The following is a 71749-nucleotide window of genomic DNA, read 5'->3' as shown; positions in this document are numbered from 1 at the left end:
ACACAAAGATTGGGGAAGGGTAAATAACGAAGAGAACAAGTCACTGATACAGAGCAATCTGGACTACTTGGTGAGCTGTTTGTAATCAAACAATATGCATTTCAATACAGTGAAATGTAAGGTCATACATCTAGAAACAGGGAATGTAAGTCATTCTTACGGAATGGGGGACTCTATCCTGGGACACAGGAAAAAGTTGTGGAGATTGTGATGAATAATCAGCTGAACATGAGCTCCCAGGGCAACATGGCTAAAAGGGCTAATCCTTGGACGCACAAACAGGAATGTCAAGTAGGAGTCATGAGGGTATATTACCTCTGCATTTGGCACTGGTGCGACCACTGTTGGATGCTGCGTCCAGTTCTTGTGGCCACAGTTCAAGAAGGATGTTGAAAAACTGGAGAAGGTTCAGAGAAGAGCCACAAGAATGACTAAAGGATTGGAAAACATGTCTGATAGTGAGAGAATCATGGAGCTCAATTATTTAGCTTAACAAAGAGAAGGTTAAGGGGTGATTTGATCACAGTCTACAAGTACCTATTGGGGAACAGAAATTTGATAATAAAAGGCTCTTCAATCTAGCAGACAAAGATAAACAAAGATCCAATGGCTGGAAGTTGAAGCTATTCAGACTAGAAAAAACAGATTAGACAAATTCAGACTAGAAATAAAGCACTTTTTTTTTTAAACAGTGAGGATAATTAACCATTGGAACAATTTACCAAGGGTTGGGCTCGATTCTACCTTGCTGGAATTTTTAAAATCAAGATTGGATTTTTTTAAAAAATATATGCTCTTGTTCAAACACAACTATTATGCTGGAGTCAGGAATTAATTCAGGGAAGTTCTATCGCCTGTGTTATGCAGAAGGTCTGACTAGATGACCACAACTGTATCATCTGGCCTTAAGATCTATGAATCTATGAATATGGGCCTTGATCCTCAGCTGTGTTGCATATATGTTGAGGGTGGGGGAGTCAAAGGAGAAGGCCCAAAGAAGCCATTTGCAGCTTCTAGACCCAGGGCTGTTTCTATGCCAGTTCAGTCCCTGACCTAACTTGAAATAGCCTCAGGGCTGATCTAAACTATGCCAAGTGGCTGTGGACCCAAGGGGCTGGTATGCCAGGTGGAGGGGATCACCAAAGCACAGTGGCATTTCAGCCATGCCCCTTTCTAATAGGCTATATCAGCTCCACTTTTAGGATTCCCACACTAAGGGAATTCCCAGCTGGTTGGATTAGCTGACTTTGAGGCCAGAACATGGGAGAAAAAAATATAAAGAGAGCACTGTACAGTTTGTATTCTGTGTTGTAAATCAATATATTTGAAAATGTAGAAAACATCCAAAAATATTTAAATAAATGGTATTCTATTATTGTTTAACAGTGCAATTAAATGCACGATTAATCGCGATTAATTTTTTTAATCACTTGACAGCCCTACTTATTTGGTTTAAATACTGTGGTTTTTTAGCTTACAAGTGTATGTTCAAACAATACTCAAACAAATGTGTATTCAGAGATATAAAAATCATCCAAAGCACAGGACTTGGTGGTGATGGGGGTCTTCAGTTACTCAGGACATCTGTTGGGAAAATATCACAGCAAGGCACAGATTATGCAACAAGTTCTTGGAATGTATTGGAGATAATTTTTTATTTCAGAAGGTGGAGAAAACTACTAGGGGAGAGGCTGTTCTAGATTTGATTTTCACAAATAGGGAGGAACTGGTTGAGAATTTGAAAGTGGAAGGCAGCTTGGGTGAAAGTGATCATGAAATTATAGAGTTCATGTTTCTAAGGAATGGTAGGAGGGAGAACAGCAAAATAAAGACAATGGATTTCCAGAAGGCAGACTTTAGCAAACTCAGGGAATTGATAGGTAAGATTCCATGAGAAGCAAGTCTAAGGGGAAAAACAATTGAAGACAATTGGCAGTTTTTCAAAGAGAAATTATGAAGGGCACAAGAGCAAACTATCCCACTGCTTGGAAAGATAGGAAGTATAGCAAGAGACCACCCTGGCTTAACCAGGAGATCTTCAATGATCTAAAAATTAAAAAAAAGTCCTACAAAAAGTGGAAACTAGGTCAAATTACAAAGGATGAATATAAACAAATAACAGGTATGTAGGGACAAAATTAGAAAGGCCAAGGCACAAAATGAGATCAAACTAACTAGAGACATAAAGGATAACAAGAAAACATTCTACAAATGTACTAGAAGCAAGAGGAAGACCAAGGACAAGGTAGGCCTGTTACTCAATGAGGGGGGAAAGAACAAGTTAAAAATTACTTAGACAAGTTAGATGTCTTCAAGTCACCGGGGCCTGATGAAATATATCCTAGAATATTCAAGGAGCTGACTGAGGAGATATCTGAGCCATTAGCGATTATCTTTGAAAAGTCATGGAGTAGGGCAAATATAGTGCCCGTCTATAAAATGGGAAATAAGGACAACGAGAGGAATTACAGATCAGTCAGCTTAACTTCTGTAACCGGAAAGATAATGGAGCAAATAATTAAGCAATCATTTGCAAACATCTAAAACATCATAAAATGATAATTACAGTCAGCATGGATTTGTCAAGAACAAATTGTGTCAAACCAACCTGATAGCTTTCTTTGATAGGATAACAAACCTTGTGGAGGAAGCAGTAGATGTGGTATATCTTGACTTTAGTATGGCTTTTGATACTGTCTTGCATGACCTCATAAACAAACTAGGGAAATACAACCTAGATGGAGCTACTATAAGGTGGGTGCACAACTGGTTGGAAAATTGTTCCCAGAGTGTAATTATCAGTGGTTCACAGTCATGCTGGAAGGGCATAATGAGTGGGGTACTGCAGGGATCAGTTCTGTTCAATATCTTCATCAATGATTTAGATGATGGCATAGAGAGTACACTTATAATGTTTGTGGACGATACCAAGCTGGGAGGGGTTGCAAGTGCTTTGGAGGATAAGGATTATAATTCAAAACGATCTGGACAAACTGGAGAAATGGACTGAAGTAAATAGGATGAAATTCAATAAGGACCAATGCAAAGTACTCCACTTACGAAGGAACAATCAGTTGCACACATACAAAATGGGAAATGACTGCCTAGGAAGGAGTACTGTGGAAAGGGATCTGGGGATCATAGTGGACCACAAGCTAAATATGAGTCAACAGTGTAATACTGTTGCAAAAAAAGTGAACATCCTTTTGGGATGTATTAGCAGGAGTGTTGTAAGCAAGACATGAGAAGTAATTCTTCAGCTCTACTCCTGGCTGGTTAGGCCTCAACTGGAGTATTGTGTCCACATTTCAGGAAAGATGTGGCAAATTGGAAAAAGTCCAGAGAAAGAGCAACAAAAATTATTAAAGGTCTAGAAAACATAATCCAAGAGGGAAGATTGAAAACATTGGATTTGTTTAGTCTGGAAAAGAGAAGACTGAGAGGGGACATGATAACAGTTTTCAAGTACATAAAAAGATTGTTACAAAGAGGAGGGAGAAAAGTTGTTCTTCTTAACCTCTGAGGATAGGCTAAGAAGCAATGCACTTAAATTTCAGCAAAGGAGGTTTAGGTTGGACATTAGGAAAAAATTCCTAACTGTCAGGGTGGTTAACCACTGGAATAAATTGCCTAGGGAGGTTGTGGAATCTCCATCATTGGAGATTTTTAAGAGCAGGTTAGACAAACACCTGTCAGGGATGGTCTAGATAATACTTAGCCCTGGCATAAGTGCAGGGCACTAGATGACCTCTCAAGGTCCCTTCCAGTCCTGTGATTCTATGATACCTCAGCATGTTCAGTGTTGGATGTACTTCTGTAAGGAATACTTCTGCTGGACTCTCTTGACCCAACTTATTTATATAAATAATATGTTTCATATTTAAAGTGCCAGTGTCATGACAAAAAGTTAGAAATGGGCCCAACTCTAACTTCAGATCTGAACCTATATTCAGACTTCATGGGCTAGATTTTCTCCAGTGCCAGATGCGCTAAAGATTCATATATCCCTTCATGCTTCAACCACCATTCCAGAGGACGTGTCCATGCTGATGATGGGTTCTGCTTGATAAGGATCCAAAGCAGATTATTTTCATCATCTGAGTCAGATGCCACCAGCAGATGGTTGATTTTCTTTTTTGGTGGTTCGGGTTCTGTAGTTTCCGCATCAGAGTGTTGCTCTTTTAAGACTTCTTAAAGCATGCTCTACACCTTGTCCCTCTCAGATTTTGGAAGGCACTTTAAATTCTTGGGTCAAGTGCTGTAGCTATTTTTATAAATTTCACATTAGTAACTTCTTTGTGTTTTGTCAAATCTGCAGTGAAAATGTTCTTAAACGAGCAACATGTGCTGGGTCATCATCTGAGATTGCTATAACATGAAATATTTGGCAGAATGCGGGTAAAACAGAGCAGGAGACATACAATTCTCCCCCAAGGAGTTCAGTCACAAATTTAATTAACACATTTTTTTTTAATGAGCATCATCAGCATGGAAGCATGTCCTCTGGAATGATGGCCAAAGCATGAAGGGGAATACACATCTTTAGCATATCTGGCACGTAAATACCTTGCAATGCCGGCTACAAAAGTTCTTCAAAAGTACGCCTGTTCTCACTTTCAGGTGACATTTTAAATAAGAAGTGGGCAGCATTATCTTCCATAAATGTAAACAAATTTGTTTGTCTTAGTGATTGGCTGAACAAGAAGTAGGACTCAGTGGGCTTGTAGACTCTGTAGACTTTACATTGTTTTGTTTTTGAGTGCAGTTATGTAACAAAAATATTAACATTTGTAAGTTGCACTTTCATGATAAAGAGAATACACTACAGTACTTGTATGAGGTGAATTGAAAAATACTATTTCTTTTATCATTTTTACAGTGCAAATATTTGTAATAAAAATAATATAAAGTGAGCACTGTGCACTTTGTGTTCTATGTTTTAATTGAAATCAATATATTTGAAAATGTAGAAAAACTTCCAAAAAAATTTAGTAAATTTTACTTGGTATTCTATTGTTTAACAGTGTGATTAAAGCTGGGATTAATCGCGATTAATTTATTTTAGTTAGTTGCATGAGTTAACTGTGATTAATCGACAGCCCTACAAATAAGCAAACTGAAAAATATGCTTTGTTCAAGGAAATATTCAATAATTCATCAAAAAGTTCCCAATACAATTATCTGTAACCCTTTTTCATAGCATATCACTGTTCCATTTTCTGTTTACAAACATTTTCATTCAAAATAATTAGGGTTACCATTCTTCGGGATTCTGCCGGACATGTCTGGCTTTTTTGAGTTAAAAATAGCATCCGGAGGGAATTTGTAAATGTCCGGATTTCCCCCCCATGCAGAGCACGCGCACTGACAGGGCAGCCGGCCGGATCGTGCCACTCACACGGGGCTTTGGCAGCCAGAGCCCCTCCTCTGCTTCCCCCTCCTCTCCCCTGCAACTTGAGATCACTCCCCTCCTCTCTTTCCCTCCCTCCCCCTCCCTGCATTTGCAGATCGCCGGCCGGCCATTCGCATCAGGCCTCCGGCAGTCTGGAGCTCCTCCCCCTGCTCCTGCTCCCCCTCCCCTGCTGCCCAGCGCGCCACTCCACAGCACTCTGTTCTGAGCAGCACAGTAAGGGGGCCAGGGGGTCGGAGAAGGGGCAGGGAGGTTCTGGAGGGGGCAGTCAAGAGACAGGGAGCAGAGGGGTTTAGATGGGTCAAGAGTTCTGGGGCGGGCGCTGTCAGGGGGTGGGGAGTGGTTGGATGGGGCGTGGGAGTCCCTGGTGTCTGTCTGGGGGTGGGGGTGTGGATAAGGGTTGGGGCAGTCAGGGGACAGGTAGGGGATAGGGTCCTAGGGGGCCAGTTAGGATGGGGGGAAGGTCTCAGGAGGGGACAGTCAGGGGACAAGGAGTGGGGGGAGAGGGTTGAGGGTTCTGAGGGGAGCAGGGAGTGGAAGGGGCAGGGGCAGGGCTAGGGCAGGATGGGGGCGGGGCTCCTCCCGTCCTCTCTTTTTGATTGTTGAAATATGGTAACCCTAAAATAATGTCTGCTGTGCTGGAATCTTCATATGGTTACAGCTTCTGCATAAGTAATGTGGCATGTACTGCCTTGTGAATATACTGCACAATAGGGTAAAGTGTAACAATGTTTACAGAAGTTTACAAGTTTCAACAATTGGGAAGATATAGTAAATGCAAGGAAATGAAACTGTTGCCTAAAGCAGTTCCTCATTCCTCTGTAACATAGGAAGGAAGGATTCTCCTGCTCAGCTTTCTTTGTAAATCTTATTTTGGTCCATGCTCACTTTCCTAACTATCCTAAACTTGGTAATACATACAAACAACCTTTGATCTTACAGCACCTGCTAATGAAACTGAGTTACAAAGAAGGGTTTGAGAATATTTACTCATACATCCTGACATCCTGCAAATGTCAAACAGAAAAATCAAAACACTTCTTTACTAAATTGGGTTTATTTTCTCACTTGCCTTTATAACAAAGGCTTCTCTCACCAACCTTCTCCAAATAGTGAGGCAGTATCTGAAATTAACAGATCAACCACAAGAGGCTTCTCTCACTTCTGAAGGGCTACACTTTTATTGTTTGAAAAAGAGCTTTCTGTAGATGCAAGCTTGCCTCTCTGCTATGCAAAGGAGGCATTCTGAAAACCCATATGAAGTCAATAAATATAACAGAATGTTTTTTGGACAGGACAACCTCTGAGCCTCCATAGTTGTTTGCAAAAGGGGAGTCAATGGGTGTTTAAAACAAACAAACAAACAAACAAAAAAGAATGGGACAATGACATTTCTTAGAAAGAAAAAGGATCCTTTGACATATAATTTCTTTGTTCTTTATTGATCAACTCTTGACATGAGTTCAGAGCTAGGACACAAATCATGCAATACCTGCATTTAAATGCAGATAAGAGACTTGAGTGGACTTTGTTCACTTGAATGGACCTGCAATAAGACACAAAAGCTCCTTCCATGCTGTGGAGCAGTGTTTGAAAAATGTGTTATAAAACAATTCAAACTGGGGGTTGAACGTTGTACGGATGAGACCATAACATGTGGGAAAAAATTAACAGAATGTGATCCTAGGCATTTTCTGAGAACTGTGATTTAGAACTTCTTTAAGAAATCATCTCAAAATTGCAACATACTGAAAAGCAGGAAAAATTATCACTTTTGGACTCAGAAAACTACAGTGTTACTGTTCATATGACATCATATAATCTCCAGTGTAACATACCCAGACTGTACTCCATTCATGAGACAGGGAAAGAAAGAAAGAAAGTACAATTAAATATGAACAGAAACAAACCTGATTTATTTTCTGTGTCATCAAATTCTACACTTGTGGAGTGTCCATTGTTGAGGATGACTTTAGCAGAAGTTGGATCATAGTTAGGGTTAATAGGAGGTAGAGCGGGGTCATATTTGGTTTCTTCAGTTTGGATGTCAATGGGGGACTGACGGTCTCCATTAGCAACAGGGAAAACCTCTTTCCAGCGAGCAGGCCCTAAAATTCATTAGAAGAAAGTGAGGAAGAAGGGGAGAGAAGGTGTTTTAAATTAATTAATTAATTATACTGTGTTTGCTATTTTCATAGAAAAAAGGAATTGACAAATGAGAAAATCAATCACAAGAACTCACCTGGATTATCTTAATTAATTGTATCTATTTATTTTAAATTAAAAACAGAAAGATTCACCAAAGAATGGAATTCAATATATCATACAGCTGTCTCTGCTGGGTCATCAGACAGCTCTTTGGTCTCATCACAGATCCTTCTCCAGTCTAATTGATCAAACACAAATTAGAACATTAGTTTGGCACTTTTTGCCTCTTCCCAGGTATTTCTAGCCAATCGGAATGCAGCAGGCACCCGTACATTCAGTAAGCTCAGAGATACTTAACTCTTCATCTGAGCAACACCAATATCTAACAAGTTTTCCTTCCAGTCCAGTGTCTTGCCTCCGGCGTACTGTGAGCTTCAACTGAATTTTCAGGCCACCAAAGACCTTGCTTTAATCCAACACAGTGTCTCATCTAGACCTCAGTACATTTTCTTTCCCCAAGGCCCCCTCTTCATTGTATCCCTGGAGGCAGAAGCTCTGACAGTGTGGCCCCAATGGATCTACACTGTCATAAAACAGGGGGATGCCAAGAGAGGCAGAGGGCTTCTGCACAGAATTTTCATGTGGGGATTGTGACATTGCACTCCATATAATTTTATAAAAAATATGCTACAGCTGTGCATATCTCTCTATCAGTATTATAGAGGGCGGACCATTTATGAGTTTACACTGTATAAGCTTTATACAGAGTAAAACAGGTTTGGATCCCATTGGGAGCTGGGTGTCTGGGTGCTAGAGACAGGAGCACTTCTTAAGCCGTTTTCAGTTAAGTCTGCAGCTTTGGGGGCGTGGTTCAGACCCTGGGTCTGTGTTGCAACAGAGTAGCATGTCTGGCTCAACAAGACAGGGTTCTGGGGTCCCCAGCTGGCAGGGGAAATGGGCTCAGAGGTAGTCTCAGCATATCAGGTGGCAGTCCCAAGGGGGTCTCTGTGACCCAACCTGTCACAGGGATGCTGGGGTTTGTGCATAGACAAGTTAAGTACTTCCATTCTGATCCTGCAGGACACTTCTCCAGCATTTGTTATCACTGATCAAATTCTCCTGTCCCACTAGCCACAGAGGTGGATGGAGTTTCCTTGAAATGGCTCAACTCATACTTCTGTGTTCAGGGGCATTCTGGACAACTGTATCTCCATCTTTAGAGCCCACACAAGTGGAGTTCCATAAGGATCAGTCCTTTCCCCCTTCTCGCCCCGGCCTCCATTTTATTCAGGAAGGAGCCAATGGATGAGATGGTGAGGCCAAATACGTTGAGGTGTCAACAGTATACAGATGACACCTCACTCTATATCTCCTTTATGACAAATGTAAACAGCACCATCTCTCAGCATGCTCAGTGTTTAGCCAAAATCCGCATATGGAAGGAGTGTAAATGGCTAAAAATGAATCTAGCAAGACTAAGAGGATGCTACTAAGAGGAGGAAATAATTTTGAGGAATTTGTTTCCTCTATAAACTCCTCCTTCTCCCATTATTAAGGGCATCTGCTTTCAAAATTGTTAAGTCTGTCTGTGCTTGGGGTCCTTTAGGTCTCCTCAGTGCTACCATAAACCCAAACAGAGATTGAGGGGGGGCGGGGGGTTGGGGGGAACCCACACAAACAAAGAATAAGGACCAGAAGTTTATATCCCATCCTGTCACTCTCAGAATTAGGGCACAATAATCCAGTCATTTATAACCTTTTGATTATTACAAATTTGTTATACATAGGCTTAACAGAATTTGATGTTATATAATTTTGATGGATACTATCAATGTTTATTTTTAAGCTTTTTCCATTTTTATTTATTTAAATTTTCACAGTTGCATAAAACTGTGGGGTGAGGAAGGGGTTAACATCACATGTAAAAATATACAAAGTAAACATCCTTAAATCAAATAAATTCTCAATCAGCATTTTTCTTACTGTGCCTATCTGTAAATTTCAATTATTATGGATACAAATATTTTTTTCATCAGTTTGTGTGTGTGACATTTACTAACATTCAGTGATAAAAATATAATTCTTCCCAAACTAATTACATTCAGGAATAAAGCCACACATACTGAACAAGTTCCACCTGGTATAAAATACAGCAGCCCGTCTATTTAATAACACAGGTTACGATACACTCTCTGCACTGGTTGCCTATTGAATACAGAGTCCAGTATGAGATCTCTGTCCCAGTAATTAACGTTCTCTTCAAGACTGGCCCTAACTACTAAAAACACCCTCCTTCCTTCAGTCATCAAGACCTGCCATGGCAGCAACATTCCATTAAGACAACAAAATGGTTTATTAGTAGGGGCAGATTCATGCGTGCAGGAGACAGTATGTTCCCAGGAGCTGGGTCTGGACCACGGAGTTCATTCCTGTGTATAATAAAACTAACCATGATTCTCACATATTCATAACTAAATGTCAAGCTCATCATTCTGAATTGTCTTTCCTTTAGTAACATCTTCATGCATCCCAATAAAAAACAAACAAAACTATTTCTCTTACAGACTAGAAACAAATGCTGCTTTGAATGATTCTTCTAGCTCTTGTTGATCTGGTGGACTCAGATATGGGCATTTGACTTTTGATGTATTTAAACAAGTTCTACTGATTTGTCTCAATAACCTTGGCTATCTGGTCTACATATTCCCTGGCTTTCCATATGTATAATAATAATAACAACAATAATTTGTGCTTTCTTTGTAAGACTGAATGAATTTCCATTTTATTTTGTTCATAAAAGGTTAGAAAATAATGACAGGCAAAATAAAGAATTTTGGTATAAATCTGTGATAATCAGGAAACAATAGTACAAGAGATATACCGAACTGAGTGTAGGATTATCACTTTTAAGGAGACACAAAAGAGATATTCTTGATATTGAGCAAAATTTATTGGTGAGGAGTTAGCTATGTAGGGCCAGCTTCTGATATTTGTTTTTTTGAGTAGCCCCATTAGTACTTAGTATGAGTCAGAGTATCAGAATCTGGCTATATAGATTTCAGGGTATAAATTAAAAGCAGGAACAATATTAGAAGCAATGGTAAATCAGATGCTGAGTAGTTGTCTCACTGTGCAAATAGATTTCAATGGGATTACTCAAGGAGTAAGGAAGTATGAGAACCTAGCCCATGGTAACTTGTGTTGGCACCACTATTATCCTCTGATAAAAGTGCAATTGACTTGTCTCCTCAGTATTAGAAATGTACCAGTATCACAATGTTAGCCCACTATTACACTGCTAAATTCATTCTAGGGATGCTATTAAATACTCTTGAAACGTCAGCTTCATTCACACCAGGCTTGCTTGTCTCCATCATTCAAACTAGCTGTGCCCTTTCCTCATCCATTTTGGCTCCATCTTCCCCTAGCACATTCAGTGCTTTACAACTAATGGCCTAAATCTGAGAGGTGTTGCGTACCTTTCACATTCATTGATTTCAAATGGAGTGCTTGGTACTCAGTACCTCATAGGCCCTAAAATAGCATCAATGTGTCATGTCAGGGCAAGTCTACACTGGCAGAGCTAAAGCAGCACTTTAACATGCCTTGTGTGGTCGCGGCACAGAGCTCTCCCAGCGCTCTAAAAAACCCACCTCAATGAGGGACGTAGCTCCGAGCGCTGGGGCACTGTTTACACTGGCGCTTTACAGTGCTGCTTTACACCCGCGCTTAGGGGGGGTGTTTTTTCACATTCCTGAGCAAGAAAGTTGCAGTGCTGTTAATTGCCAAGGTAGACAAGCCCTCAGTGTGTCCAAAAAAGCTTACTTGAGTTATAGGAAAGCAGTTTTAGAAAGCACTTTCTCCTCTAATCACTTCCATAAAGAAAGTACAGCTCTCCTAAACAACATAGGGAAAATGCACAGAATAGGTCTCAGAGAAGAGCAATAATTTACATGTCAGATAAAAGGCTGACTGCACACAGCATAGAGGTAGAGACTTTCGGTCTGGGATTTGTCCGAGGGTAATTTTTAGTTACTAAGATGGAATCTCAAAATCTATTAACTAAATAGCAGAATTTACAATACACATCTTACTAGCTTGAAATGGCAGATCAAGAAGTCATCATAGCTTTTTACTTCAAACGCAACTATTTTAAAGTCATAAGTTGACAGCCAAAAAACCTAATGTTACCAATCTAATGTTAACAATTTATTTAACCACTAAATAGTTTGTAATCGAATGCCTAAAACACAACAAAACCAGATTAATAATTTATTTTGAAATTATTACTGACAACTACTTCATCCTTAAGTGGGAGAGAATTTTCTTGTGAATTATTGTAACAAAGACAATTTTATCTTCTCTGGACTTGTGACAGATAAAGTAGGTGTAGGGAGGTCATATTACCTCTGTATTTGGCACTTTGCAAGCACTACTGGAAAACTGTGTCCAGTTCTGGTGTCCACAATTCAAGAACGATGTTGATAAATTAGAGAGGGTTCAGAGAAGAGCCATGAAAATGTTTGAGAGATTGGAAAACTATGTCCTGTAGTGACAGGAGCGCAATCTATTTAGCTTAACAAAGAAAGGTTAAGGGGTGACTAGTTCACAATCTGTAGGTACATTATGGGGAACAGAAATTTGATAATTGGCTCTTTAATCTAGCAGACAAATATAAAACAAAATCCAATGGCTGAAAGTTGAAGCTAGACACAGATTGGAAATAAGGCATACATTTTTGGAACAACTCACCAAAGATTGTGTTGGACTCTCCATCACTGGCAATCAAGATTGGATGCTTTTCTAAAAGATAGGCTGTAGTTCAAAAAGGAATTATTTCAGGTAAATCCTATGGCCTGGACTTTGCAGGAGGCCCGAATAGATGTCACAGTGGTCCCTTTTGGCTTTAGAATATATGAAAAGGCCTGATTCTGCAAGTCTGGTTGGAAACTGTTTTGGTACATAAAATACATGGACCAGTACAAGGCATTAGCTAGCTGTGCACCCAAAAGTTTACTTTGGTTTAAAAAAGAAATTGCAGAAATATGTAACAGAGATGTGCATCTGCTTTTCTACTTTTCATAAGTCAAGAGGGTCAGATTCACTTGTTTGCATCACTCTAGTGACACAAAGCAACCATAAACTTTGGCTTTTCAGTGAATCTGGCCAGAAGGTCAAAATGTTTTAGTCTTTAACTTTTCTTATTTATACATTATGGCCAAATTCAGTGCTGACCTACATTCTGTGAAACCCTATTTAAAATCAATGGGATTTAATGGATTGTTAATCACTGCAGAATTTGATCTGTGACCTATATGCCTCCATTGTGCCAGGAAGATGTTGTTTGCTTCCCCCATTCTAATGTTGAATGCACTTCCTTAAAGGAAAGTTGATACACACTTTCACAATATGCCCACATGACTTGCCTAAGAAACTCAAAGTAATCTGTAATGGATATACTAATTTATTTCCTTACATTTCTGGATATACTAAGAGAACTTTGCTCCAAAACCTGTTCTTTGGACTCATGCCTTTTCTTTCTGGTGACGGTCGTCAGGAAAATACTGTATCCTTTGTTAGTGGAAATCGTCTATACTTAAGGAACGGCCAAATGTTGAGTGCTCTAAAGGAAAAATGTGTAGCAGTGGCTCAAGAAACTATCACTTGACACTGACAGTCTGGCCAGATATTGCACAGTATCTAATTTTCCATTTTTGGTTAAGTTTATGGATAAGGTTGTAATGAGGAGGACTCAGATCTTCTTGACTCTTGTCAATCTGACTTCAGACCTTGTTACTGTAATGGGACTGCACTACTAGCATTGGTCACTGATCTCTTACCAATGTAAAAAAATATGAGGTGATATCCTGTCTCTATTGAAGTAAGTGTCAAACTCCCATTGACTTCACTGGGGCCAGGAATTCATCGCAGGTGTCCATGATGATGTTAATGGATCTATCAGATACCTTCAAAACCATGCAGATCTGAGTGCAAGTAGATGGGTCTGCCTTGCAGTTATTTCATTCTCTTCTGAGGCTTGGTCTTGGTCTACACAAGGAACTTATGTTGGTATAACTATGTCGCTCAGGGGTGTGGAAAATCTGCACCCCAAGTGACATAGTTATACCAACCTAATCCCCAGTGTAGACAGTGCTATGTCAACGGATGGGCTTCTCCCATTGACATAGCTACTGCCTCTCGAGGAAGTGGATTAACTACAGCAATGAGAGACGCTCTCACGTTGGCGTAGCTAGCATCTTCTCTAAGTGCTACAGCAGTGCAGCTGCACCGGTGCAGCGCTGTAAGTGTAGATAAGCCCTGCCAAAGAGATCCCAGAAAGTATTTTGTTAAGAATCCCAGGGACTGTTAAATGATTATATAGCAACAGTGACCAGGATGTTTTTCCCTCCATCTGAAGATTGCATTCCTTTATCGTGCTTGCAAAGCTCACTTTACGTCACCCATATGTTTGTCACTTCAAGATTAGGCTATTGCAATCCGCTTCACATAGGGCTACACCCTGTATCAACTTGGAAACTGAAGCTCATGAAGAGGACAGCCATGCCTGTGTTAAGAGATGCAGCTTGTCATGATGAGCACATGATACCAGTGCTCCAAAATCTCCTCTGGCTGCCTGCTGATTTTCAGGTGGCGTTAAAAGTAGTGGCGTTCACCTATAAAACCCTAAATATCTTGGGACCTGACTATCAGAGATACTATATGCATTTGGGGGGCAGGATTCAGGTGAGGGTGTAGATTTATATTTGTAGACATGAATTGGTGTTTTGCAGGAGCTGAGTTGAGGATATTCAGTTTGTGGACTGGCTTCTTTTATACAGAGTAAGGTTGTTGGTTTGTTGTTGGATTACATCTTTGATTATTTGTAAAGAGCAACTATAGCATGGATTTATCCCACACAAAAAACTTAAATTGAAGTTAAGGTCACTAGCACATCACAGTGCTCTAAGAAAATATTGTTTCACAAGAATGCTAGCGCTAAATAAAATAAAAGTTAGAAATGCAGAGTTCAGCGTGTACTTCTCAAACCAGACACTGAAATTAACCTACCTATGGGGGCAGAGGTATGCCCTGAGAAACTCAAACATTCTTATTACTTTATCCACAACAGTTTAATTTTTATCAGTGACCACAAAAAGACTTTAATCCTAAAATAGCTGCAACAGCTTTATAACTTTCTTTACAGTCATACACAGTACACATACATGCATTTTTCAAATTCCTTATTAGAGAAATAGCATGGTAAAGGTAACCATTCCCCATTTGTCATTAAGGGGCCAATCCTGTCAAGTGCTGAGAGCACCCATCTCTTCATAGGAGGTGCTAAGCACCTTACAGGACCGAGCCCTATTCCACATGGCAGCCAGTTCTCCAAGTGCCACTACTGTGCCTCCCTATATTAATATCAGATGCCTACATCATGTGAAATAGGAGAACTTATAAGAAAAAAGCAAAGATTAGTGTGGTGACAAAGTAACCCTCTTAGTATTGATGACGTAAATGCATTGGACAATCTGCATTGACCATTTCATCCAGTTGGAACCAGGGAATATAGTGTATATCTATAGCTATATAGCATACCAGTGAGTATAGTGCATCTCGATATCTATCTATCTATTTATACACTGGGACATACACACACAAATACAGTGTAATGCTTGAAAAAATTCACTTGCTCTCTTAACAGTGATAAGCAGAAAGCTTTTCCTGGCAGGTGGCACCTAAACCATCAATTTGTGCAAACATAAACTTTCATTTTTTAAAAAAAAAGCTTTAATCTTTATGGTTGCAAAGATAACATCCAAAATGTGAACTGAATGTAAAGCATTGCAGTTTTACCTTCCTGAATCTGCAGGGAGACAGCTTTAGTATCTTTGCTGCTCTTCAAATAGCAGCTTTGCCAAGCAGCAGCACCCTGCTATTTGAAGAGCAGCAAAGACACTAAAAAGCTGTCTCCCTGCAGAATCAGGAAGACACAACTGCATTGGCAGAATGAAATTAAAACTAGGTAGTTTATAGAACATACTCGGAATCATGTAGAGCAGTGAAACTGTCAAGAATCACATCAATTTCATACTTCTGCTGCTCGGCAAAGCTCTGAGCAAGAGCAGAGACAGGCAATGGAGAATCAAAAAGATGAGGAACTAAACAGAAATGTTGCTAGGGAGGAGTAGAGAGCAGATACCACTTCCACAGATTGACTAATGAAGATCTGCCTGTCTAGCAACAGCTGGGGGCTCTCAAGGGGGAGAAGAGAGAGAATATTGGTGGGGTTAAGGGGTGTGTAGAGTTTCAAGTTTATCAGTCATCAAGCAGAGCCTGATATGAGAGATTTGGGCCTCCATAGGGTCCAGGGACAGAAAACTGATAGACATTCCAACACCCTCCCCTTTCCCAGAAGCTGGGAGGGTGGAGAAGAAGGAGAGGAAGGGTATCTTATCTGGACCTTGCAGGTGGGGCCCAGAATTCTTGTTTTTTAGGTTTCAGCCTCCATAAAGGAGGAGTTGTCATACATTATTCAATTTGGGGGAGGGGAGAGGGACAGGATAGAGTATAATGTATAACAATAGAGAACAAATCTAATCATTTCAACATTGCCACATTTCCACATCACCCAACCATTCTGAAAAGTATATCCCCACAAGTGCAGTGAAAACAGAGAGAGGTAGAGAAAGAAGGCAGAGACTTGCATAGCTATTCCTCCTGACTCCCAATCTATAAAAGACATAGTCACCATATAGCTACACGTTCACATTTCTCATTTGGTTACCTGTGTAGCAATGAAACAATTTCAGAATTTTTAAGTTTTATTTATTTTATTAGGGCTGCCTCTCTTCATGAACTCACTGAAAACAAAATCTTGAATTCTCCTTTCACTCACACTTGCGTCAATCAGGAGCAACTCCACTGAAGTCATTTGCCATTATAGATGAGAGGAAAATCATCCCCCAACACTAAGAACAAATAAATCAATCCTGAGAGTTCAAAAAAGAATGAGAAGATTGAGGGAAATCTGAAAATGTTGAAAAAAAAATCACTTGCCAACTCACCAGTGGTGAGCAGAAATAGGTCACATTCTGCTCTTACTTACAAAGGTGTAAATCCTGAGTAACTCTGACTTCAATGGAAGTATTTGGAATTGACATCTGTGTAACAGAGCAGAACTTAGCTGAAGTCAGTAAGAAATTCCTTAATACAATAGCTACAATTAACGCAACCATTTAAAAATACAGCTGATGTTGACTGTCCATATGCAAATTAAACAAGCATCATTCTAACAGGAACATGCTTGAATAGTTTTGTAGGAACAATTATATTACTTAGCCATTAACCAATACACCGTTCTCATAGAGTATACACTAAAACACAGCTCTTCAACTTGCAATGTTCTGTAATTTATCTACAGATGCAGCTCAACCTGCTGCATATTCCTTTGAGTTATACTCCATCCAGCTAAACTCTCTTACAAACACGATAGCTGCCAAAGTCATTTTTAAAGTTTTAAGTCCTCTAAGAGCGCAAATACATTTTCACTGTCTCTGTATCTACTTTTGATGACCAGCAGCCACTCACAATCTGGCAGTGCATCATCTGGATAACTCTTCTTATATGAAAGAAACAGTTACTGTCACTGAATCAGTGTACAAGGTAGTTTTTTCTTTTTATAATATAGGGCCATATTCTGCTATGCCTCCTCCACAAGTAGCCCCATTGATTTTAGTGGAGATATTCAGAGAGTAAGGCATCACTTAACTCCAGTAAAGATGGCAGATTCTGGCTCTTAGAATTCTGGTGCTTTGGTACCACGCTCATTACAAATATGATTGATTGACTGGTTGATAGATGTAGAAGCAAAAAGCAGGCTGTAAGGAACTAACATTTCTTTTACAAACACTCTTTTAGCAGTGCTAAATAGGAGAAAACAAAAATTAATACTGCAAAAATAAAAGGAGGGGGAATCAAATTCCTATAGAATAGTTATTAAATTGTTTACCATTTAGCTGATAAATATATACTTCCAAGTGCAAACACATTGCCATTAGCATGAAGAACTATTCTAATTAAAGCCGGTTGGTCTATTTCCACTAACAGCTATTACAGAGCTTGATAATAGAACAATATTTCTTATCCGAGGATAAACCCCTTATCTCTCAAGAGCAAAAATGTTCTAATGGTGAACTATTTGGCTGTGCTAAGAAAAAAAATAACCTGCCTAAGTCCACTTCAAAACCTAATCTTTGACCCAAAGGTTGTGCTGCAGTGTTGACACTGCCTGACACCAGGATGTCCCCTCTGGGGAAATGGGCAAGATCTACCTCACTCACCTGGAGTGAAAGAAACTCTCCCATGTTGAGTTGCCTCCTGCAGGGGCTCCCTAGCGTGACACCTGCTTGCTCAAGTCGGTGCTAATAACCAGAAGAGAGAACGACCCAAGGACCATTACTGGGGCAGTACCAGCTCCAGCGGGGAAAAGCTGTTCAACCTGACAACTCAGCGCAGGCACCAAATTTCCCCTGCTCTCAACAGCAGCCTCGTCCCCTACAGCTCCCAGCGCCCGCGCTCAACCTCCTGCGGGCAGCCCCCTCACTGTAGAGGACGAAAAGTTGGAGCAAACGCTGGGGCAACCCCTGCTGCTGCCGAGCCACGGTTGGCTTCTCTCACCTGGGCTCACCCCCCTGCCTCCCACGAGCTGTCCCCCCTCACCGTTGTGCTCGTCGTATCCCCAGTGCAGCATGGCCACCCACGTCCCTGCTTGCTGGCGAGAGGAGCAGAACGTCTGGCTGGACGGAGCAAGACACAGGGCGCTCTGAAGGAGGCAGGCGGCGCCCAGAGGCTGATAAAAGTCTCTGAAGGAGGCTAGGCGCCGCTTGTAATTCCCACCTTCCGCCAGCTGGGGGACCTGGCCCCATCCAGCGCGGAGTCCCCTAAAGGAGGTAACATTGCTCGAGTAGCAACAGCCAGGACTGTGATTCCAACCGCTGATAGGATCATTTGTGTTCCTATTCATCAGGGATGGGCCTGAACACAAACCTTGGACCTGAAAAAGGCCAAGACTGTGAAGAGTTCAGATCTGGACCCAAACTTTGCTGTTCCCATCTGAGTTGTTTATTAATAGTGACATTTTTAACAAAGGAGGTTTGCTTGCTGTCCAATGTTGCAGGGGGGTAAGTGGCACCTGATAGTGCTCAGCATCCTGCAGCATTAGGCTCCTCACCCATGCATCTAGACAGGGCCGGCTCCAGGGTTTTGGCGGCCCCAAGTAGCCAAAAAAAAAAAAAAAAAAAAAGCCGCGATCGCGATTTGCGGCGGCAATTTGGTGGGATATCCTTCGCTCCGAGCGGGAGTGAGGGACCGTCTGCCGAATTGCCACCGAATAGCTGGACGTTCTGCCCCTCTCTGGAGTGGCCGCCCCAAGCACCTGCATCTGGTGCCTGGAGCCAGCCCTGCATCTAGATAAGCCCCAGTCCTGCAACTGGATCCAGGCAGGTGCAGGGGTCTGCCTGCACAGCTCCAATTGCAGGAGTGGGCTTTAAATAGTACAGGATGTGCAGCAAACTGACTTCATGTCAGTTAAAGGATTCAAAGCCTCTCCCCTCAAAAGCAAGAGAAAGAATCAAGAAAACACCTAAGTTATACCATACAGGAAAAGGCCTTGTAAATGTCTATGCATTTTATGACCCTCATCATCAGAGTAGCTGAGTATGTCCCAAGTATTTAACAATAGAAATAATCTCTTTCTTTCTTCCTTTCCAGGCTTGTGGGGGGAAAAAACTGATTGTTTTATAGGGGAGCAGGTAAGGTGTTTGTTTGCTTTTAACACATTATCTATTTTGTGTGTGTGAGTGTGTGTGTGAAGCTGTGTCTGTCTTGGTATTGCCAAACAAAGCATTAAAAATCATGAGTTAGGCTTAAATACAATGAAATTGGCTTAAAAGGCCTGAACTGTGATTTTGTTTGTTTTTAAATAGGGGTTATTTTTCTTTGTTTTCTCAGGGTACACTTGGCTGTGCACACACATACAAGCACTTAACTGTGGTAATGATATGCACAAATTACCAATTCCATGGCTAAATGTCATTTGCACAAACAGTCCCTGCAACAGTACATGAACAGTACTGAAAATCTGGCCCTAAAAGTAAGCATTTTTATATTTTGTTTCCTGTCTTCATTGTAATAATTTTAAAAACAAAATACAATTATTGTCTAGACAAAGTTTTATGGGAACATTTCACATATAGTACAAAAAATTAGAAAATAAAATGAAGCCTAAACCTACTCCTGAAGATTAAATGACTTCTTTCCAATGTACAACAAAGTGCACATATTTTGCTAATGACTCTGAGTTCTACATTTGCTCTAGTTAGTTAATGAATTATGCATACCATTTATTTATATGCTATTCCATTTCCTTTTTCTTGCTGGTTTTGCTTGTTTACCTGGTTTACTGCAAGGAGATCCCTTGAAGATGATCTTGTAAGGATAAGTACTAAAGATGAATATTTTTAACTAGATTCAAGAAGGAATGTGGTTCCAAACAAGCAACCCAAAGGAAACCAAAAAAAGTATTTTTATAAATTAGTTTTAACCTCGTAGTTAAGCACATTACATTCCATAGCTAGCCATGATTCAAGTAGAAAGCTGAATTATCCAATATTTAGACTGAAAAATAAGAGCCACAGATTATATGCAATTTAAAAGAACCACTTGATTCTCTGATGTGTAGCATAACCAGAAAACCCTCAGGCTGATGTCCTGAGTAAAACAAAGTGCTGCCAAATGCAAATGGAATAGAGAAAATGTTTTGTGTTTTTTTAAATCTTTCAATTATAGTAACTCAAGGGGTTATTTGTAACAATGATAGATACAAAATTTTCAGATGGAAGTGAGATTTCCAAATTGATGGTATCCTTTTAAGTTACTCATTTGGGCCTGTATCCTGCAAAAATTTTCATGTGTGCTAGTAAACTTTACACACTGTTAGACCATTTGACTGCTCACAGTGTAAAAAGTTAAGCATGTGTGTCTTTGCAGGATTGCCTTGTGTTTGAAAAACAACCTTCTACTGCTTTCTACAGGAGGAAAAGCTGTAGTTCTTTTCTAATGAACAAAGAGTTGGTGACACTGAAAAAGACTTGCTTTTTGTACCTATGGCAAGCAGAACAAAACATTGTTTGATATTACATTTTTTAATTAAATGCATCTATAATGCTATTATTTTGTTTACCCTACAAAATATTTGTTCATCATTTTCTTATTTGATATTTCTAAATGATTTGTGAAGTCTCTGTTGTTTTTCCACAGTGATGGAGAATAAATAGAATCATAGACTTTAAGGTCAGAAGGGACCATTATAATCATTTTAGTTGCCCTTTTCTGAACCTTTTCTAGTGCCAGTATATCTTTTTTGAGATGAGGAGACCACATCTGTACGCAGTATTCGAGATGAGGGCGTACCATCGATTAATATAAGGGCAATAATATATTCTCAGTCTTATTCTCTATCCCCTTTTTAATGATTCCTAACATCCTGTTTGCTTTTTTGACTGCCTCTGCACACTGCGTGGACATTTTCAGAGAACTATCCATGATGACTCCAAGATCTTTTTCCTGACTTGTTCTTATGTTCTTATCATCTAGTCTGACCTCCTGCCCAATGCAGGGCACAGAATCTCACCCACCCACTCCTGTATCAAACCTGTGTCGGAGCCATTGAAGTTCTCAAATCATGGTTTAAAGACTTCAAGGTGCAGAGAATCTTCCAGCAAGTGACCCATGCCCAACGCTGCAGAGGAAAGCAAACCCCCCCCAGGACTTCTGCCAATCTGCCCTGGAGGAAAATTCCTTTCCGATCCCAATATGGCGATCAGCTAAACCCTGAGCATGTGGGCAAGACTCACTAGCCAGACACCCAGAAAAGAATTCTCTGTAGTAACTCAAATCCCACCCCATCTAACATCCCATCACAAGCCAGTGGGCATATTTACCACTAGTAGTCAAAGACAAATTAATTGCCAAAATTAGGCTATCCCATTATACCATCTTCTCCATAAACTTATCAAACTAGGACTTGAAACCAGATATATCTTTTGCCCCCACTACTCCCCTTGGAAGGCTGTTCCAGAACTTCACTTCTCTGATGGTTAGAAACCTTCATCTAATTTCAAGTCTAAACTTCCTAATGGCCAGTTTATATCCATTTGTTCTTGTGTCCACATTGGTACTGAGCTTAAATAATTCCTCTTCCTCCCTGGTATTTATTCCTCCGATATATTTATAGAAAGCAATCATATCTCCCCTCAGCCTTCTTTTGGTTAGGCTAAACAAGCCAAGCTCTTTGAGTCTCCTTTCATATGACAGGTTTTCCATTCCTCGGATCATCCTAGTAGCCCTTCTCTGAACCTGTTCCAGTTTGAAATCATCCTTCTTAAACATGGGAGACCAGAACTGCACACCGTATTCCAGATGAGGTCTCACCAGTGCCTTGTATAACAAACAGTACTAACACCTCCTTATCTCTACTGGAAATACCTCGCCTGATGCATCCCAAGACCGAATTAGCTTTTTTCACGGCCATATCATATTGGCGGCTCAGTCATCCTGTGATCAACCAATACTCTGAGGTCCTTCTCCTCTTCTGTTACTTCCAACTGATGCCTCCCCAGCTTATAACAATAGTTCTTGTTATTAATCCCTAAATGCATGACCCTGCACTTTTCACTATTAAATTTCATCCTATTACTATTACTCCAGTTTACAAGGTCATCCAGGTCTTCCTGTATGATATCCCAGTCCTTCTCTGTATTGGCAATACCTCCCAGCTTTGTGTCATCTGCAAACTTTATTTGCACATTTCCACTTTTTTTGCCAAGGTCAGTAATAAAAAGATTTAATAATATTGGTCCAAAAACCAATCCCTGAGGAACTCCACTAGTAACCTCCCTCCAGCCTGACAATTCACCTTTCATTACAACCCGTTGTAGTCTCCCCTTTAACCAGTTCTTTATCCACCTTTCAATCCACCTCTCCAAGCTACATGTACTATGAACCCCAGCTATTCTCACATAAAATTCCCATTAATAGAAGTCAGTGGGAGTTTTGAGTGATTGAGGATTGCAGAATCAAGCCCAGGACCATTAGCAGAGGCATTAGCCTGAGCTCTGGCCCCATTATCAGCTCAGTAGGACTACTATTATGATATGAAGACTGAGAGAGGCTTCACCAGCAATGGTAGTGGACATCCACTATGGTTTGTAATAGCACGGATGTGCCTGTGCTAAGCTGTTTTTTCCAGATATCATCTGCTTTACAGCACCTAAAAGTGTGCTAGGAACTTTACAATAACATAAAAATTAGAAGATCTCAGCCCTGAAAAACTTACATTACAACAGAAATTCTATTGCTGTATTGCACCTCTCTGCCAAATGCTGTCTGTGAAAGAGATGTTTCAGAGTAGTAGCCGTGTTAGTCTGTATCCGCAAAAAGAAGAACAGGAGTACTTGTGGCACCTTAGAGACCAACAAATTTATTAGAGCATAAGCTTTCGTGGACGAAGTGGGCTGTAGTCCACGAAAGCTTATGCTCTAATAAATTTGTTAGTCTCTAAGGTGCCACAAGTACTCCTGTTCTTCTTTTTGTGAAAGAGATGGCACTCTGTGGTAGATATCACTGTAGAACATTCTGCTTCCTTTACCACAAACCTTTTCAAGGGCCTGCTGGAGTAACTGCTCAGTTGCTAAGCACAGCTACAGGTGGAGAATAAGGAGGAAAGAGCAGAGATATGCCCACTCTCTACCCAGGTCCTGCCATTTTGTAGCTTGTCCAACCCTCACCACTCCCTTTGTTAAGTGCGTATACATGTGGTTCTGCAGGCTACTACTGAATATAGAATTGCTTTTTACACCACACAACACAGCTGACTTGCTATTAGAAGCATTGCACATCATCTTTGCCTAGAGATTTTACAGCCACCATAGCTGCATAAATGGGCTTAGGTTAGGCCCAGAAATATGGCCCAATCTTGAAGGTGATGTAAACACACAACTTCTGCTGTGATCAATGGGAGCTGAGTGCGGAGCACCCTGTAAAATTGGACTTATGTTCACACTGCTGAAGTAAGTTTAATGTTTTAAACAAGCTGAAAATTCCAGTCCATGCACTTAGTCGTACACATAGCTAGAACAGGTAATAAATACAGGATGGGAAATGGGAACAGAGAATAAAATCAGATCACGCATGACATGTGGGTATTGCTGATAATGTTTTTAAGGCTTCAAGAGAAAGACATTCATTTTTGAAAAACATACACCAAAAATGAGGGCCTGAGGCTGCAAAACACCAAGCCCTGATTGCCTGCCCCCTGGAAGTTGAGAAAGCTCAGCCTCCCACAATCTCAGCCTCTTTTCTAGCCCTGTGTGAGGTTTCATTTCAAAACAGACATGTACTTTTGTAAAACACCCAAAAGCCTTTCCCCGCCTCACTTTGGTTAATAACATTCTTAAATATAAAACCTTTCATCTAGGAAGTAGCAAAAGGCATGAGAATTGCACCAGTTAGGCAAGGAGGTGTCCTGCATTTCCATTCAAATATTTCTAAAAGCAAGTGTGGTTAGAATGGGCAGGCAGGCAGATGGCACCATAGAAGTAACAGTTATCACCTGGATGCAGGATCGAGTCAATAGGCAAGCACTGTCTGTTACCCTGTGCTTGCCAAGTGCCGGGCACAGCCGGGTGGCTGATTGATGTCAGGGGGTGTCCCTGGCTCTTGGTGTGTAATTCAAGGAAGGCGTTAACAGCAGCAGGGCAATAGCACACCCGAGTTCAAACACACGCGGGGGAACGCCGCCCCCTAGCGCTTGCTCCCGGTATGTCGGGTGGGAGCATTGTTGTTAATCTCGGGACAGGGCCCTAGGGAGCCATTGATTTCCTTCTGCCGCGTTGTCTAGCCTCCATTAGCCCTCACTAGCTTGTCCTGCCGCCCGCCTTTTGGCCGGTGGGCACCGTGCTGCTGTTGACAAAGCAGCCTCTTTGTTTTCTGTCCAACCTCCCAGCCCCCGCGGGAGCGGGACAGCGGAGCCCGCCCGGGGGGAAGAGCAGGACGCGTCCCCGGCTGGTAAGGCCGCCCCGGGCACATGGAAATGCGCAGCACACAGTGGCGGAGTCCCCGCGTGATCCCCAGGCGCCCCCCGGGCAGCTGGTCCCCATCATCCAGCCGCTGCATGGGGACGCCGGGACTGCTCTGGGGGCGGGGCCTCAGGAGCGGGGTTTCCCTCCTCCGGGGCGGGGAAATTCCCAGGAGCGCTCCTATGATGACGCGGGGCGCTCGCGCAGCCGCCGCCTGTGAGCTCGGACGGCAGCCGCTGCGGTGAGTGCGCTGGGGGGACGCGGGCACGTGGCGGGGGAGCCCCTCGTGCGCCTGCCAAGGCTCGGCCCGGGGCGGGGGAGCGCGGGGCCGGTTGGTTTTACTCGGGAAGCGGGGAGCTGCCATGAGGCTGGAGGCGAGTGTTTGCCCGCGCCCGGCAGCGCACTCTGGCTGCGAGGCGGGGGCGACTCTGGCTCGACCCCGCCCGTTACTCACGTCTCGGGGGGTGGACACGGAAACGAAGCCTCCGCCTCCGCCCTTTCCCGAAAGAGTTACCGGTGGGGCAGGACCTGCACGAGCTGGGCCCCGAGACCTGGCAGCCGGGCTCGCAGCGCCGCTCAGCTGTCGCCAGGCTACCCCGCCGCTTGGCCTGGGGACCCGCAGCCTCCTTTCGTCTGAGCCGCCCTTCCGCTCCGGCAAGCCTCCTTATGGCCGAAGTGATTCAATTTTAAACAAACCCCAGCCCTGCTCTTTCTTAGTGGGGTAGCAGGCCCAGAAACGGCTGTTACTGGTGAAAAAGCTGGCACGGCCTCAAAGCCGACACCGCCACATACTTACAAGGCGAACCTCGTTGTCTTACCATCTTCTAGGCCATGGGCAAGAACAAAGCCAAAGGGTCAAAGCCGAAGAGTGTCTTCGCTGTGGCCAACACCAAATCCCTGAAGGCCAAGAATAAAGCTAAACCGGTCACAACAAATCTGAAGAAGGTTAGTAGGGCCACAGTAATAAGCCTGTGCAAATATTTTTTTCTTCATATGTTGTTTTTGAGATCTCCACCAAGCATCTTTAGTAAAAACAAAAAAAGACCCATGGTACACAGGACCTGTACCATAGGTAGGGCCCTATCACATTCACAGCCACAACAAATGCTTTGTGGACTGTGAAATCGGGTCTTGCGTGTACCTTTACCCTATACTATACAGATTTCACGGGTGAGACCAGCGTTTTTCAAATTGGGGGTCCTGATCCAAAAGGGAGTTGCAGGGGAATCTCAAGGTTATTTTAAGGATGTCACACTCTTACCCTCCTTACTTTTGCGGTGCCTTCAGAGCTGGGTGGCCAGAGTGGCAGCTGCTGACTGAGGGCCTACCTCTGAAGGCAGCAGCACAGAACTAAGGGTGGCAATACCATATCATGCCATCCGTCTAAGCTGCTGCTGCTGGTGACTTCGCCTTCACAGCTGGGCTCCTGGCCAGCAGCTGCCACTCTCCAGCTGCCCAGCTCTGAAGGCAGTGTGGCTGCCAGCAGCAGTGCAGAAGTAAGCATAGCAGTACTGCTAACCCCCTTGCGACATCCTCCCCACACACACACCACCTTTTTGGGACAGGACCCCTACAATTACACCACCATGAAAATTGCAGATTTAAATAGCTGAAATCATGAAATTTACAATTTTTAAAATCATGACCCGTGAAATTGACTAAAATGGACAGTGAACTTGTAGGGCCATCACCCACAGAACAGGGGCAAAAAGCCTTCAGTTTCCCACTATATAAAACATTAATGAGCATGGAGAGAGATGACTAAAAGCAAACATCAGAGGGGTAGCCGTGTTAGTCTGGATCTGTAAAAAGCAACCATGAGTCCTGTGGCACCTTTAAGACTAACAGATGTATTGGAGCATAAGCTTTTGTGGGCAAATACCCACTTTGTCAGATGCATTTATTCACCAGTTGGGCTAGAACAGAAGACAGGATTATATGTGGATATCCTGAACTAATACTGGTTGATAGGAACTTCATTGACACAGCTACTTGAAACAAATAAGAAAACATCACAAGAAGTAGATGTTTAACAATCAAGTTGAAATCTAGGGTGGGTTGTTGGGTGTTTAAGAACTTTGGGGACTACCCTTTGCCTCTAAGTCTTACTGCCCATTTTTGTGGTTTGCCATTTTATTTTCTAAAAAAAATCTTGCCTTTATTGCTGCAAGACCTACAAACCCAAAAAGGGGAAGAGTTACTGGGTAAACAGTAAAACTGATTACATACCAAGCACTGTCAGAAACAGAAAACCTGACAGAAATAATCTAGGTTACTGGAATCTTTGTTACTAGAGCTGGTTGGAAATTTAAAAACTAGAAAATTGCATCTGTGTAAATGACAATTTTTGCAGAATTTTTTTTTTAGAACAACCCATTTTTTTAAACCATTTCTAGGTGGGAGTATGATTTCTAAATGTAATGGTATTACCTTAATGAGTGCTGAAAGCTTGAAGGTTATTCCACAAAACTGTTCTTTATACACCCAATACAATGATTTCATACTGCTTTATCTTGGAAAGTGGTTTTGCAGCATGTTATTGATTATTGGGGAACATGACCCAGAACAAGACTTAAGATGTGATCCCTGGCATAATGAGCTTTCGTTCTAAAATTAGACAAAACTGTACTGTTCAGGTGATGCACTAGACTTGTTAGCCACCACGACTTGGCTTTGTTTTCCCAAAGCTTGTGTCACTCCTGAACTGCATAATCTGCCACAGAATTAAACTATTAAGAATCTAATAAAGCAACAGCGAAGACATTTTTCCAGTACATATTTTCAAACTGAAAATGTATAGCTAAACCAATGGTAATCACATTTTTTTCTGAGGAAGGTGTTTAAGGAAAGACCTCTTAACTTTCCTGCTGCAAGTTATAGACAAAAGAGAACAAATCACTTAGTAGAAAGTTGGAATGTTACCAAAGCTATGGAATTAAACAGTGACTCAAAGGGAAAATGTTTTGTGTCACTGGCACCTGAGGATGTTATTCAGATACAAAGATAACTTTCAGTGACAAACAATAGCAGCAAGCTTATATTCAGGAATATCTAGAGGTGGAGCCAAATCTTCATTTTATATAGTATTTCGTATATAACAGTAAAACAGATTTGAGAATGCTGTTGTTACCGAAAAGTGGCCCATTAGATCAAGTTAAGATGAGATGAGCAGTTACAAATTACAGGTATCTACCTACCTACCTGCTAATAGAAATAAAGAACCTGCCTGGACTGGGTGCTTCTTCATATTGGCTAAAATAAACTGAAGGTGTGACAGTTTGTCTGAACCAGTTTTCTGTTATGTGTTCCATTTCCAGAAGGAAATCTTTCTTCCCCTTTTATCTCCAATATAAACAGGTTAGCTTTGACCTATTTGTTAGATTTCTTTGCTAGTGATCCATTTATATGAAAGTTCTATTAAAAATTCACTATCTTTAATATTTACACATTCAAACAGTAGTACAATTAAAACATTTTAAAGAATGTGCCCCACTCCAAGCATTTTTAAAGATAGAACCGTTGTAAATACACCTCTACCCCGATATAACACGATCCGATATAACATGAATTCGGATATAATGCAGTAAAGCAGCACTCCGGCGGGAGGGTTGCACAGTCCGGCGGATCAAAGCAAGTTAAATATAACGTTGTTTCACCTATAATGCAGTAAGATTTTTTTGGCTCCCGAGGACAGCGTTATATCGGACTAGAGGTGTATGTATAATAAATAGTCTATGAATAAGCCTTAGCATCATATTAAGATCACTTACTGCCTTTGACTAACTTGTGCAATTTTTTCTCCTCTAAAGATAAACATTGTGAATGATGAAAAAGTTAGAACGGTAAATAAAGCATTTACTGAAGTACAGAAAGAAGTCAAACAACTATCAAAAGGCATTTCATCAAAATCTCAAAAGAGGCGTTGGGTAATAATTGAGTCTTATTTAATGCATCTTTGGTTGGGAGGGTAGCAGCAACCTCCAGTTAGAAAGATTCCAAAATTAAGGTTTAATTTTAATAAGTTTTTAGGTCTTGACTGGAAAAAAAAAAAAAAACAGTTGTGACCCCATCATGAAGAGATGTCAAGTCTGCAAGCAACCTTAGCAGTTCTTCTGAGGTCACAAACTCCCTTCTTAGTCAGAAGAGAGGAAATAGTAGAGCATCACTAGATGTCAGAATGGATTTTAGTTGATTCTTTTACTCGTGAGCTTTAAAAATTAATAAAATAACTTTTCAACTGGACACCTTGATTCATCGAGTTAACCCTTAACAGGAATAGGCATAGAAAATAAAGGTGGTTGCTTTTGCAAGACATCCTGGATCTCCTGGCTAACCATTTGATGACTGTCAATATGAAAAAATTAATTTTTTTGTAAAAACATCAGCCCCACCTCTGCTCCAGTTGCAACTTCCTCATCAAAATATAACATTTTGAAACAATTTCTCTCTTTCTGGAGCACCGGTGGGGTCCTATTAATTATTCATGCAATCTCCCTGGAACAAGTTAGACAGTGTGTTAGTCTCTGTGCAGTAATAATCTCCTTCACAATTTTAGATTTTGTTGACTAGAGCATTCAAGTTTATCTCCATTTTGGCTATGTATGTTACGGGCACAGATTTTTTTGGCTTTCCTCTGAAGCTTTAAGTATTGTCCACTGGTCCATCTAGTCTAGCAAATCATATATTCTCATAAAGTGAATGTTATAAAAAACGTAGGATGTCTTGCAGTCCAATACACCAAGCTAATCAATCTTTCAGACAGCAAGTATTTGTTAGCTTTATATCTTCCATCAATGAAATTTTTTATACAACCTCAGCTTCCTACTTTATGTAATTTTTTTTTTTTTTTTAATTATTTTCAGGTTTCCAAGCACCTGGAAGGTGAACCAGCTGATGTGGATGCAGCTGCAAGCTTATTATCTCAGTTGTAATGCATAATGAAATATCTATGAATTTCAAAAGCAAAATTTACTGGCAAAAATCAGTGGATGGCACATAATGAATACTGGGTTTGTACAGTTTTATTAAAAAAATCTTGTTAATATACAAGCATTGGCACACTTTAATACAAACTACAAACAGACCTTTCCTATAATCTAGGAAAGTGGAATGTCAGAAGTCAAAATGTGAGAAACTTAAAGTGCTAAAACAGAAGGCACTTCACAAAATTGGTTCACTGAAACAATTTAACATAACCCATTTAATGTCCTTCACTTAAAATTTGGCAGTGAACGCTTTTTAAAAATTGTAGTGAAAGGTTAAAAACATACAGAAAGCTTCTTGGCAGTAAAGCTTCAGAAAGAAAATTCTGCTAAGTGACAAGCCTTGGGGTTTTTTTTTTTTTAAGTAACCAGAAGGCTGCAAGAAAAAGGAGGGGATGGGGAGTGGGGGAGAACTTGGGATTTCAAAGCTGAGTTACATTAATGTAACTTGTGAAAAAATACCAGAGAACATTTTGATAAAAGCCCTTTCTTCTGGTTTGAATTTAAGGTGTTTTGTGAAGTAGGTAAGGAAGCAAAAGGAAATGCACTCCCAGAGTCAGTGAACTAAGAGGTTATACATTCATTATTTAAAATACTTAGGTTATGAAGAAGTCTAGAATGTTATAAAGTTAGAGGTAGATATGACAGTCTGGTTCCCACCGAATCTAATAATTTAGTATCTGCACATCAAAAAGATCACAGACTCCTTCATTATCATCCAGGTTAAAGTTGTAGTCATCTCCGGGAGTAGGAGAGAGTCGTAAGAGAGGAAAAACTGTAAAACAAGAACAGTTTAGTTAATTATAGAATCACAGAAATCTATTATAATTAAAATTCTGCCTTGCAACATCCAGTAAATTTCAAATCATTTCCATCAGAAGGTAAATAAAAACTTGGTGTCCAGTGTCAGTAGTCCAAAATGTTACAACTTGCTTTGCTTTGGTAGTGTTCGTGTGCATTGGGGATCCTGGTGCAACTCCACCAAAATAAGGTTAAAAATAATTTAAATGTGTAGACACAATTTATTTACTATGCTTTAAATGAATTTCCTTTGCAATCTTACCTGCAGCAAAGCCAGTGAAGTGTAACAGAGATTAGTCTCTTCTGCTGCAGCAAAGCAACACTTAAGCAGCCTTTGTGGTTGGTACCTAGCAGTAGATCTATTGTATTATGTAGTCTTCATTATTGTAGTACCTGTGTGCCTCACAGTCTTAATGTATTTTTCCTGTGAGGTAGTGTCATGCTATTATCCCCCTTTACAGACTGGAAACTAAGGCATGAAGAGACTGAGGCCATGTCTACACTATGCATGAAAGTCGATCTAAGCTACACAATTTGAGTTACGTTAATAGCATAACTCAAGTTGACGTAGCTTAGATCTACTTACCGCAGGGTCCACACTATGCAGTGTCAACTGGAGAAATTCTTCCATCGACTCCTCTTACTCTTCTCAATCCGGTGGAGTACAGGAGTCAACGGGAGAGCGATCAGCAGTCAATTATCGACTGCCCATCCATCAATCCTCCAGTAAGTGTAGACAAGCCCTAGATGACTTGCGCAAACTCTCACAGGAAGCCTGCAGCAGAGCAGGAAATCAAACCCAGGTCTCTCCATGTAGTACCCTGATCACTGAGTCATTCTCTCTCTTATCAACTGGATACTCAATTAGGCCCTGAGCCTGCAAAAAATTGAACACTGGCATCATTTAATGCAAATGAGTAGTATCACTGAATCTAAAGGTATTATGCATATATAACATTACTCACACATGTAAGTGTTCGCAGGATATAGGGCCTTAATATCGTGACTCAGTATGGAAGGGAAAATAGGTAAGTGATGGAAACTAGAGTAAAGGTGGAAAGGGAGAGTTGCAACAGGAAAGAGGTGGGAGTGAAATAGGTCATGTTTAAAATGGTGCTGGCAGCTCATAGGCGCCAACTCCATGGGTGCTCCAGGGCTGGAGCACCCGTGGAAAAAAAATTAGTGGGTGCTGAGCACCCACTGACAGCCCTGCCGATCAGCTCACCTCCACCAGCACCTTCTGCCCACCTTCAGCTCTGCCGATCAGCTCCTGCCTGCTGAGGATCAGCTGTTCAGCAGCATGTAGGAGGCAGAATGAGGGCAGGGCACGTTCAGGGAAGGAGATGGGAAGAGGTGGGGACTTGGGGGGGGGGAGGAGGGGGGGGGGGGTCTGGGACAGAGCAGGGGTTGAGCACCTCAGGGGAAACGAGGAAGCTGGGGCCTGTGTGGCAGCGGTTTTAATATCAGATATTTGTAATTAATTTTGGAATCAGATTTGAACAAAAACCTAGGGAAATGATGAATTCAGATATGAATGACATTTGCCTGCAATAACAGAGGACTAGACCCAATGAGTCAGGAGATCCCTTCCAGTCCTACGTTCCTATGAATGGATCACATTCTTAAAATATAACTCTGCTTATTTAAAAAAAATAGGAATGCTAAATGCTTACCATCTGAAGACATCAATTCGTCAATGATATCACTACTAATAGTTCCTGTTAAACACAAAAGCACTTATTTGTGAAAGTCAGCCCAGGTTCTGTGCTTTAAACAGCTATTGAAATGGAGGGTGTTAGGCTACTACATTTATAACATAATGCTTTCAAGAGCAGTAGAGATAGTCAACCAGACCAGTATCCTACTGGGCTTAAAATAATAAAACCCCTTAACTTTTCCTTTTGGACAGTTTCTGGTGCTATTCTTAGGTTACACAAACACTTATAACTACAAAGGGAATGTAAGCAATGTACCAGAATGGAGCATCTTTATGAGGGATGCACTTCACCCAAAACCAGACAGCAACCACAGCCAAAATGGTGAAAAGAAAAGAGCTCCAGGAGGGAGAAGGGAAAGGCTGCAGACAAGACTAACTGCTGGCCTCTTCTCCCTTGGGAAATCTGCTGCTAGCTTTGTCAGGAAGGGTTAAACTAAAGAGAGTCTGCCTACCTGTGGGCTCATCCATCTTTGCTATATCAAATGAGTTTGGCTTGAGAATACAATTAACATCCAAGGGAAGCAAGGCCTGATAGTCATTTGAGCTAGCAGTAGTTTGTGTTGCAAGGCTCGTATACAGCAAGGAGTCCGGAAGGCTAGAGTAAGGAGTTGCTGGAGTTGTATTGTTCTCTTGCACACTGTTGTCTACAATGGCAGAAAAATACATATTACAAAGTCTATTATGGTAAACTATATGCAGACACACCTGTATTTGGTAGAACATGGCCAGTATTTGAAATGTCATCTCCTTTCAAAAAACCAGGCACAGGCTCTCAAGGCCCTTCAGAGATTTGGTTCACAATTTCTGTAGTATGTTGCTAAATGGCATTTGATTATCTCCTGCCATGCGGGCAGGGGACTGGACTCTATGACCTCTCGAGGTCCCTTCCAGTCCTAGAATCTGAATCTATTAGTGATAAAAACAAGTTCAGGTAATCTCCCTCACTGAGTCTGCTTTTCACATAACACTGCCTTTTGCAACAACAGCAGGGACTGTCCTAGTACAAGCTTGTCAAAGGTAAATATTCAAGCTTTACATTCCAGTAGAGGTTTGAAGTCTTTCATACACCACATAAAATCACCTTGAGGAACAGCCCAGAACCCTGTTGTGGGCTGGTTTCTGGATCACTTCTGAGGTGTTTCTGGTATAGGACGATAAATTCAAGTGGAACAATCCATTTCAACAGAAGTCTGAACATAGAACAGGAAGAGGATGGTGACCTCCTCCAGCCAGCTGATAGTAACTCCATTGGTGTCAGGTCTCAGGCTGGCAGCTGCTACATTATGCTAACAGTTGATTCCCTTTCTCTACCCCATCTCTAAAATCTCTTTTGGGGGTGGGGGGAAACAAACCATGGACCCACCTGATGGTGTATCTGTAACTGGAGTATGTGGTAAATGCTGCTCCTGGTTAATGTCATGCTGCTCTGATGGATTCTCAGTAGATGCAGTAGGTTTTGGGGGAGTCACTGGAATTGCAGGCTGAGATGGGGGCTGTGCAAGGTCATCAGGAGGAGGAACTGGAAACACCACAGGCGTGGGGGAACTTGAGTCTTTATTAATAAGCAGCACATGGATAGGTCCTGAACTACTCTTTAGACTGATCTGGTATTTCTTTTGTCCATTTTGTCCCTTTAAAGGTGGCACATTGAAATAACAGTTACAATTCCTTGTGACTGACAATTAAGCCAAATAACTGCATGCAGTGATTGCCATAGAAAGTAATGGAAATGCATAATTGCCTAGGTAGAAAACTTTTATTTAAGAATAAAATTCTCAAGATGCCATTGCAAGGTGACATACAATTTTCTAGTCATAAGACCACATTAAGACAGTTTTATACCAAGTTAACTAACATCACATCAGACAGAAAAAGAGACTTAAAACCAATACAACACGCCCCGTAACCACTAAGATTCCAACCCTTCTACATTCTCACATAATTAACAACTGACACATGGCACTCAAGTATAGAATTCTGTGCAATGCTCATGTAATTGAATTCAAGCGTAGCTGCGAGTCACAGCAGGGTTCCCACTAAAACCTGACCCCGGGACATATAGTAGCCTCTTTAAAATAATTTTCTCATCTGCAAAATTGACTTAATTGGAACTAACTGTCCCACCATAGCCAAATCCTTTCCTCCCTGATTCAGAGAACACAGGACAATTGCCCAGCAGAATAGTCAACATGAAGCCTTCATGTTAAAGAGCTAGTTCTTGTGATTCAATCTGGCGTGTGCAGTGCTGATACCATTGTCCAGTTCATGGGATTAAGTCATTATCTTTCTATTTTGGGAACAGGTGAGATATTTCAGTCATGAAGACAACTAATACAAGTTATCTGTGTCCAGCAGTACAAAGGACAGTCTCATTAGATTAGCATTGCAGTTCACCTTGTGGCATTTTTTGTAACCTCATTGTTTAATTACTGTGCTTTTACTCATTCTTTGCTCAAGTTAAAATATGAAACGCATCAAATGGAATCACTATCCTCCTACAACTGCACAAAAAATGTTTGCCACTCTTTCCCCACCTGTGTAGGCAGCATGAAAAACTGAAAAGCACTGTATCACAGAAATTGAAGATGGCAGAAGGTAAAAACATGAAGCAAAGTAGATTGTCTTGCCCATCCATCTTTCTTGGCCAAACCAAGATTGCTCTCTCTATTATTCTCTGATGCTTTATCTGGTCTAGTCCTTAATGACAATCTGTTTTTCTACCGCTTCCTCTGTTGTTCTATGGGGATCTGATCTGGGTTTCCAAATTCCTTGGCCCAGCAGGGGTTGGGAGGAAAGGAGCTTGCCACTGAAAGACCAGCATTGACAGACTCTGAAGGAAGCACCACTGCTTTTTGCCTGAAGGGAAACGGCAGCTATTGGGCTTTTGCAAACGGAAGAGAGAAGGAATGGGAAAACCCAAAGTATCTTGTTTTAACTGAAAGGTATAATCACTTTTAGTCTGTCTGGATGCGCAAATATGCTGTTTACCCAATATCAGTCCACATCCAATTAGGTGAATCCTAATTTTTTCTCCCACACAGACGAAGAGACAAACCTTGCTAGCTGCAACACAGGCATCCTTGCCCCTCCCTCACCACACATATGTAAGCAAACAGTTTGTACATACCATTTCAGGTATAGGTACTTCTAATTGTGTACCACAAGGTGCTTGAATTGCTAGAAGTGTGTCTCCTAGGAATTTAAGAAAACGTTAACCATATGTAATTTTACACATTCTTGGGCTGTGTACACTCAAATGGAATATAGTTCTCTAATGCCACTTCAGCATTAGTTTGATACAAATCCTGCACATTTTGATGTACTTCAGGAACAAATTCTAACATGAATGAGAGCAAAGTGAAGAAAACCTGTCTATCTATGTATTCATAATTAGAATATCCAAGGACTTAGCTTTGTATGTCCCCAGAACTCCAGTCTCTATAGCATGTACAATCTGGGTGTAGCTGCCTTGCACAGTGCATTTGGACACCACCTTTCTTTCTGTAGCATACTAACTGTTTGAAATACCTGGGGAAAGTCACTTCACTTCTCTGTGCCTCAGTTTCTCACCTATAAAATTAGGATAATGCTTTTTTCTCTCAGTGTATTGCGAGATAGCACTTCTCTCACTGTAAACCTCATTCTAAGTGTTTCCATATTTTGTAATTAGTGAACTCTTGTAATAATCTTTTTTATGTTTTGGGTTAAACTCTATAGTACATATAAGTACATGGCTACAGAGAACATTATCTTGAAGTTCTTCTTCAGGCAAAACTAGAGAAATTAAAAGGCATTTTATGTAACCTAGAATTGTTTTCTAAACTTTGGACCAATTGTCCCCTCTTGTGGAAAAACCAGGAGGAGAACCTGGAAGGGAAATCTCTGCTAGAGGTCTTTGCAGAGAGTCTCCCACATCCTTCTGTGGGGGAGAGGTCCCAGTTTTTCACCACTCCCAAACTGGGTGGACTATGAGGAATCCAGGGAAAGACAGGAGCCATCTGTGCAGATGTTTGGTGTTTATCCCCCAGCTCTTGGCTTCAGCTATCCCTGGTAGCATGGCTCCACTGGAACTGTACTATCAGGGATTCCCCCTGGCTGCAGCTGTCCCCAGAAAATATATGGAAGCCTGGGCCTGAGTTGTCTTTTCTGGGGAACCTCTGGTGGGTCAGACCAACATGTCCTGACCTGCTCCCCCTACCCCCCCTACCACAGAACTTGGACAGGTCCTGCAGAGCCCGCATTAGGAAAAACAATGCCCTGGGGGCAACCAAACCCCCCTTCCATACATCCATGACTGCAGATGGAAAAGACATCTAATAGCTCATGTCGCTTCTGTCGAAGTATGTAGTTTCAAAGTATCAAGTAGCTATGTATTGTAAGTTCCATTTCTTATAAACATAATTACACTTGCAAACATTTTCTAAATTCAAAGTAATTATGGAAAAAAAACACTATGTTATAGTGAGGTTTATGTAACAATATAATAAATACAAATAATGATCCTCATGTTGTAAGAACTTTGCTCAATAGCAGGAATATGGAATCCTTGGCTCTAGATCGTCATTAAATAGCCATTTTGTATTGTAGGATGTGTTTTTGGGGAGGGGCTGGGGTGAGGGGGAGAGGTATTTGAAAAAATCCCATTTCTAGAGGTTTCAAACAAACAGCTTTTTTTCAAGTCTGATGGTTAATGCACGAGAACATAAGAACGGCCATACTGAGTCAGACCACTATCCTGTCTTCCACCAGTGGCTGGTGCCAGATGCTTGAGGGAATGATCAGAGCAATGCAATTATTGAGTGCTTCATCCTGTCGTCCAGTCCCAGCTTCTGGCAGTCTGAGGCTTAGGGACACTCAGAGCATGGGGTTGCATCTCTGATCATCTTGGCTAATAACCAATGGGGGACCTATCCTCCATAAATTTACCCAATTGTTTTTTTAACCCATTTATAATTTTCACCTTCACAACATCCCCTGGCAATGAGTTCCAGAGGTTGTTTGTCCGTGGTGTAAAGAAGTACTTCCTTATGTTTCTTTCAAACATGCTGTCTATTAATTTCATTGGGAGACTTCTGATTATTGTGTTACTTCTGATTAGTGTATTATGTGAAGGAGTAAATAACACTTCTTCCTTCACTTTTTCCACACCATTCATGATTTTATAGCCCTCTATCACATCCCCCCTTAGTTGTCACTCTTCTAAACTGAACAGTCCCAGACTTTTTAATCTCTCCTCCTATGGAAGCTATTCCATACCCTTAATCGTTTTTGTTGCCCTTCTCTTTACCTTTTCCAATTCTAATATATCTTTTTTAGAGATAGAGCAACCAGAACTGCACACAAGATTCACAATGTGGGCATACCATGGATTTATATAGCAGCATTATGATATTTTCTATCCCTTTCCTAATATTCAGTCAGCTTTTTTTGACTGTCGCTGCACATTGAGTGGAGGATTTCAGAGAACTGCCCACAGTGACTCCAAGATCTTTTTCTTGAGTGGTAACAGCTAATTTACACCCTATCATTTTATATGTATAGTTGGGATTATGTTTTCCAACGTGCATTACTTTGAATTTCATTTGCCATTTTGTTGCCCAATCATCTACTTTTAGTGAGATCCCTTTGTAATGTTTTGCAGTCAGCTTTGGTCTTAACTATCTTGAATTTTTTTTTTTTTTAAATCTGCAAACTTTGCCACCTCACTATTTACCCCTTTTGCCAGATCATTCATGAATATGTTGAACAGCGCCGGTTCCAGGACAGATCCTGGAAACCCGGCTGTTTATCTTTCTTCTCTGTGAAAACTGACTATTTATTCCTACCCTACCTGTTAACCAGTTACTGATCCACAAAGGACCTTCCCTCTTATCCCATGACTTCTTGCTTTGCCTTTGGTGAAGGACATTGTCAAAAACTTTCTGAAAGTCCAAGTACGCTATATTCACTGGATCACCCTTGTCCACGTGCTTGTTGACCCCCTCAACGAATTCTAATAGATTGATGAGGCATGATTTCCCTTTACAAAAAAACATGTTGACTCTTGCCCAACATATTCTGTTCATCCTATGTGTCTGATAATTCTGTTCTTTACTATAATTTCAACCAATTTGCCTAGTACTAAAGTTAGGTTAACTGGCCTGTAATTGCCAGGATCACCTCTGAAGCCTTTTTTAAAAATTGGTGTTACATTAGATATCCACCAGACATCCGGTATAGAAGTTGATTTCAGCGACAGGTTACATACCACAGTTACCCTGTTTCCCCGAAAATAAGACAGTGTCTTATATTAATTTTTGCTCCCAAAGATGCGCTAGGTCTTATTTTCAGGGGATGTCTTATTTTTCAGAAATGAAAAATGCCTTATTATCGGTGGATGCCTTATTATCGGGGAGGTCTTATTATCGGGGGGATGCCTTATATTACAACGAGAGGCAAAACTGTAAGTAGGCCTTATTTTCGGAGGATGTCTTATTTTCGGGGAAACAGGGTAGTAGTTCTGCAATTTCATTTCTGAGTTCCTTCAGAACTCTTGGGTGAATACCATCTGGTCCTGGTGACTTATTACTGCTTAATGTATCACTTTGTTCCAAAACCTCCTCTATTGACACCTCAATCTGGGACAGTTATTCAGATCTGTCACCTAAAAAGAATGGCTCAAATATCAGAATCTCCCTCACATCCTTTGCAGTGAAGACAAATGCAAAGAATTCATTTAGCTTCTCCACTATGACCTTGTCTTCCCTGGTTAAACCACCTGCTCCAAACATCTTACAAAACTACAGTCTAGCAGCAGCAACTTACCATTGAAGCAATTACAGATGTCTTCATGAGTGACATATGAAAATGTGATTTATGTCAAGGAAATTGTCAAGAAGTAAGAAGCTGAGATTTTTGCCTAAGCAATGTGAAGTTGATATTTAGTGCAGTTTACAAAAGAAGTTTGTGTTCCTACAGTGTGTTGTTTAGGGGAAGGTCTACACTTTACATTTTTACTGTTATAGCTAATGTTGAATGGGATCTGTGACTGACATAACAGTGGCAAAAGAATGCAGCTATACAAATGCAGAATTTTGTCAATATTAGCTATGTCCACATTATAAATGCTTTGTCAATATAGCATACCAGTATAACTAGACCAGCAAAGCCTTTCAAGCATAGCTTGGCCTTAGACTACCATTAGAAAGTTTCCAAAATATTATTTAAATGTATTTCACACATACTACCACCATCTCCTTTTTACTGATAAGTCTGGTTAATATCATATCACTATGATACAGTATGTCCAAAGCCATCATGGATCAGCATGAATTCCAGATGAATCCAGGATGAATTCTGCCAATGACAACATACCCATCAAAGAACTAGATGCAGCCTACAGAATAGGCAAGGCAAGCGGCTTTGAAAAGAAACAACATCCTGTGTTTAATTCATAGTCTATGGGAATTGCTCTATGAAAAATCCTTAAGTTCAAGGTTTTACCTGTCAACCATAAAAATACACAGGTCAGCACTGGAGCTTGGAAAAAGAATAGTTTGCTTTACTGGGGGGGGGGGGAAAAACAAAAAAACATTAGCTGCTGTAAGTATAGTTAAGAAATAAGTCAACAGAACAGAAAGCTATGAGATGTTTTACTGTTTCTGTGTAAAAACTACAGCAAAATCAAGACATTGTCATTATCAAGAGAGAGAAAACTGGTTCCCAGATCCATGTTATGTAAGTTTTTCTTCTAAATAATTTAGAACCAAAATGATTTAGTTTTAATGAGTTTGTCTGATGGAATTTGGTGCAGTCAAATGAATTTTGCTAACTCTGCCACCATTAACATATAAATTATTTTGTAATAATTGCAAGCCACTAAAATGTAATTTAAAAAATCACCACCAAATAGGAACCTGTTGATGTTCAGAAGTAGGACAGAGAGCTCTGAATATATCTTAATGCAAGGGCATGGCAGGGCTTCCAAAGGTGTAAAACAAGTTCTATTTTAAAAATTTGTGTGTACACCCATATCCTCATACACTTACAACAACTTTGAAAGCACCTGCTTTCCCTTTCACTTTCAAATTGGTCCTAGTCAAAACGCATCCTGAAAATCAACATGTTGGGTTTAATCCTGTAATCCCACCACATACAAGTAATAAGTATTTCAAACTGAGTACTGCACATGGCGGTTTTTTAGGACTGGACTTCCCTGAGAAACCATTTGCAGCTAGAGAGACAGTGCCATATATTTGTATAAACTATTTTGAAGTTTCATGCAATACGTTCTTAGTCAATGTTTCAACTAGGTTATAACTAATCACTGTAGTTTCCATTTCAAATCTACCCTTTTTCAAATGTAAAAGCTGATTTCTGAGAGTCATTTTATCTGTAGTGTTTAGAAGTAGAGGCCAGGCACTTAGGGTTTTGTTTTGCTTACCAGGTATTCAGCTTGCAGTATCACACAAGACAAAACCTAGCCCTACATTGCTTTAGATATATAATTACATTCCAATTACTCCATTATTTTGTTAACAAGGTTTGGTACACTATTCACTATTAGACCTTCTCTGGTGCCTTGGGGTGCCCAATCCCACTCTATTCCCAGCACTCTGAGCAAACAGACTCCACTCAGAGCTTTGTGAAAGTGGACCAAACTGTGCCTTCACAATTAATAATTCATTTAAAAATGGATTGGTGCACATGCAGAGTAATCTCTTTATTCAATGGGAAATAATTTCACAGCTCATTCGGGCCTCAATTCAGCATAGCACTTAAACACATTTAATTGCTTTGCTGATTAGAGACCTTACCTGTTATCTGTATTGACTAGATTCACTTTAGAACAGCTGCAGTCTATCAGGTTAATGATCTGTGAATTTAAGCATGCTCTGAGGTGATAAAAATCACTGATTTGACTGGAGCAGTTTGTACTGAACAATCATAATATAGTGTTAAGTGCTTTAGAGCTACTTATAGATAAGAGTGCACTTTTCCCTCTCCAAAATCTCTAATGACCTATTTTGTTCAATATCCTCTAAGGGCTTGTCTATACTGGCACTTTACAGCGCTGCAACTTTCTCGCTCAGTGTGTTTTTTCACACCCCTGAGCACAGGAAGTTACAGCGCTGTAAAGTGCCAGTGTAAACAGTGCCCCAGCGCTGGGAGCCAGTGCTGTAAGCTAATCCCCTCATGGAGGTGGAGTACCAGCAGCACTCCCACGGCAGCGCTTTGGAGTTTCGACTGCAGCCATGCCCGTGGCAGTAGGTTATTTTAAAGCGCTGAGAGAGCTCTCTCCCAGCGCTCTGCCGTGACTACACAAGCCACGTTAAAGCGCTGCCATGGCAGTGCTTTACCATGGGCAGTGTAGACTAGCCCTAAGAATGCTAAACGTGGTTACAAACTAATGAGCAAATATAGTTTAAACAAAAGACTTATTACCTGTTTACACACAGGATATTTTCAGTTCCAGTTTCAACAAGCCTCAGGAGTTTGTCAACTCACATATCTTTTCAAAAGATTTAGATAACCTATCCTATGAACAACCAAAGAAGAATATCCGGGAGTATCCTAAATCTAATTTAAACCACGAAAGCAGTTAATTTCAGTTAATGCTAAAAGTCTGGATTTTCTACATTAAAAAATTACCACTGTGTAAATTTCTGATGGATTATTTCCAGATTACCATTGATACAATCACAGAGGTTAAAACTTGAAAAGACCTATTAAACCAGTGGTTTTCCACCTTTTTTTCATGTGCAGACCCCTAAAAATTTTTGAATGGAGGTGGGATCCCTTTGGAAATCCTAGACATAGTCTGCAGACCCCCTAAGGGTCCATGGACCACAAGTTGAAAACCACTGTATTAGACCATCCAGTGCCTCTTTCTGCCAATACAAGATTGTTCCCTACAGTACATTTTCTAGCGCTTTGTCTAGTTTGTTTTTAAAATGCCACAAGCAAAGTTTCTTCTACTCCTTTAGATCTCACTGTGTATTCCACAGCCTAATGGATCTTGCTATTGTCTCATAGCACTTGCTTCACAAGGTGAGTTAATTTCACTACCAGTGCAAAAGAAAATTGAAATCACATTTTAACAGAAAAATGCTTGAGACCAATTCCATTTCTTCTAGAGTTAGTAAACCCCCCTTGGTCACCTAGTTCAAATATCTTCTCACTTCTAGAGCAGGTCATATTATGTGACCAACCTTTTAACATATGACTGGTGCTTCTTTAATTCTATTTCATGAATGGACACAATGTACTTCCCAAAGGATATTGGTTGTTTGTGGAGTCATCCATAACATTTTTGATGCTTTGCTGCAGCCACAATTTTTGCTGATCCAGCTCTTTTTCTTTTAGTTCCAAATCTTCAATTTCTGCTTCAAGATACCTCAGTCTGTCTATGACTTCTTTTGTATTGCAGCCAGCACCTACACCTCTTTAAAAAAGGTACAATATTTTATGCAGTCACAATATATGTAATGATAATGTAAAAAACTACAGAGAGAGAGAGAGAGAGAGAGTTTGAAGCAGGTCTTGCTTTTTTAAAAAAAAAAAACCCACCATATTAATTATATTATGAAATACTAAGATGTAGTAAAATTCCTGCTTTTATTTTTTAAGTAGAAAAATATTGAAAAATGTCTTAATTTTGGGGCCAACGTTGGGATTCCAGTCACTGTTTTCCATTTTCATGGCAGGTGGCGTTTTCTGTGTCAGGGCTGTGTACCCAGCTCAATTCCCCCTAGTTAGCTCCTCACTGGGGCGATGGGAGAATGGAACATGTTTTCTCATAAACAGAATCTTAGGCTAGCACACTGCCTGCCTGGTCCTTGGCACTGCTCTGTTTAACTCTACAACACACTTCAGAGCCACATCCCCAAACTCATCTTGAAGTTCAAAGATTTCTTTCTTTTATGTAGCAAGTTATAAAGTTCTGTTATATAAATTTTAGTGCCCATGAAAATTGCCAGATTTTCACTTTTCAGGATTGTCACTTTAATCTAGACATGGTACAGTATGAAAAACAACAATGCTAAATTGCCCCTCAGATATGCTGAAAACTTCAGACTTCACGGCTCAGAGTACTTCAGTCTCCAGCACCATTCAATTTTTGGCCTCTCTGAAAACAAGGCTGACAATTGCAGTGAGGACACCTGGTCATTAGGAACTGGATTGAGACCACTGACATATTCTACATAGGCTACCACGGATTACAAAATGAATTTTAATTATTGTTGAATATAGCCAAGGAAAAAGGAACAAGGCCAACTTTTTCCTCGCTTGAGAATGTGAAAATATGCAGAATTGACACTTCTTACTTCCATTGGATGCTGTTTTTTGACTTTTTCTCAATTAAATCTATGCCTTCCAAAACATTGGTGATGTCATAGATTCTTCTTTTTTGTCTCACAGCAAGAGTATCAGCAGCCTGTTAAAAGAACAGAGATAAGTGTCAGCAATCTGCACACCAAGGCAAAAAACTGGCCCATTAGGCTGCTCACCTGAAGCTCAGCAAGCTTCCTGGGTGCTGATTCCAGGTCCATGGTTTCTCAACCTGCAGGTCACGACCCAAAACTGGGTCGCCAGAACACATCAAAGAGTTGCAGGGCTGGCTAGGCTTGGCTCCTTGCTCCCTGTGTTGTGACCCAGTGCACAGGGTTGCAACACCGCCTAGGTTTGGCCTAGCAACCCCTACGTCATGACATGATGATGGGGGGCAAGCTGGGCCAAATTTGAGTGAGAGGTGCTACGACCCTATGCGCCAGGTCACAATGTTACTCACACAAATTCCCCCCCTCCTACCCCCCCAGCAGGGTGGCCAGGCTAAACCGGAGCAGCACTGTGACGCTGGCGTATGTAACACCCAGAGTGGGGAGCCAAGCCCAGCCGGCTACAAGGTCAGGAGCCGAGAGGGAAACGGTATCATGTTCTAAGTAAAGTACTGGCCTCCCAAAGTGTATCCTGCCCTGCAACTGAGCAGCACCTCTCTTCCACTCCTGTCCTCCCCGCCAAGCTTGCCCCCCGCCCAATGTACCCCTCTCACTCAGCCAGATGACTTCTCCTCTGTCATGCTACCTATACCCCAACTAATTCCTTCCTCCATTCCCCCCACTTTACCTCCAGGACCTCAAATTCCCCCCACCCCTCTACTGCCTATGGGCAGGGTGGAGGGCTATATTATTGGGGGCACTATAGGCTCATCGCCCCTCCCGCAGTCTGCTTTGCTCCCATATCCTTCCCCCCGCCCAGTCCCCCGCATCCCTCTGCCTGCCCCCAATTCCTTCCCCAGGTTCCCCTCCACCTCTGACATGGGCCATATAGAGGGAGGGTGTGTTTTTGGGGAATTATCTTGGCTCTCCCCCCCCCCCCAGTTGCTGGTTGGGGGGGTTTCCAGCTATTCACATCTGGCTAGAGCACCTGGAATCTTAGCTCTGAGCCCCCATCTCCTGCCCCACACCCCTGAACCCTGGAGAGGGGGCCTTTGGGTTGCAACATATCATTAAGGTTTACAAATGATCCTGAACTCCAAAAGATTGAGAAACACTGCTGTAGTCATAATTCTGAAGGGAAAGAGTTCACGATTCAACAGTCACACATTTTTACGGCCCTTAGTTTTCAATTTTTAATAAAAAAAAATAATTCTCGGTTTTTACAAAAGCTATTATTCAGTTTTTATGGATTTTAACCCAAATTTTGGACCATTTAAGTACATGAAAAGTACTGAGTACGTTAAACAAATCTACCTAATGGACTGGATTTTTATGTTAATAATAAATTAGTCTGAGTGTAAATGCAAGGTTGTCTGTTAAAATAAGGCAATGTAGTGGAAGATACATGTACATGCATGCATGTGTGTGTGTGTATGTACAGTTAATGTACAGCTAATGAAATGAACCAGCATTAAACTGCTTTTACTTTCGATACTCTTACCTTTCTATTTGTTGCTTTTTCTTTCCTTCCATCCCCCAATATTAACTGCTAATATTTACCCAAAAAAACTGACATTGATTTTTTTGTATCAGTTTTCACCCATTTTTTTAAGTTTTGTAACAAACACTGATAAATTCCTGAGAAATTTTAAACAAAATACAAACCACAAACAAAAGACCTTGCACATTCTGCACCACTCTCCTTCAAGATCAGAGTCCAACCAAACTCCATATAAAAATAGCATGCAGAGCTCTACAAACCATGCTCAGAGAATCCACCCATTACCTCAACATAGGGGCCAGTTCTTCCATAGCCAGCTGGGTATATGCCAGGCAAGAAAGAGTACAAAGGTGCTGTCAATGTCCCAAATATTAAATAACCAATCCCTCTCCTTCCTTCGAACCCCATAAAAAAAGTCTGAAATTTTCTTTTTGGAAGGTGGAGAATGAGAATATGGAAGAAGGAGGGCAGTATCTGTCTGCAACAACAAACAAATAAACCCAAAGAGTAGAGGAGGCTAGAAGGGAGCCTACCTCCTCTGGTGACTCTGAAAAGCTAATCCAGTTCTATGCTGGATTAACTCATGTTCGCCTTAGAACCACACATCACGGAATAGTTAAAGCCTCAATAACCGGGGGTAGTCTAGCCAAAAAATTTCAGTGTGTCTTGTGTGATATAAAACGGAGCAGCTACCTTTTGTTAATATATTTCTGGATCCCACCATTGGACCTTCTCTCCAAATCATTGAGGAAACACTTATAGAGCGACAAAGCAGACTGATTCTTCATGTGTTCCATGAGAAATGTAGAAATCATAAGACATAACAGAGTGTAGCAACTTTATAATTAGGAAAGCCTTTAATACAGACCCTTGTATTAAGAACAATACACAATTAGAATTGGGAGTAGGACTGATTTTGCTTTTATATAGCATGTTCCATACTAAAGCTATTGAAACACATAAAAAGAAATGAGATAGAAACATAGCATAGCATAGCAATTTAATGGACAAATGTGGAAGTCATTACACACTTACCAATAGCTCACAGCTTTGGACAATTGAAATGTTTCACTAGAGAACAGAAATGTTGATTAAGTCTCCAGAATTATCCCCTACCTTTTGAAAAAGGCTTAGTAAGCATAACTTCTACCTGGAAATCCAGCAAAGATAGATAGAAAGAATCTCATTTTAAAAGCCATCTATCATAATTAAACCCAACAACATCCAGCACTTGATTAACGCTCCACTATTTCTGCTCCAGAAGACATAACTGCCAACTAAGATTCAAACCAACACACGACTCTTCTCCTATGAGACTGAGGAATTAAGAATACATACGAAGTACAGGTGGATTAATATGTGAATCAAGGTAATAACCTATTACCCAGCAGATAAACAAGGTCTGAGACAGATTAGTTTATCCCTAAAAAGGAATGAAGTAATGGACAAAAGCAAAGGGCACCCATTCTACTATTGTTTTACTTCAAGTGATACTGCAAGTATTACACGTCCCGCTTTTTAAGTCACCTCTAAAAATAGGGAAGGATACTAAATTGGAACAGGTGTGTGGAAAGTTTTATTTTTAAATAAAGTACTCAGTCTTCAAACTCTTTAGTAATGGTGCAGAAGACAGTAAACTATTTAAATAAATAAAATACATGTGAGATTAAAAACAAGGATTTTTGGAAAGCAGGAGAGATAGATAATGATGCAAATGAGTCATTTTATTGAAGAAGAATGTGACAGTAACTCTTTGCATTTCTAATCATGAAACTCAGTTGTACATTATGGTCAAAATCTACTAATGAATACACTCCGTACATCAGTCTGTGTAATCATACATTAAAAATGCCAAAAACCAGAATAAAAAATAAACCTATTGTACAGCAAAGGCCATACACTTCCATCTTTTCTAAAACATAACCAACTCACTGACCTGCCAAGCAGAAAACAAGTTGTAAGGAATTTCAATAGACCAAACCGTCCTGATTGGCGTTTTAATTAATAAGATAAAGATACAGTATAAAAGGAAAATGGGGAAAACAATTTTCACAGTCTTTAATATAAGTAAAGGAATGCTACTTCCACTTCACATGCAATACCTATCAAACGAGATTATTAATGGCAAGAAGGAATTACTACAGCCCATATCAAAAAGATATTAAATTAGTAACAGCATGTTGTACTTTCCTGGTTTATTAAACAAATATGCAACCTTAATTTTGTCACCCTGTGCATATGGATTGTGTTACAATCCTTCCTTATATGATCATACACTATTTTTTCACAGGACCCCTGCCTCATTCAGTCCAGAAGCGAGTGGCCATAGCCCTCTGGAAGCTTGCAATGCCAGACAGCTACCGGTCAGTCGCGAATCACTTTGGCGTCGGCAAATCTACCGTGGGGGTTGCTGTGATGCAAGTAGCCAACGCAATCGTTGAGCTACTGCTGTCAAAGGTAGTGACCCTTGGAAACGTCCAGATCATCATAGCTGGCTTCGCCGCGATGGGATTCCCAAACTGCGGTGGGGCTATAGATGGAACTCACATCCCTATCCTGGGACCGGACCACCAGGCCAGCCAGTACATTAACCGAAAGGGCTACTTTTCAATGGTGCTGCAAGCACTGGTGAACCATAGGGACGTTTTACAAACATCAACGTAGGATGGCCGGGCAAGGTTCATGATGCTCGTGTTTTCAGGAACTCTGGTCTGTTTAGACGGCTGCAGGAAGGTATTTACTTCCCGGACCAGAAAATAACTATTGGGGATGTGGAGATGTCTATAGTGATCCTTGGGGACCAAGCCTACCCGCTAATGCCCTGGCTCATGAAGCCCTATACAGGCGCCCTGGACACTGAAAAAGAACTCTTCAACTGCCGGCTGAGCAAGTGCAGAATGGTGGTGGAGTGTGCTTTTCGCTTCTGGACAGTCAGGGCTGCTCGCATCCGGGTGTCCTTGCGCTTCAGGGCAGGGGCAGCAACTCACAAAGTTCCAGGAAAGTTCCCTTCCGCATACGAAAGTTTCGCAGCCACTATGATTCATCCCAGACCTGCAGCACTATGCGGTCCCACCAGTCCGTGCTTGTTTCCCGGGCCCAGAATCGCCGTTCCACATCCACCATGATGTTCACGGCATTTTTTAATCCTTGAAGCATCTCACGGCTCTTCTCTGAACCCTGTCCATTGTATCAATATTATTTAATTAATGTTTACAACCCCTTGTAAAGTGGGGGTGTTGGTGCAGGGGGGAGGGGGTATTATCTCTATTTACAGATGAAGATCTGAGGCACAGAAGGTATATCTACAGGAGGTGTGATTGCAGCACCTGCAGACATACCAAAGCACAGGCAGCTGCACCCACTGGATCTGCCCAGCCAGGACCCTGGCATACTCTAGTGACCACTGCCAAGTCTCCACTGCTATAGTTACTCAAGCTAGCTTTGATGTAGCTAAATGAAAGTTAGCTCAGGTATGTACACATATCCTGCAATTATACCTCTCAACTGCAGTGTAGACATACCTAATGAGATTAAGGTCAAAAGTAGCCACTAATTTTGGGTGCCAAATTTAATACATCTAGGACTGATTTTTCAGAGTACAGTACTTAGTATTATATAGCACTTTCTAGGTTCAAAGCACAGTTCCCTTTGACTTCAGTTGCAGTTGTGTGTGATCAGCACTTCTGCAAATCAGACCCCAGGGTCTCATGTCAGGCACCCAGAAAATGAGGAACACACAATTAGTAATCACCTGTGAAAAGTATGGTTTAGGTGACTCAGCTAGCATCACATACGAACTCAGTGGCAGAGGCAGGGCTAGAATCCATTCTCCAAGGCAGTGTTCAGCTGCCTTAACCATAAGACCGTCCTATGTCTCCTGAAATCCCCTGCCTCATTCACAACACACCTTCCAACTTCCGCAACAAATAAAGCAGGGGTCCTATGGACAACAGCTTCCTTCACTACACAGTTCTGAATGATCCCCAGAGGAGGTCCAGCCTGTGCACTGATGGAGGCAGGTGTTCCTGTGGACAGAACAGCACATGATCATATAATCAAAGACTTTTCACAATGCATAGCCACAAGAGGTGAGTTAAGGTTAAACAGGCAAACTCAATAATATTCCTTTAATTTAGTTTTTGTGTAATGTCCTAAGACTTTTAAATAAGCAAACTGAAAAAAAAAAAAACAGTTCTAACGTGTGGCATCTTATTGATACCCACATAGGTCATCAGCTGGGTTGGAACCTTTAGACCTTTGCCACTTGAGCTGACAGAGTAACTGACAGAAGTAGCAGGTTGTCATCTTCCTAGATACTAGAGGGGGAGGAGACACTTTGCCAGTGGGTTTCACTCCTATTTGCTGACAGCAGAGGAATGATGAACTCAGGAAACCTAGGTTTTGTTCCAGGCTCTGGAGGGGAGTGTGAGCACAGACTCTTTTGCCCATTCCTCCCCATGTGTGAGCCCTTCTACTCTGTCCCCTTCAACCTATCCTTGTCCTAGTTCTGTCTCTTCCCTACCCCAGGCTCCTTATCCCAGTCCCATTCTTCTAGCCTACCCAAAGTCAATCTCCATGCCTCAGGATTCTCATTCCAGTTCCAATCTCCTTGTCCAGTCAGTCCTACTCTTACCCCTCTGTTCTCCCCGTCCCAGTCTCCTTCTCCATCCAATACCATTTCTACGCCACACATCTCCTTAGCCGACGTTTCTCTCCCCTCTCCTGGTTTCCAGTCACCAAGACCCCACACCCACCCACGTTCTCTGTCCCCACTGGCTCCCAGTCCTAGTGTCATCCTCCTGGCTTCTTGCCCCAGTTTCTTTACCCAACCAGTACCAGTTTTACCTTACACCCTGGCTCCTCATCAGATCTGTCTCTCTCCCCCCTCGGCCTTGATTCTTAATCCCTGTCTCTTCCCACACACACCTACTGGCTCCAGACCCAATCTCCTTGCCCAGCCAATTCCAATGTCCTTCCCACTGTTGCTCACAGGTCCAGTTCCCGCCTCTATCTCCCAGACTCCTTGTCCCTGTATATCCCTTCAAGACCAGCTCTTCTCTTTATGTTTGCATCAGATAGATTCCTCCTGCTCACTGTCTGGGCAGAAGACCGATTTCCTGCTTTTAGTTCCAGTGCCCAGACCTGGCCCACAGCAGCCCAGATCTGTAACTGCAGGGAAAGTCCTATTCAGGCCCTGGCTGGAGGATGCCCTGTGTGGACACAATCTTCAGGGAATTTAGCTGCTAAAATCTAAGATGTCTCTACTGGCCATGCATGAGCTGTAATTTTTCAAAGGCTTATGACGTGGCCAAATTTGGGTGGATTTTCAGGAGGACATCAAAAGACATTCTTGATGTAAAGGCTACCCCCTGCCAAATTTCAAGTCCCTATTCCAAAGCAGTGGGGGGTACTAGGGCACCAGAGTTCTATAACATGGACAAAATATATTTTTTCTAGTTTTGGTCTTGGAAATAGAGGAACAGTTTTGGCTGAAATTTTCAAAAAGAAATTCATCCTGAGACAGACACCCAGCATGGAACATCTCAGCCCAAATGGTTACAATTGTAAACAGGGCCTTTCAGTGGGAAGTGCTGGTCAACTTTAATAGTAGACAGTGCTATGAAAATCACACAGGGCATATTTTTTAATATAACAGCTGTGCTGGAACAGTCTATTCCAGATTTATACTTAATCATTTATATATTTAGGCGTCACAAAATTTCATTTTTATGTAACAAAGAATTCTGCTTCATAGCTGAAATTAAAACCCATCCCTATATTTGCAGAAGAAGAGTTAATGGTTGTCTTTATTACCACCTCTGGTAAAAAAAAAAAAAAAAAAACTATCCATTTTATACTGTTAGTCTGAGCTAGCAGACTGGTCTCAAATGCATTGCCCCATCCCCCATCCAAAAATACACCCTTCTAAAATAAAAGGGGTTTGAAAATTATATATGGCAGACAATACAGAAAGGGCCCAGCTACAAGAGGAAAGTGACCCATTTCTGACAAAAGTTTTCAGCAATGGGTTGATGTGTCCCCAACATATTCCAACCCACAAATGTGTGGAAACCCTTTAGTTGCTACAATAGACAGGACAAAACTGGTTTCAACACAATTACAGAACTCATGAAAAATGCCATGTTCCACTAAATTTTAATGACTGGGAGGTAAAACTTTCAAAAGCATCTTAAGAGTCTAAGTCCTATTAACTTTCAATAAGACTTAGGCTGTTAAACACCTAGGTCACTTTCAAAATTGGTGTTTTTGAAAATTTTACTTAAGACATCTCAACAATTCTCTCACTGTTGGTAGCACCGCTGCAGATAGAACTCTTTTAAAGGGACTTGTTTCTAATAAGATGTGCCAAGGTGGCTCACAACAGGCCCAGTCTACAAGAGAAAAGGACATTTCACTTCAGTTGGGATCACCTCTCCTTTCTCTCCCTCCAAATTTCTCATTATTTGGAATTGCTCAATAAAATATTTTTAGTGGAAAATAGCTGCACAGTAGTCACAATTTCTAGTAACGCCTCCCATTTGAAATAAGTATGTAACCCAGGCAAATATTACTTGAGACTTTCCCTTAAGAAGGCTCATGACTGGCAGACAAATACACAGCAGGATGCGTAGATTCTGTGAATATTTAGACTGTGACCTATTTTATGCTTCCAAGGAAGTTTTAAAAAGTAGTTCATTGGTATTTGGTTGAAATTAGAATCCAGGCACATTTATCAAAGCAGGGGCAGCATCAGCATGCCACTAGTTACGAGAAGTAAGGAGTATGCTGCTTCCCTGTCCCTTAAAAAAATATAAACCTTGTCTCAGACAACTCAGCTCTGCTCTTCTTGCTCGCTGTAGCACACAATGTTGGCACTTGCATTTCCGCAAGCACTGCTTTTTACCTAACTGACATGCGGCACCATTTCTGATGTGATTAATTTAGTCTCTCTTTTCTTGTTTCTACTTTTTCAGTGGGATTTTTTTGTTTTGGAGCCTCCTTTCCCTCCTCATCTTTCTGATCTCTTCCCTTCTCACTTCTTCACTGATAATTTTATTTCATCTCCTTGACCAGGCTTGTCTACCCACATGGATGGGGATGGACATTATTCTGGAATAAGAATGTCCACACATGCAACGACTGAAAAATAACTGTTGCATTTTAAATTCACACCCTCCTTTAATCCAAATTAATTTTGAAGTGTAGACAAGCTCCCAGTTCTCCTCCCACAGTCCATCACCCTCTAAATGAGAACAAGGTATGTGTCTAATGCTAGAACCATTGCCAATGACAGGCATCCAGAGCCATCTAAAGAGAGAACTGCTGCTGGTGACCACTTATGGGACAGTGCACCAGAACCTAATGGGGGTGGAAGAAGGAAAAAGAATGACAAGACAACAACTGTGCAGTATCACATGTCCAAATCATAATCCCACAGCCTGTTTTAACAGTGATTTTCAAGCTTTAGACCGTGGAGCACAAGGGCACTTGCTAGTGGACTACAGGTAGATGGCCAGCTCCTCTTCCTCTTCATATTCTACTGCTAAATCAGGAAGCTAAAAACACATTTATTTAATGCCTTCTAAGTATTATTTTCCATGTAAACAACTGCTGTAGGTGTCACAGAAGTGTTACAGAAATGGTAAGTGATTTTGAATGGGAGGATAGGTGTTTCACAAGGCAATGTCTCTCTAAGATGTGGAACCCCTGGCCATATAAAGATGCCTGCTACTGGAACTAAAATTGATGAGCCATGTGCCTACAGAAATTCTGTAACTCCCTGAAAATGTAGCTATGGTATGCAACTTGGTTTCTACCTTTCCTAATTGAGACATGTGTAACTGCTTTACAGTAGATATGGGGCTAAACAGTTGTTCAGTTTGATGGGTCATGAAAGTACTAAACATTTATTCCGTACAGACTGTGTTTTAATAAAGTTTACCACCATCTTCTACGCATACTTAACAGCTCAGCAAACAAAATATGTAAGAAAACAGTTTCTGATTTAAACCTAGAGAACCTGCCAGGATGGAGTGAAGGAAGCAGAAAGATTTAAACCTGAGCCTTAATTTTCATTCTTCACTCAAATTTTCTTTGCTTTTCTGGGTAAAAACAGACAAAGTTTTAAATATCAATCATCACTACTACTATACTACCATGCCACTGAGAGATCCTACATACCCATGAAAAAGTGGACAACATACAGACAACTCAGGACTTGTCTACACATGGAGTTATTCAGGATATCTACTGTGGAAGAACTCTATGTGTGGACACACTTATTCAAGAATAAGAGTGTCCACACATGGAGTTATGCCAAAATAGTTATTCTGCTTTAAATTCCTAATCTACTTTATTCTAGAATAACTTTAATATGTAGACAAACTCCTAGATACTATGGTGATGAGAATCATAAATACTAAATAAATTAACCCTAATAGTTTTGGGGAGCCATTATGGGCCATAATGGAAATATACAGTGTTCAAAACACATCTCCATTTGCTCCATCATCTCTGGAACCATCATTACTGACTGTAATTTCTACTTCTCAAACTGTCTCAGAGGATACCAAAGTTCATGACAGATAAAGTAAACTTCACAGCAGCCCTCGAGGCAGGGATGTTCTATGCTCATTTTACAGATGAAAAAGTTAAAGCACAAAAATGCTTACTGATTTGTTCAGGATCACATAGGAAGTCTGTGGTACAATCTGGGACAGTCCTAATATATTCTGGCTTCCCTCCAAGCTTCCTTTGAAAAGTTTCATTTTCATGTCAGACCCACCACTTTAGTCATTAGCGTTTCTAATCTATACCAATGCTGATGCACAATACTAAACACAAAGAAAAAGTATATTTTCTCCTCCAATAAGAACAGATGGTATTTATTATTAATTATATGGGAGCACAAAAATTTCAAGCTAACCTCTATTGTATTTTGCACTAAAAACAGTACATGAGATCTCAGTCAATTGGCCAAAATTCGTTTTCACTGTACATGTTATTTCCTAATCAGAGAAAAAGTGGGTAAGGTAATATTTTTTCATTGGACCAATTTCTGTTGGTGAAAGATCCTGAAGGAGAACACTGCATAGCTCGAAAACTTGTCTCTTTCACCAACAGAAGTTGGTCCAATAAAAAAATATTATCTCACTGACCTTGTCCCTCTAATATCCTGGAGCCAACACGGCTACAACAACGTTGCAAATAAATTATGTAATTAGGACAGTTTGGGCAAAATTATTCATCCTTTTTCAAGAGATTAATCTATAGGTAATATGAATTTTCTATCATCAATAGTTCTTGGGTGCCCACCTTGCTGTAGGGATAAATCCTGCTTCCACTAAAATTCTGTTACTGACTTCAGTGGAATCAAGATTTGATGTCTGAACACCCTGCTTCTTCCTTCTGTGAAGATTTTCTTCAGTAAGTAGTCTCCAGGCAACTTCAAACACTAAACAGTTTAAAAGACCTCACCAAACACAACCTCTTGGCCACCAAAGCATCACCCAACAGACAACTTCTTTGTGGTACAGTTAAATCAAGGATCTCTGACAAACTCCAAATATGAGATCTCTGTCGCTAGTTGAATACATCTGATTGGGTGTTAAGACAACTACTTTACGTCACACCATTTCAAAATCACTTCAATTTGGGATGCTCATAATGTATAGCCTGAACAAGTGCTGAAATGAGTTAAAAGGATACTATCAACTTTGAAACTGAATATTTTTACATTTCTGATTGAGCTCCATTGAAAATAGTATAGTATGTCCTGAAAAGTTTTGTTTTGTATTGTTTAAAAGTCCTTTTGTTTATTAAAATTACCTGTTTTTCTGCTCCCCTGTGGACATTTAAAGGTCTTTTCAACAAGGAAAAAACTGTTTATATAGGGAGATAGTGAAAGTGACAATACACATTGCTGTCAAATGCACAATGTGAGCAAACCAAAAGGAAAAAATGTTCACTAAACTGTTTCAGTTAAGGTAATCTTGGATATTACTTTTAAAAAAGTTAATACATCTTTAAATGAATTTGCTGGAAGCCATCTGATTTTCTTCTGTGCAAATGCAGAAAACAAAAGCTAGTCATTTTCTATCAGCAAAATCAGAGTTTGCAAGTACAACATAATATTAAAATGCATCACACTACATTCCCCAATTTCCAATGGAGGATGTAATGTACAGAATAGGCTCTTCCTTTTACACAAAACTTTCCAGTGTCTCTGTCAGTCATAGGTAGAAAAGAGGTAAGGAAACTTTAGTCCTTCTTCAGTTCCTGAAGAAAGGATGCCAATAACTGCTTTTCTGAGGTTTCTGTGAACATATGTTTAAGTCACACAAGTTCTGAATGCTATATCAGTATTTGCTGATTAAATTTCAGCCATCCCACAAGTGCTTCCATTAAAATAACTCCAAAACAAATGAGATACACAAATTGCCTTTTTTCTAAAAATGGAAGTTAGAAGCACTAGTAATGCATAAACAAACCCAGAGTGGCCAGAGCTCTACAACACGATCCAAACTATGGAGACTAGAGATCCAGTTCATCATGATCTGGCAGGAGGCCCCACCATGCCCTCTTGAGCTAAGTTGGGACTACACCTTATGCAGAGAACTGTCTCTACGAGTGCTCACCCAAGGGTAAGGTACCTACAATCTGTTCCATTCCGTACCTATTAAGAGAGCCTTTTGGTCTCTTGGAAAGTTGAAACCTCTTGGCTGGTCAAAAAATGACCATCCAATCCCTGAAATAAACAGTACAACAGAGAAAGCCTTACAAGTACAGACCAGCACAAGCCTTATTATACCAGTGGTCCCCAAACTGTGGGGCACGGCCGCACCCCTAGCAGGGCACTGAGGAATGTTCGGGGGGGGCCCACTGGGGTCAGGGAAGGAACACCACGCTTCCATCCCCATCTGCCCCCAGACTAGGGTGACCAGATGTCCCGATTTTATAGGGACAGCCCTGGTTTGGGGGTCTTTTTCTTACATAGTCTCCTATTACCCCCCCACCCACTGTCCTGATTTTTCACACTTGCTGTCTGGTCACCCTACCCAGACTACCTCTGCTCCTAGCCCCGCTCCTCTCCAAACCCCATTCAGCCCCCATTCCTCTCTGCCTCCAGACACAGATACACTCTTATAGGCCCTTTTACTCTCTGCTTGGTTCTCAGGCAGAAAAGGTTCTCTTTTGCAACCTGTGCTGGCCTCGGTCACAAGTAATTCATGACACTGGTTGGGGTTCCACAGACTTTGGCAACTTACAAGCCAGCCCCATTACACTGCAGGGGAACTGGAAAGGAAGAAAACTCATGCTCTGACAGGACTCCACTCTCCCTAGGGAGAGGATCCTACTCATGTTTCAGGCTTTGCCAGCTGCAACCCTTTCCCTCCAAGACTCCTTTCTCAATCATAATACCTTTTAGTTTCTCCCTGGAAAGTGAATGGGGGGGGGGGAAAGAGTTATTATTTGTATAGGACTATGGGAAATAGAGCATGAGAAAGAAGTCTGTCTATTCTCTCTCTCTCACACACACACGCCACTTTCAGCTCCAGATCCCCTCCATGTATTTTCCCATGTTAGGCCCCCTACACAGAGACCAGCTCCAGACTCCCCACCCCAAAATATATTACACCCTCCAATGATGTTCAGCTCCACATCCACCCCAACCCTGGGCCATCTCCCCTGCAAAGACCACCCAGTTCCACCACACACAGGGAGAACCCCTCCCACACACCGGGTCCTCCCCCAGAGACACTCCCATTTACAGGTGGGCCCACCCACGCAGGGACAAGCAACCATTCCTTCACATTCACACACAGCCCGCATACTACACAGCTCCGACCACCCCCTCCTCAGCCCCTTCCAGATCCCAGCCTAGCCCAGGAACCCACCACTGATCCGAACCCCCCATGCAGCCCCCATCCCCTCAGGGGCTTTCCTCCAGACCCGACTACCCCCCGCCCAGGCAGACCCGGCCCCGCCCCGCCCCGCGCACGCACCGCTTTCAGGTCCAGCACGCCGTCCTTGGCCTCCTGCAGCAGCGACACGAACTTGGTGGTGAGGAGCCCCAGGCTCTTCTCGTGCCGGCTGCTGCTGCTGCTGCCGCCTGCCGCCGGGCAACCCGCGCTGCTGCTCACCGCCTCGGCCAGAGCGGCCATGCTGCTGCCCGCACTCCAGCGAGCGGGGCTTCCCCGGCGGCAGCAGCGGCTACGGCACCACGTGTCACGGGCGGCCCCGGCCACAACAATCCGAGCCCCGCAGGAGCCCCAGGGCCGCGGGGGAGGCCGTGCGAGGCAGGAGGAAGTGACGCTACCCACCGCTGTTGCCTGGAGACGGGCTGTTGGGGGAGGAGCTTCGGGCGCTCGGCTGTCCCACGGTGGGGAGGGCGGGGAGGGAAGGCAGTCCCCGGGAGCGCGCTGTCTGCGCCGGTCGCGGAGCGTGAGCGAGCAGCCCCCGGCCCACCAGCGCGCAGGGACGGGGCCGTGGAGCAAGGGCTGTGCTGTTGCCACAGGCGCTCCTGCGGCGTAGGCAGGGCTCCGGGCGTGCGGGCGCGTATCACGCAGTGCTCAGCAGGGCTGCTGCTGGAACAATGTTTGCAGGGCGGGTGCTGCTGCTGGAAACCCTGTATTTGGTGTTTGTTATTCTTACTTCAAGCCGCACCGCTAGTGGGGAGCGAGAGTGTGACGGTCTCGTTTGAACTCACCCAGCAACCTCCTCCCCTTCCTCTGCCAGGGGTTGTTCCTTAGCCCCGCCTAGTGAGGGGGAGCCCAGGGACCTGCACCAGGTGGCCCTCTGTTGGGTGTGATTTTTTTCATCCCAGTCAGTGAGTGAAAGCCCTGGTGTGGTAGCAGGGACACCAGCACTGTCCCCTCCGGGAAAGCTACACCCTCATAAAGCAACTTCATACTGATAGGACGGCCTCCACCCTGGAGCTAGGCTAGGGCAATGGCTCTCAAACTTTTTTACTGGTGACCCTTTTCACATAGCAAGTCTCTGAGTGCGACCCCCCCCCCTTCAAAATTAAAAACACTTTTTATATATTTAACATCATAAATGCTGGAGGCAAAGTGGGGTTTAGGGTAGAGGCTGACAGCTCATGGACCCCCCATGTAATAACCTCGTGACTCCCTGAGGGGTCCTGACCCCCAGTTTGAGAACTCCTGGGCTAGGGGGACCAGATTGCCCGTTTTTAAAGAGACAATCCCATATTTAAGATCTCCTGCATGTGTACCAACTTTTTCTTAAAAATAGGCAAATTGTCCTGTATTTTCTGCTTCCCCCCCATCAGTACCGGCGGGTCCTGCTGCTGGCTGAATCCTTTCTCGCCAGCCGCCCACCCACAAGTAGTGAGTGTGTGTGGGGGGGGGAGGGGGGTTGCAGTGTGCAGGGCCGGCTGCTCCCCCTGCTGGTCTGTCAGCGCAGCCCCCGCTGTGACCTGTGCTGGCTCTCCGCCAGTAGGGCCCTGCCCCCCTGTCCTTTTTCTGGCTGGCACTGGCTGCGTTTTGTGAGCTGCAGTGGCTGGTGAGTGGGCAGGCGCTAGGCAGCAGCCGGTTATGTGTCACCGCTGCTGCCCACCCATTGGCTCTTTATGTGCTTCACCTCTCACTGGCCTCTCCCTGCTTTGCCCCTTCACCACCCTCCCAACCTGAGCCCTGCATGTGCCAAAGCCACACACAGTACTGGCATGGGGAAGCTTCTCCACCCCTCAGCCAAGCTCTGGAGTGGCGGGGTGGGTGGGAAGGGGAAGCGATTTCCAGAGGATTCACTGCCCAAAACTGCAGGCTTCACAACCTTAGGGAGGGCAGGGCTTAGCACCTTCTTTTACATACACACCTCCGCCCCCTAGGCACCCTCCTCTGCTGAGCCACCTCTCTGGCTGGGTTCGCTGAAGCCCCTGCAGTCAGGTTCCCTGGACCCTGCTGCACAATGCATCCTTAGGGCTTAACCCCTTCCTGCCCACACTGTAGCCAGGGACAGGAGGTGGCTGGGTTATGTCAGTGGCCAGCAGCAGCATAGAAGTGTTAGCTGCCTTTCGACACTGTGCGGGCAGAAACAGACAAGCTGCTTCCAGCCACATGGGAGTGGTGGGGTGTACGGAAGAGTTGAGTTCTGCAAAGACACAGGCCAGGTCATCCCTTCCCCCTGCTCCCCTGCAGCTGGAAGCAGCTCCCTTCCCTTCCCTCCTGCACAGTACTGAAAGGCTGCTGCTGGCCATGTTCTGGCGTGAACACTGGCAGAAATTGAGGGGGGGGGGCATGTGACCCTGCATCCTCCATCCAATGTGTTGCCTCAGCAAGACACGGTGGCAGGCACCAGGAGAGGCGGGTTCATCCCGGGGTCCAGCCAGGCATGGAGGGCGGAGAGCGCCGGGCAGGGAAAGTCAGGTCAGTTGGTCACACACAAATCCCTGGCCCCATGAGAGAGGTGTACCGGAGTGTGTGTGTGTCATCCCTCCCTGTGTGTGCGGGGGAAGGTGGGGGGGTTAGGGTAGGGTTACCATATTTCAATACTGCAAAAAGAGGACACTCCATGGGGCCCCGGCCCCGCCTCAACTCCGCCCCTTCTCCGGCCCCTCCCCAACTCTGCCCCCTCCCCTGAGCACCCCGCCCCAACTCCGCCCCCTCCCCTGAGCACCCCGCATTCCCCCTCCTCCTTCCCACCCCCCAGCTGCTGCTGCGCTGGGGAAGTTGCTTTGGCCCCCGCCGCGGTGGAGAGCGGCAGGAGCCGGGAAAGTTGGAGCCCGGGGAGGAGGCGGTCCCCTTACCATGCCTCCCTATTTTCCCGGACATGTCTGACTTTTTGGAAATTCCTCTCAGACGGGGATTTGAGGACCAAAAAGCCAGACATGTCCGGGAAAATCCAGGTGCATGGTAACCCTAGGTTAGGGTGTGTGTGTCACCTCTCTCTGTGTGAACCCTAAAGCCTTAAAGATAGGCAGGGATAGGGTTACCATATTTTGTGCCTCCAAATGGAGGACACTCCCAGGGGGCCCGGCCCCGCCCCCAGCCCCGCCCCCGCCCCGCCCCAACTCCACCCCCTCCCAAAGTCTCCGCCCCCTCCCCTGCTTCCCGCGAACATTTGAGTCGCAGGAAGCCTGTAGCAGGTAAGGGGCGGTGTGGGGGGAGGAGGCGCGGCCCAGGCTGGCCCCCCGGCGGCGGGCCAGCCTGGGTCGGCTCGGGCCCTGGGGTGCCGGCCCCGGCCGACCACCCCCGGCCCGCCCAGCACTGCCGGCCCCCGGCGGCCCGGCGCATCCCCCGGCTCCCGGCCCCGCGGACCTCCTGGCTTTTGGCCTTGTGGCCCAGCGGACCCCCCGGCCCCGCGGGTTCCCCGGCCCAGCTCGCGGCCCAGCGGACCCCCGGCTCCCGGACCCCAGCCCGGCACCGCGCCCCCCGCCCCCCCCCCCCGCCCCCCGCCCGGCCCCGTGCCCACCCCGACCCGGCACTGCGACCCCGGCCCAGCACCGCGCGCCCGGCCCAGCTCGGCACCATGCCCCCGGCCCCGCGGCCCCGGCCAAAGAGGCCCCGGCCGAGCCCTCCCGATTTTCCCGGACATGCCCGGCTTTTGGGGATTTCCCCCCGGAGGGGGATTTGAGCCCCCAAAAGCCGGACATGTCCGGGAAAATCCAGACGTATGATAACCCTAGGCAGGGAGGCAGGTCAGCCAGCCTGGGCCAGCCAAGGCAGAGTGCTGTGGGCGGGGCCACGCTAGGCTGTTTGGGAAGGCACAACCTACCCCTGCCTACGATATCTACCGTCCAAAACATTTAGATTTGTCTCCAGCCCAGATAAGCGTGCAGTGAAACCACATTCGAAATGGCATGGAGCCGTGGTTGATCTGCTGAAGTTAACACTACAAATGTAGATACTGGTGACTTGTGTTGACCCTAACAGTCATCTAGCAGCTTACCCCTCTGGTCATAATTGTAGACTGCAGTGCCCAGGGTCATACAGACCAAAGCCATGCCTGCCTCCCCCTTAAAAACACTCGATGTATTTTTTAAATGCTTTTTTCTGTTTGTCCAGCTTTGCAAGAAGCTTAGCAGCTCTCCCTTGTTGGTCTAATTGACCATGCCGGCCCCATCCACAGAATGCACTCCTGCATGGAGTAGACAGGTGGTATTAGATCTCCTGGGCCTGTATGGAGAAGAGGCTGTGCACACACAACTATAGACAAGCCATAGAAATGTGAACATCTACAAACGGATTGCACAGGGGATGTAGGCAAAGGGGTACAATGGGGATGAGTAGCAGTGCCACGTGAAACAAAGGAACTGTGCCAGGCATACCATAATCAATCTGGTGCTGAGCCACTTCTTTGTTAGTTCACAACACATATTTCAGAATGCATTGCAGTACTCAGATCACTCAAATGTACAGCACCACCTAACTCATACGTTCAAAACACCCAGTTGTATGTATAACAGTAAAGCCAGCACTGCATAATTCATAGCTTCAGTAGTTATACATGTGTAGCAAGCACTATGCAATTCCTAACAGTACCCAGAGTGTCAGGACCAGAGAGCAGTCCAGCACACAGCACACTGTGGCTGACCATTAAAGTGTTCTTTTCAAAGTGTCCCTCAGCTGCATATCTCCACATTAGTGCTTGTAATGACCCTTGTGTCTGTCTGTTCAAAGTCAGCAGACAGTTGCTCCACCTCTGCCCTCCATCTTGGTGGCAGCTTTTCCCCCTTTGCCTCACAAGATATGTCTACCCTGCACGCTTCTTTCTGTGGTGTGTAGAGTACATGTCCCCCTTGTACAGAGTAGATGGTGGGGCAGGCACTGCTTAGGTGAGTAAAGACATGCCTGAACCCTGTGGGTATCTACTCAGGTATATATATCTACTCTACTTGCCCAACCAATGCTTCCCCTTTGTACACTGCTGTTTTTAGCAGGATAGTGTCCTGTTGCTGGTGTCTTTCCCCATTGCAGGGAGAGACTCCGGCAGGGAGGAAAGTTTCCAACAGCTCCTGGCTGCCAGAGACTTTCCCCACCACAGAAAACTGCTGGAGTATTTCTATGCTACAGGGAAAGAGTCTGGCAGTGGGGAAGGGCAGTTCTCTCCTGACACAGACTTTCACTGACACTTGTAGCTTCATGCCACAGTGAGGACGCAGCTTTCTTTTTACTGTCGCGTGTAAGTAAACATACCCACCATGCCACTGCAAATGGTGTGCACTGTGGACATAGCCACAGATATTATGTAGGATACAACAGGCAGCTATAACCATTGGAATATTTTTCTCACTGAGATCCAATATTGTGAGTCACCACTGCCAGCATCCCATCAATCTATCAAAAACACATTCAATTGTCACTCTGCACCTACTGATCCAATAGTTTAATCTTTCCTTGGTGCTGTCAAGATGGCCAGTGTATGGCTTCATGAGCCAGGAGAGTAAGGGGTAGGCTGAGTCCCCTAAGACAAAAATTATGGGATGTGGATGTCACTATGGGATGGAGAATGTTGCGTGCTGGGAATTTGACCCCTAGCTCCCTAGGTGACTCATTTCTATGCACTGCAATGCATTGTGAAAATTTCCCAAAAGGCATTGTGCCAGATGGCAGCATGTGGCACCCTGGGATACCTATTCATGGTGCATCGCATTTGCATCAACACAAGAAATCCTGGTGAACATGTGCATTGCTGATGAAAGCAGCCATGTATGCATGCAAACAAGCGATATACAAACTTTGGTTGCTGTACACCAATATAACTTGCATCTGTAGTAAGATGAGGCCCTGAAACATAACCTCTTGTGTCAAGGGCCCAGTCTGAAGCCTGAGGCCTGAAGCCTGAACCAAAGTACTTCCAGGCATTGCTAAGCAAAAGCTGTTAGCCAGAGGCGGGCCTCACTCACAGAAGTTGGCGAGAAGAGGGTTCTTAGCAGCAAGTGCATCCACACATAAGTGCTAATAAGAGGAACTTGTGCCAAGATGGCACCTGGACATCCCGATACAAGGACACTCCACAGACATAATAAGGAACAGGCAAGTGCATCTTAAAGACAGGGTCAAAAGGACAGCATGATGGATAGATCTGTTTGTTTGAAACAACATGATCAAAGGGGGAGACAGTACCCTAATGATCCAAGAGGCTGTACCTCAATACGTCAGTAGGGATGAGTAATCTGTCCTGTAACTGTATAAGAGTAGGTTCCGGAGTGCACATCTTTGTCTGGCCTAGGGGACAGTAGAAAGTCCCGCCACTGACTGAACCGGTCCATTGCCGGGGGCACAAATTCGTAGTATGTCTTGTAGAGTCTACGGGAAACTATTACTGTGCTTCGTTTGACAATAAACCTGGCTCAGGTTCCTTCGTACCTTACTAGAGTCTGTGGTCTTTGGGGGTTCTCTTGAGGTCTGCTGTGTCAGCTATCTGTGCAGAGCTGGGGCAGCACACAAAGGGAACACGCACGCAGCCGACTGTTATCATCATCGAACAAGAGCAGAGCACCACACCGGTAGTTACTGACAACAGCATCAACCTAAGTCTGTAGTGTAGACATGGTCCTAGACAAGCCTGGGGTAGATCTATATCGGGGTGACCAACCTGTGGCTCTGGAGCCACGTGTGGCTCTTCAGAAGTTAATATGCGGCTCCTTGTATAGGCACCGACTCCGGGGCTGAAGCTACAGGCACCAACTTTCCAATGTGCTGGGGGGAGCTCACTGCTCAACCCCTGGCTCTGCCACAGGACCTGCCCCCACTCCACTCCTTCCTGCCCCCTCCCCTGAACCTGCCATGTCCTTGCTCCTCCCCCCCACCCCAGAGCCTTCTGTACACCACAAAACAGCTGATTGGGAGGTGTGGGGAGGGAGGGGGAAGGCACTGATTGGTGCAGCTGCCAGTGGGTGGGAGGTGCTGGGAGGGATGGGGGGAGCTGATTGGGGGCTGCTGATGTATTACTGTGGCTCTTTGGCAATGTATATTGATAAATTCTGACTCCTTCTCAGGCTCAGGTTGACCACCCCTGGTCTATATGATGAAACCTTCCCCATTCCATTTCCTTAATGAGCAAGCTGATTTTAGGTCAGTAGGTAGGTCAGGGGCAGGGCTGGCGCCAGGGTTTTTGCCGCCCAAAGCGGCGAAAACAACAACAACAACAACAAAAAGCCACGATCGTGATCCGCAGCAGCTCCACCGCACCGCTTTCTTCTTCGGCAGCAATTCAGCGGCAAGTCCTTCCCTCCGAGAGGGACCAAGGGACCCTCCGCCGAATTGCCGCCGAAGAGCCCTGCTTGCTCAGCTGGTGCCTGGAGCCGGCCCTGGTCCGATGGGTGATCAGATGTTAAACAAAGAAAATTCTCCAAGAGAAGACAAAGTAAACCTGCCTTTCACAGAAAACACTTTACCCATAACTAGCACCAGATGTATAGAACCTTTTCTTCTAACCCAGGGTTTCCCAAAACTTTGCCCAACCAAAGGGTAAATTAAGGGGAGGGAGGGCATGGAGACCACAGAAAATTAGCTTTAAATGAAGCAGATTTTATGTACAGCAGGTCCCATTTATGAATGATGCAGCCTCCAATAGGCTCAAGATAAAGCATTGTTCACTGGGAACTCGAATCTTCACACCTGCATCCCTGCATAAAAAATAAAGGCAGCCACAGACCGTGTTATAGAATGCTGTGGGTTTCACTTTGGCCACCCCTTTTTCTGTCCACTTTTTTCTTAGGACTGCCAATCCTGCCAGAACTTAAACACATGTGTATCTTTACCCACGTGACTAGCCTTATTGAACAATGTGCATGTTATTAAGTGTTTGCAGGATCTGGGTCAAAGTTTCCAATAGGATAAGAACCTAGATACAAAGACATGCATTTAGGATTAATATAAAATATTGCACTACAATATTTAAAACAAACAAACAAAAAACTAAGAGGAAATACAGACTCCCTCTCAAGGTTGTTCACGGCAACCACTTCTCTTTCAGTTACAAAGTTTAAAGTCCAAATCAAAAGGAGGCGTGGACTATGTCTCCAACAAATCAGGTCACTGTTACCATGCTGTTAGTCCTCTGATCTGACCATTGCCTTTTGCTTGGGAGAGAGTGTAACTTTTTAAAAAAGTAGAGCCTTTCCTTGCGGATTTAAAAGTGATATGAAATACTTCTGAATCAGAGACAAACTCTTTTAATTATCCTAAATCATTGAGAGTTAGATTTATTGAATTAAAACCCTAAATATATTTATAATAGTGTGAAAAATCAAATTCTCTTTAACCTACCTGCCAAGACCAAGTTCTGGGAGTGAAATTTGTGCTTTCTTTTCAACTTCTTCAGTTGGCTCAGTGTAATTTGGTGATGATAGTGCTCACCCCCTTTTGTAAAGCCTGAGATCCGTGGATCAAAAATGCTAATTATTAGCCCACAGTTACTTACTGGTAAGATCAGAATTAAGGTTGTGCTTGAATAACATTATGAGGCATTAGATAGGAAAATTGTCATGGGTTTGGGTCTGTCCCATACAGCACTTCTACCTTTATTACCTCATCACACCAGGGAGCAATGCCTTGGGAGTGCAGTCAGAGACTGGGTTTCCCGCTGCATTGCTGTCTGGTACACTATGGCAACAACACTGTAGAGAGCAGACCCATCATAATGTACATATCCAGTTCCTCTCAATTACACTCTGGGGTCTCCCACCTCTCAGATGGGTGCCCTGACCACTGGACTTCAGAATCATTCTCACTCTCTGGCCTAGCAAGTAAGTATTTATCCACAGTGGAATAGCTTTAACAGTAGAGATTGAGAAAGCCCCTACCACCACACGCACATCAGAATATCCCATTGCTCAGTGGTGACAACACGGTCCCCAGAGGGGGAATTAAATTTTGGTCGCCCACATCCCACGTGAGCACACTAACCACAGGCCTAAAAGTTATAAGGTAGGTAGGTCATGGCACCTCCTCCTCAATTTTGAATGGGACCTGAACTGGTAGATGTGCTCACAGGCCACCTACCAGACTTGTCCCCACGTGTGACTTAGGCAGCTCAATGCCTATATTCCCTCAGTTCATGAATCTCTCTGGAGCTTAGGCAGAAGGTCCAAACACCTAGAGTGGAGCAGCAGTGAACGTGCCCCAGGGTCTAAAACTTAGGCGCCTAGCATGGGCGGTGCATCTAATAGACAGGGGAAGGCTCTGCCTCCCCAAACAGCCCTGCATGGCCCTGCCCATGCTCAGCCCAGGAGGCCCCCTCCTGCTGCTAGTTGGCCCCAGCCCAGGCAGGCTGCTCCTCTTCTGGGAAGGGAAGCCTGCTGGGGCTGGGATAGCTGGGACTTGGGGTAGCTGGGGTGCTGCGCTGCCCAGAACTCCAGGGTTGGGGGAGGGAGGGCCACTCACCACCTGCCACCTTGGGCGGGGGGCGGGGGGGAATTGGAGGTTGGGGGGAATGGGGCAGGAGGGACAGGACCTCAGGTGGAAGGGGTGGGCCAGGCCAGGGGGGGCTAGACTCCCTTAGCCAGTGGTTCACCCACTGCCTATGGCGCCTAGGGAATTTTGCTCCACAAGGTTAAGCTCCAAGTGAGTGTAGGTACCTACAGAATTAGGCAGTAGCCATGCTCGGGGACTTTGGCGCCTAAATGGAGTTTAGGCACCTATGTTGCTTTGGGGATTGCACTGTCCAAGTAATGACCTTAGATGGCCTTTGACTTGTTGCCGCAATCTAAACCACAAATCTCTATCATAAATGTATTTCAGAATGAATTGAGAAAGCCTTCTTCACTCTTGGGCCTTCCCTCCCCCTACAATCTCAATCGGTATCCTTAACCTAAAAATCCTCTAACTGCAGAACTCCAACTTTCCACTGGTCTCACCCGCTGATGTAGGAGGTTGCTATATCCAACCCCACAGCCCTCCTGCTACTGATTTAAAATAGAAGTGCTTGCTGTTTGAAATGAAAACTAAGAACAGAGAAATCTAGTGCTGAGTCCAGCTAACAGAAGTGATCTTTTGGGAGGGGATACAGATGCAGTAGTAAAATGTACTTACCTTGCATGTGTGAAGACCAGAGTTCACATTTGGCTTACGTTCTCAATGAAGTGTTCTTGATGGTTTCCAGTTGTATAAGAATGATGTATGTATAAGAAAGGTGACCATTTATATCACTGTTGTTATTACTGTTATTACCACTGTTACATAATTTCCGTAAGTCTTGTACAAAGTATGTCATGTAAGGTATTGATAGAAAAGTTATGAATTGCTAAGTATTATTATCCTGTTTACATTCAGGTATCATCTTTGTATCTGAAGTTATGAATATTGGCTATGTATCTGAATCGCAAACTTGTTTTGTTCTTAGGTGACACCCCTTTTGGCCAGATAGATTTATATCAGGGCTATAGACAGCTATCTGTTTTGTTACTGGTTTGGTGAATCTAATTATAAAATAAACTACCAGTTCTGGGGGATTGCCTGCCCTGTTTCTTGCAGTCTGCCCTGAGTGTGGCATTCTCAATATGGTCCATCCCAGGGACCTGGTCAGACCAGTAACCTTTGGTAGAAACTTACTGTGATTCAGAGGCTCCTTGGCAAAAGGTCCCCAAGTTCACGTTTGATGTTTTTGTTTTGTAGTGTAACTGTTTTCACCACCCTCGTTTCTATTTAAATCTTTATTCTTTTTTATAAAACAAAAGTAGGTCTATTTACAGGAGTGGTGGTTTAAGGCAGTGTTTTTCACTTTTTTTCTGGTGACCCAATTGAAGAAAATTGTTGATGCCTGCAATCCAACAGAGCTGGGGATGAGGGGGTTGGGAGGGGATCAGGGATGTGGGCTTTGGTTGCAGGTTCTGGGGTCGGGCTGGGGATGAAGTGTTTGGAGTGCAAGGGGCTCCAGGTTTGGGGGGCTGGGGCAGGGGTGTAGGGCATGGAGTTGGGGCACAGGCTTACCTTGGGTGGCTCCCAGTCAGTGGCACAGCAGGGGTGCTAAGGCAGGCTTCCTACCTGTCCTGGCACCGCAGACCGCGCTGCACCACGGAAACAGCCAGCAGGTCTGGCTCCTAGGCGGAGGCATGCAAGCAACTCCACGCAGCTCTCGCCCACAGGCACCGCCCTCCCCCAGCTCCCATTGGCTGGTTCCTGGACAATAGGAGTGCAGAGCCAGTGCTAAGGACAGGGGCAGCACGCGGAGCCGTGTCCCCCCCGCCCCCCGGCTAGGAGCCGGACGTGCTGCTGGCCACTTCCGGCGTGCAGCGCGGTTTCAGAACAGGTAGGGGCTAGCCTGTCTTAGCCAGGCAGCACCACTGATAGGACATTTAACGGCCTGGTCAGCGGTGCTGACCAGAGCCGCTAAAACCCAGAGCCTTACATTCCGCATCCCAGTACTCTGTCATGACCTGCAGTTTGAAAACCACTGGTTTAAGGTAAACTGGCGTACTCTGCACCTTTGGGTGTAAAGGATCTGGAATTTCTGTGAGCAGCCAGTGGCAGGGGCTGGATATTGCAGGGGAATGCTTTCGAGGGACTCGGGGTCTGGGTGTGCTTACTCTTAACTTGCAATGTTTAGTTAAAGAGAGCATAGCCAGAAGTGTGCACATGAGTGCCTGAAAGGGTGGTGATGTTAACTCCCTAACACCCAGCTACCACAAGAAAGACTCCCTCTTGCTGGAGGCATGGGGTAACAATGATTCACAATCCTGGGTACCTTGAGAACAGTCACACTAATGGGGCCCTGTAAAATTTGGTACAATTGCTAGGTTGTACTCAAAAGGAAAGATTGTCATGGAAGAGCAGTTACTGCGTGATATTGAGATGCAGTAACAAGGACAAGGCTGCATAAGGAGGCTTGTTTAACAGGCAGGTAGTTAGCTATTTGCAGTTTGAACACACAACAGATTTCTTTCCCTCCTGGTTCCTGTAGTCACCATAATCATAAGAAACAGGCATGATACTACATACACCAATTACATTAATACATTTGTGAGGTTATTTATGGTACCCAGTGCTGTGGTATTTAAGGCAGGAATGGCCTAACAAATTACATTTTAAAAAAATATTGTATTAAAAACAATCAGCAAATATACAAAGGAAAACAAAATACAAAAAACAGAAGAGCAGAGCTAGCTAAGTGGAACAATTTGTAGGTTTCACAGGACAAGGTTGTTGGGCCAAAACCCAAGAGTAACAAGGAAAATGGCAGTAAATACATACAAATTGAAAGTTGGAAGGCAAGGGTAGAGTGGGAATTATGGAAGCACAGGACTTGAAGCCTGCCCATGTAAATAAACTGAACACAGGGTGGGGACATTGTTAAGGACTGAACTCTTGTATGCTGCTGCAAGAATTCACCAGGGCTGCAGTTGACTCAGACAAAGTGAAATAGAGATAAATAAGCAAGACTCTTCATTTCTGGTTTTTACTGTTTAAAATTTCCCAGGAATTTGTCAATGTTTATTAACAAAAATTAAAAATGGGTGAAAAATTGGTGTAAAGAATGAACTTTGAAGTTTTCTGGGTAAATATTTGGGATGGGAATACAGAACAAAGCAACTATTAAAGTAAATGTAGTTTAATGGTATGGCTTATTTCATGAACTGTACATAAACACATACATATCTTCCATTATATTACTTAAACAGACAACCTTGCATTTACACTTAGTCTAACTTATTAACAAACTCATCTACCTAATGGAATGCATCAGATTTTCTTAACATAAGTATTTTCAGGTATTTGAGTGGTCCAATGTTGAGGTAAAAAACAAATCAATAAAAAGTGAACAGTTTTTGTAAAACCCAAATTTTTTTCAGCTAAAACACCAGTACAAACTGAAAATGAAATGCCTTAGAAATGTGCCAAAAGAAATAGAATTGGCTAGAGATTTTAAAAACCAAATTTGGTGTGCGTGTGTTATATGGCTCAGGGTGCAATCCAGACCAATAAAGGATTGGCCACTACTTTCCCCGCAACCCTGGGTGCCTCACAATGCTTCACTGCTGTAGCTCCTATCCTGGGACACTCAGAACCAGTTTACAAGCATGCACATCACATCCTGAGTGTCTGTGTGCTAGACAGCTCTGGTTCAGCAGCTCTGACCCCAGCAGCCTGTTCACACTCAGCCCCACTCTGGCTTCCGCCAGCCTTGATTACTATTTGCAAGATATTCCCAATTCTGAATTTTCCCATACCATGGGATCTGTAATATCCAGCTCTGTCCCGGACAGTTCAGAGAAATAATATTCATTTGTTCCTCTAAAAGACACAAAAGCACATCACAGGTTATCAACTTAATTGGGGTAACTACACCCTTCCATTTAAACACAGCATTGAGTTGGTTTAAAATAAAACAAATTTATTAATAGGACTAAGTAAGTGATGCCAAGTGAAAGGAATAAAGTTAGAAACAGTTACAAGCAAATAAAAGTGAAAACATGCATCTAAAAGTCTAAAACAATCTAGCAAAGTGCAGGCTTTGATCAAGGTGATTTCTCTCAATCTTCTTACCACCCATGACTGACTTCCCCTCATTCTGGATCTTCCACAGAAGTACAAGATGCTGGATTCCCTTGTCTTCCTAAGTGAAAGATCTTTGCCTAAGCAGGTTTCTCACCTATTTTTAGTTTCCAGAGCCTTAACTCTACCCCACACTTGATTGAAGGGCCCATCTTTCTCAGATTGCAAGAGCTCTGTTCCCTTGTGCATTGTCCAGTAATGAATGCCAACGATGGCTTCTGTCTTTGCTTTATCTTCCAAAGTTCAATGACTCTTGTTTCAAGAGGTAGGATGACCTAACGCTGTTCTTCTCTTCCTGTGCTTCTAGGCAAAACGTTAAAGTTACAAAAAAACAGGAAAAAACCTCCCTCTTAGCATAGGGAAAATTTACAAGCTGAAACAAAAGAAACTCTAACATTTTCTTGCTATTACTTACTATTTTTGTAATATTAGATGTATTATTTTAGTAGGAGCTGGATTACTTGCTTGGTCTTTCCCTTTGTTTCCCCGAGAGAACACCAACAGAGCACAAAACAAAGCCTCCTCCCCCACCCCACCCCCAGATTTGAAAGTATCTTCTTTCCCCATTGGTCCTTCTGGTCAGGTGCCAACCAGGTTATCTAAGCTTCTTAACCCTTTACAGGTAAAAGAGTGATTTTATGCTCCCTTTAGCTGTATGTTTATGACACTATGTTAATAAGGCTTCTATTGTTTTTGGTCACATCTTGCTTAATCTCACTGGAGACAGGTAAATAGCTGCCTTTGCTCATCTGGGAGAGAATGTGTTTTTCCCGGTTTGGCCACAGACTTTAATGCATAATATCATTAACTATCCATATTTCCTCATATAGAGTTAACGTATTTCACAATAATATTAATCATTAGCTTTTAGAAAAGAGCTCTCTATACACTTTTATAATACAGTAATATTGTATACAATCACTTGAGGTTCAGCAGCCCTTGTCTTTATAGACCAGTAAATCTTTCCAATGTATTCTTTTGAAGGTTACTCAAAGAAGTTTATTCAAGCTGTGAGGAAGGCAACAAGGAGTCTGGTAGTGAAGGAAGCTCCAGAATGTTTTCCCCACACACACTGGTATTTGCTAAAATACAAATTGTTCTGTTTCTTGCAGTCTCCTCCCCTTGCTGTCTTGATGATCATGTTTACTGTTTATATTTAAATTAAGGCAAACCCC

At 43.1% G+C, this 71749-nt stretch overlaps 3 protein-coding genes across 7 annotated transcripts in view; 1 reads left to right on the top strand and 2 right to left on the bottom strand.

The window, feature by feature from the left end:
* The window catches only part of LOC117873626 (carbonic anhydrase 13-like), a 59828-nt gene extending 41422 nt beyond the window's left edge, over positions 1 to 18406 (bottom strand). For 3 of the 4 annotated variants that reach the window (XR_004644776.1, XM_034763211.1, XM_034763213.1), the window contains exons 1-3: positions 18281 to 18376; positions 16668 to 16722; positions 7321 to 7518 (exon numbers count right to left, since the gene is read on the bottom strand). Coding sequence is in view for 3 of the 4 variants with exons in the window: in XM_034763211.1 (XP_034619102.1) it covers positions 7321 to 7518; positions 16668 to 16722 (253 nt within the window). In the remaining variant the exon portion in view is untranslated. Of the gene's footprint in view, positions 1 to 7320; positions 7519 to 16667; positions 16723 to 18280 lie in introns of all 4 variants that reach the window. The other variant, XM_034763212.1, reaches the window with a different exon arrangement.
* Positions 18407 to 24790: 6384 nt separating this feature from the next.
* RBIS (ribosomal biogenesis factor) lies at positions 24791 to 29742 on the top strand. The gene is made up of 4 exons (XM_034763217.1): positions 24791 to 24937; positions 25525 to 25641; positions 28506 to 28622; positions 29559 to 29742. The coding sequence occupies exons 2-4, from the start codon at positions 25528 to 25530 to the stop codon at positions 29625 to 29627; spliced, it is 300 nt and encodes a 99-aa protein (XP_034619108.1). The 5' UTR covers positions 24791 to 24937; positions 25525 to 25527; the 3' UTR covers positions 29628 to 29742.
* Positions 29700 to 57425, bottom strand: E2F5 (E2F transcription factor 5). 2 transcript variants are annotated; one of them, XM_034763209.1, is made up of 9 exons: positions 57120 to 57425; positions 43503 to 43612; positions 42458 to 42619; positions 39001 to 39044; positions 35324 to 35388; positions 33560 to 33827; positions 32649 to 32840; positions 32153 to 32197; positions 29700 to 30453 (listed from the first exon to the last, which is right to left on the bottom strand). In XM_034763209.1, the coding sequence occupies exons 1-9, from the start codon at positions 57276 to 57278 to the stop codon at positions 30344 to 30346; spliced, it is 1155 nt and encodes a 384-aa protein (XP_034619100.1). In that variant the 5' UTR covers positions 57279 to 57425; the 3' UTR covers positions 29700 to 30343. The 2 variants fall into 2 exon arrangements, with proteins under 2 accessions (XP_034619100.1, XP_034619101.1); XM_034763210.1 differs by lacking the exon at positions 57120 to 57425 and adding an exon at positions 45797 to 45874.
* Positions 57426 to 71749: the final 14324 nt, after the last annotated feature.

Source organism: Trachemys scripta, chromosome 2 (genome assembly GCF_013100865.1).
Source record: "Trachemys scripta elegans isolate TJP31775 chromosome 2, CAS_Tse_1.0, whole genome shotgun sequence".
Classification (NCBI taxonomy): domain Eukaryota; kingdom Metazoa; phylum Chordata; order Testudines; family Emydidae; genus Trachemys; species Trachemys scripta.
The sequence above is the reverse complement of the archived record's forward strand: the minus strand, read 5'-3'. Positions and strand labels throughout refer to the sequence as shown.

Excerpts from the sequence above, each read along its gene's own strand:
- RBIS (XM_034763217.1), top strand. The coding sequence starts at position 25,528 with ATGGGCAAGAACAAAGCCAAAGGGTCAAAGCCGAAGAGTGTCTTCGCT. Across the intron at positions 25,642-28,505 it reads TCACAACAAATCTGAAGAAG|ATAAACATTGTGAATGATGA; the intron begins GTTAGTAGGGCC and ends TCTCCTCTAAAG. Across the intron at positions 28,623-29,558 it reads AATCTCAAAAGAGGCGTTGG|GTTTCCAAGCACCTGGAAGG; the intron begins GTAATAATTGAG and ends AATTATTTTCAG.
- E2F5 (XM_034763209.1), bottom strand. The coding sequence starts at position 57,278 with ATGGCCGCTCTGGCCGAGGCGGTGAGCAGCAGCGCGGGTTGCCCGGCG. Across the intron at positions 43,613-57,119 it reads GCGTGCTGGACCTGAAAGCG|GCTGCTGATACTCTTGCTGT; the intron begins GTGCGTGCGCGG and ends TTCTTTTAACAG. Across the intron at positions 30,454-32,152 it reads CGAATTGATGTCTTCAGATG|TTTTTCCTCTCTTACGACTC; the intron begins GTAAGCATTTAG and ends CTTGTTTTACAG.